Source organism: Saccostrea echinata, unplaced genomic scaffold (assembly GCF_033153115.1).
Source record: "Saccostrea echinata isolate AGI-Se365-2 ecotype Australia unplaced genomic scaffold, CSIRO_AGI_Sech_v1 ptg000056l, whole genome shotgun sequence".
In the NCBI taxonomy this organism is placed as follows: Eukaryota; Metazoa; Mollusca; class Bivalvia; order Ostreida; family Ostreidae; genus Saccostrea; species Saccostrea echinata.
This window is the reverse complement of record NW_026889805.1, coordinates 4,133,819-4,205,907: the sequence shown is the minus strand read 5'-3', so window position 1 is coordinate 4,205,907 and position 72,089 is coordinate 4,133,819. Positions and strand designations below refer to the sequence as shown.

At 33.4% G+C, this 72,089-nt stretch overlaps 3 protein-coding genes and 1 long non-coding RNA gene across 4 annotated transcripts in view; 2 read left to right on the top strand and 2 right to left on the bottom strand.

Moving 5' to 3' along the window:
- Window positions 1-413, top strand: part of LOC133173644 (piggyBac transposable element-derived protein 4-like) — a 1,450-nt gene extending 1,037 nt beyond the window's left edge. Inside the window, exon 3 of the mRNA XM_061308629.1 lies at window positions 1-413. This exon is cut by the window's left edge and continues 113 nt beyond it. Within this exon, the coding sequence (XP_061164613.1) occupies window positions 1-237 (237 nt within the window). The 3' untranslated portion in view covers window positions 238-413.
- A 13,873-nt stretch (window positions 414-14,286) lies between these two features.
- LOC133173020 (L-proline trans-4-hydroxylase-like) lies at window positions 14,287-21,537 on the top strand. Its single transcript, XM_061307900.1, has 9 exons — window positions 14,287-14,317; window positions 14,537-14,615; window positions 16,988-17,069; window positions 17,206-17,319; window positions 18,123-18,214; window positions 18,770-18,860; window positions 19,003-19,132; window positions 20,350-20,501; window positions 21,027-21,537. Exons 1-9 carry the CDS (start codon window positions 14,302-14,304, stop codon window positions 21,138-21,140), a joined length of 870 nt encoding a protein of 289 aa, XP_061163884.1. The 5' UTR covers window positions 14,287-14,301; the 3' UTR covers window positions 21,141-21,537.
- Window positions 21,538-21,570: 33 nt separating this feature from the next.
- On the bottom strand, window positions 21,571-40,771 carry LOC133173537 (uncharacterized). The gene is made up of 14 exons (XM_061308521.1): window positions 40,723-40,771; window positions 37,070-37,233; window positions 32,113-32,170; window positions 31,325-31,452; window positions 31,053-31,107; window positions 29,387-29,496; window positions 29,098-29,213; window positions 26,191-26,290; window positions 24,780-24,834; window positions 23,772-24,095; window positions 22,635-22,775; window positions 22,430-22,471; window positions 22,065-22,221; window positions 21,571-21,760 (listed from the first exon to the last, which is right to left on the bottom strand). The coding sequence occupies exons 1-14, from the start codon at window positions 40,769-40,771 to the stop codon at window positions 21,580-21,582; spliced, it is 1,680 nt and encodes a 559-aa protein (XP_061164505.1). The 3' UTR covers window positions 21,571-21,579.
- Window positions 40,772-53,418: 12,647 nt separating this feature from the next.
- On the bottom strand, window positions 53,419-53,871 carry LOC133173305 (uncharacterized). The gene is made up of 2 exons (XR_009719018.1): window positions 53,730-53,871; window positions 53,419-53,645 (listed from the first exon to the last, which is right to left on the bottom strand). It is a non-coding gene; the product is annotated as an uncharacterized LOC133173305 (long non-coding RNA).
- Window positions 53,872-72,089: the final 18,218 nt, after the last annotated feature.

The following is a 72,089-nucleotide window of genomic DNA, read 5'->3' as shown; positions in this document are numbered from 1 at the left end:
AGGAACAGACAGCTGCGTATAATACCAGTCCAGCACAGAACCTTGGCAAGATTGTCTGAGAGGCACTTTCCGTCTAAAATACCAGATGGTAAGCGTAAGAGATGTGCTGTTTGCGCGGGACATGGAGGCGGATTCAGGAAAACAAGAATTCAGTGGTGGTGTGAGGACTGCAGGGTCGGACTCTGTGTAGAAGGATGCTTTAGGAAATTTCACACGAGGATCAATTTTGAGGAGTAATTGGAACACAGATATGACAAACTATTACTCTACTCAAAAAAAACTGTCTTGTGTTTAATCTAAGTGTGGTGTGTGTGTGCGAGAGAGAGAGCGACAATTTTTTTATTACCTATATTTATATTCTTATTACGGATGAATTAAACCTACTTACAGCAGAGCTGGCGTCTGTCATAAAGCTGTCCTAACTGAAATGTTACTTAAATGAATGAAATTTGGAGCTACATTTTCTTATGTTCTTTAAAAATAGACAGTATTATAGCAATTTACCTGAACACATTGAGTAAATTTGCTGACTGTGGCTAAATCAAATATATTAGTTAAGTTAATTATTAAACAATTTCTGTTAATCAAAAGTTACGCACTTATTTAGTTTCCAGAGAGGATATCTGTTATGTTCGGTAAATATCAGTTCGTCATATTTTATAAATGTTTTTAGCAACTTAAACACTACATATATTGTAATCGTTTATCTTTAAAAATCAATCAAATGATCAATTAACTACTTAATTCAAATTTATTACAAATATGTGTAATATACATTTATAACATTTATCAGAATATCAATATATTATTTGAAAAATATTAAAAAAGTTTCTAAAGACTTTCCTTGTGTATGCTAGCTACAGGAATACATAGGCGGACTCGGGGGATGGCAGCTTAGCCCCCCCCCCTTTTTTCAAAGATAGCCATAATATAGGCATTGAACATTGGGGCGTGGATTTAGCCCCCCCCCCCCCCACTTTTAACAGGAACGTTTCAGTGTAGTCAAAGATCGAAGGCTAAGTGGTACTGTTTGAAAAAAAAAAAAATTGGTACTGAAGTTCGATCCTAAACCCCCCCCCCCCCCTCCCCCTAAATAGGATTTTTGGGTTTGAACGATGAACAATTTTCCAATTTATTTTATTTTATTTATTTATTTTTTTTTTTTTTGCTTGTCAAGTTTATTTTCAGATTTGAAATTTCTTTTTCTTTCAATCACCCCCCCTCCCTTTCAATTTGCTTCCGACGCCAAATGTTTGCTAAATTTACTTTACGCCGATTAAAAAATTATTGGAATGAATATAACATAACTATATAACATGCATTTTTGCATTTTCCACGAAAACCATGAACATCCTATTACCTTGGTTATACAGGTGCTCGTTTCATGATCAATTTGACGTTTTTTTTTCTGAAGCAATTACTTTACGTCTAGATTGACGTCATAGTATGGCATTCATGACGTTACAGATGTATCCGTATTCGGCGTCGAAAGGGTTAAGTATGGCTCCGTGTAAAAATCATGCAGGGGGTGATACATGGGGGGTTTCAGAATTTTTTCAAACTTTGCATGTTGGTAGAGTATGCTAAGATACTACAAAAAATAAAATGATTTTTTATCAATTCTGTGTCTGGTTGCCATGGCAACAGTTAAACTGTTTTTGGTAAAATATGGCTGAAATTTCCTCGAAGAATAGGCAAATATATCAATATTTCAGACGAAATTAAAAGAAAATCAGACAATAAATCACATTTTTGTTTATTTCTCATTCAAATACAGCTCAAGTAGTAACTTTTCATAATTAATCAAAATATGTCCATGTCCAGTAAAATGTTCTAATTTTAAGCTGAAAAGGGGAGATAATCCATATTGACAAAAACAGCAAAATATCAATTTTTTGAGGATTTTCAGCTATCAGAAAATTAAAAAACCCAACAGCCAAACCAAAAGGCCATGCTAGTTTCATAGACATCATACCCTATAGAAAATAAAATAATCAAAACATTTTTGTGCAAATGATTATTATTTTCCCAAAATGATTGACGAGTTTCATACAAAAAATGGCAATTTCCCATTTTTGTCACAGTCCAATATATGCCATATATGTATGCATGTAAAAGGAAGTTGACATTTCAACACAATTTCTTTACATTTCCAAACTCAAATACAACACAATTATTTACCTATCTTAATTAATCTAAATATGTCCATGACAAGTAAGATGTTCCAATTTTAAGCTGAAAAGGGAGATAATCCATATTGACAAAAACAGCAAAATATCAATATTTTGAGGATTTTCAGCTATCAAAAAATTAAAAAAAACCCAACAGCCAAACCAAAAGGTCATGTTAATTTCATAGACATCATACCCTATAGCAAATAAAATAATAAAAACATTTTTGTGCAAATGATTATTATTTTCCCAAAATGATTGACGAGTTTCATATAAAAAATGGCAATTTCCCTTTTTTTGTCATAGCACAATATATATGCCCTATACACATATCATGAATATATACTGGGTATGCATGTACGAATAAATTGACATTTCAAAAAAATTTCTCAATTTTCCAATTTAAAATACAACACAATTTTACTTTTCATTTAATCAAAATATTTTCATGACCAGTAAAATGTTCTAATTTTAAGCTGAAAAGGGAGATAATCCATATTTACAAAAACAGTATCATATCCCATTTTTGAGGGGTTTTTTTTCAGCCTATAAATTTTTTTTAAGTCCAACAGCCAAATCAAAAGGTCACGCCTGTTTCATACACACCATACCCTATGGGTATGATACATAGGGTATTATACAAGAATTGAAATTGCATTTATTTATTTTTTTTTGGGAGGGGGGGGTTAATATATTGATCCAACAACCATCGAGGGACAATATTTACTTCCTTCTTTAGGATCAGTAAATGCATACACCTTGGCAAGCCAAACCATTGTAATGACCTCAAAAACAGAAATAATTGTATAATATACAACTTGACTTTTATTTTAATGATAATATGAAAATCATTTTATGTTTCCCTCTTGGTTACACCTTTCAATATACACCACAAGAATTCTGACTGAATTTTAACTGCATGCAATTACATGTATTAATTAAATGAATGATGTTTTTTACACATCATTACCAAGTCATCTGCTTGTTTTCCATTCAATTTTATCAGTTTACCCCACATCAAAATTATTAATTACTGGTACATGTATCAAAATCATTAATTGATAGATGTAAACAAAATTTTAATAGTTTACATCTTTGTAAGATGCAATAATGCTGAACAAAATATCACTAATCTCCGATGCTTCTCCTTTGTAGTAACTGACTGTCCTTTGTTTATTTATGATTCTCTTCTAGTGAAATATAAAACTGTAACCTAAAGGTGTTGAAGATCCATGGGAGATGAGATTCCATGCCTGATTATCTTTATCCAAGTACCAGCATTGAATCCATTCTTTGAACTCTAATCTTTGTTATTCCTAAAATAATAGTTACATATAATTATCATTTACCACATTAAAACTCATTGTTCTACATTGATTTAAAGGTATTAAAGGTTTTTTTGAATTTATAAATTACTTGACATGGAATCTCAAGTTTAGGTAATGCAGTAATTTCATGTAAAATCTCAAATGGTTGCACGTGCATGGCATGTGGTTCCCCACCTTTGGAGTCATTAGTTGATGGTGTGCAATGATGTTTTTCTTGCTGTCTCAAAAATACTGTCAGCTTTTCCTTCATAACCATGATGCAAACCATCTTGCGCATTCTGTGAAAATGATACAGGGTTTCATTTCAAAAGTATATAATTCAAATTACTAATTTATGAAATATGTAAAATATCTTTACCATATTTTCTATCATTTATGTCAGTTATGAATTCTGTAATCTTGCTACTGATTAAAAACTACAAAATCAAATACCCGATACTCTCACAGTATCTGTTATAAAACACTTTTGGGTCTTCCCTTTTCATTCTATCTCTTCAGTCAAACAAGTTCTTGATCATTCTGAAAAACAACAAGAAATATTTTTCATCTAGATTTATATGCAATATGACATACATAGAGAGAGAGAGAGAGAGAGAATAGGTATAAAGACAACTAAATATACCTATTTAACAACCTTAAATTAAATTTACATGGTGATTACAGAGCACAGTACACTGTTTTCCAAAATACACTAGCTTGATTTAAAATGTTGTTGGGCCAGTAAAATGTAAGTCAGCAATATCTTGACAAGACTAGTAGAATTTTCAGTGATATATCTTTTACAAATTATACCATTAGTAATGTAAAAAAATGTGCATAAACAGCCTTTCTGAAAAATTATATATTTATTAAATAAATCAAACTTTTTGGTGGTTTTTTATGTCTTGCTTGATTTTTTTTCTGTCCATACTTGATTTTGTTATTTAGTTATCATTTCTGACTAGTGCCATGTTGACATGGGTAGAGCAAACAAGAGGCCAATTGGCCACAATGCTCACCTGAGTCAATATCTTCATCAGCAGATTTTTCTAATACATATTCGTATGTAAAACTTTGATCCCCATTGTGGTCCTACCCTATCCCAGGGGTTCATGATTTCAACAGATTTGAATCTACACTACTTGAGGATTCTTCAATATATATGTATCTGTATGACTAATCATGGCTTTGCTGTTCTTAAAAAGAAGAATTATCACTATCTAGTGTGAAACTTTGATCCCCCATTGTGGCCCCATACTACCAGTATGTCTAGTTCTTGAGAAGAAGATTTCTAAAGATTGTTACCTAGTATCTACATTTTTTTAAAGTAAAATTTTGACCACCCATTAAAGCCCCATGCTACTGCCACTTTTCACAAAAGTTTCAACCCTTTTGGCCCAGTTTTTCATGAGAAAAAGATTGATAAAGGTTTTTATATATATATTTCTGTATGTAAAACTTTGATTGCTTATTGCGGCCAATCCATATCCCTTGGGGTCATGATCCGAACAAACTTCCCACTTCATTATGTAATAAAGCTTTCACATAAGTTTCATCTTTTCTGTTCCAGTGGTTCTTGAGAGGAAGATTTTTGAAAGATTCATTAAATTTTAACTAATTTTTAATTATCTCCCCTTGAAAGAGGACAAGGCTCTTCATTTGAACAACATTGAATCTCCTTCATCCAAGGATGCTTTGTGGCAAATATGGTTGAAAATTGCCGTGCAGTTCTGGAAGAAGATGAAAATGTGAAAAGTTTTTAAACAAAGATGACACTGACACCTGGAACGACAACAGACAATGGAAAAAGTGTGATCAGAAAAGCTTACTTGAGCCTTTGGCTCAGGTGAGCTAAAAAATCAAAACCTATAACATAAAGCATTTACTTCTTTTAATTAGCAAAATTTACATGTTCATTTTCAATTTGAATTACCATAAACCTGGGGCCTAAAATAAAAATTAATTTGTTTGCAGTTGCCAACCCACCCACTAAAAATGCACCCGACCCAAACTTTTTTTCAGCCATTTTGTATTATTATTAGTCCCCTACCCATGAAAACGGAGGGGACTATAGGTTTCCTCTGAGTCTGTCCGTCCATCTGTCTGTCTGTCTGTCCCTCTGTCTGTCTGTCCCACTTGGTTTTCCGCACTTTTTTCCTAAACGCTTGCAGATATTGAGCTGATTTTTGGTATGTGAGTGTATCTTGATGAGTTACAGATCAAGTTTACATTTCGTTCCGCTTCATTGATTTTTGACGGAATTACGACCTTTCCAATTTTTAGGGGTTTTCCGCAATTCTCTTCTTAACGCTTTCAGATATTGAGCTGATTTTTGGTATGTGACTTTACCTTGATTAGTTATAGATCAAGTTTGCATTTCATTCCGCTTCACTGATTTTTGACGGAATTATGGCATTTTCAATTTTTAAAGGGAACCAGATTACACTTGCCGGTAGGGGACTAGTATTGCTAATGCAATACTCTCAGAATGCTTGTTTTTTTAAAGTTTCAGTTTTTCAGGATATTGAAAATGTTTCATTTTTAATTTTTGTTTTAATCAAGTGAAGCTTATTTATGTTTAGTAAGCCTTGAAGTATGAATATCTCTATAATTTGTTATCTAATAAAAGTCTGAAAAATCTGATATCTAATAAAAGTCTGAAGGCCCAGGCCTTCCCAACGAATCCCTTATATTTGACCACGTTCAATAATGGTTGTTGTGTGGGACATGTATTGATTAATGATGAGAGCACAGACAATGTTTCATACTTATATGTCATTGATGATAAAACGTTCTATTGTTAAGATGATACTCTCCTACAGACCCAGTTTAATGATAGAATATGTATTAGCAATGTTATGTAGCAAAACAAACCGGGCAATAAGTATTATTCAGAGAATGAGACGGGTTCTGTATTGTAGATACAAATTTGGAGGTGGACGAGTGCATAGCACTAGTCTCCACCCCTAAATTTGTATCTACGATACAGAACCTGTCGAGTTCTCTAAATGATTTGTGACATGTTCAATCAAGAAAAAGCACCGCCCACTTTATAGCTGTGCAGCATCCAAACTTCCGCCAGAGTATGTTTGTTCTCTCTGTAGATAAGGCCTTGATGGGGAGTATGCCTCCGCAGTAGATATATATTTCCACGGACAACGTTAGATTTAGTCAGATTAGTTTTGACAATGGGGTAGACGTAGTCTTAATTGATAAGGTTGACAATTTAACCTTGCTGTAGATGGAGACTGATCCTAATTTATTTCAGGGGTCTTAAAATCTCAATTTAACTAGATACACATGCAGGCGAATGAGGCGATACAGACAGTTCTTCAATGAACTTTGATGTCACAGATTTTTATTTTCTTATTGAAATGTGACTTAAAAACGAAGAGAAATAGATATGTGGCAGTCGTCAGCGATAAGAATTTAAGATGAAATTAAAAAAAAAATGCTAAAAATGGACTTGAATAAGTTTGCGCGAGAAGAGTAGAAAATTGGGGGGGGGGGTGACCGTGCGAAGTTCACATAATGTATGCTGCACCCGTGAACCCATTGGCTTAACTATTTTGAAGGGGACCCCAAAAAAGCAGGGAAAGCAAACAGGTTTTCAGAAATTTATTAAACATAGGATGTTTTCCATAACTGCGAATTTTCCTTTTTGTTTGGATCGAAATAACATATAGACTCTGTAGGGAATATTTTTTAAAAATTGAGAAATTTTGATATTTTACATTGCTAGGGATATATTTCTCCAAATTTTATAATAAGAAAAAACTCAGCATTTACTATTTGTACTTGCTTTTGATAAATTGAATCAGATTTATTTTTAGACCGTGCTGTATTTTAGATACAGAATAGTTGGCTAATACAAGACAACTTATATAGGGTTAATACAGAATGGAAATCAGCTCTGCCGACTGTAGTCCTGTTCTGTATTGCTAATACAGAATGGCAAACTTCAAAGAAAAACACTGCAATCGTGTCATAACTCTAACTGTGGTCAGTGCATTTACTCTGAACAATTCGGAGATTTCTGACTGTCAACATGGCATGTAAACTTGAATCGTGTAATAAAACATTGACAAAAAGTGTTGAACTCTTACATTATATGGATTAATTTTTGGGGGTGAAAGGTATCCCTGTGACAAAAAAAGGTTAACTTTGTTACACATGTATTATTAACTTGACGGTTATTTTTCAATGCAATTTCATTTATTTTCTCCAAAATCATTTCAGAGTGTTTCCACCATTTTCTGCTAAATTGCGGGAATATGGAAGGCATTCTAACTGTGGTCAGGGCCATAGGGACTCAAAACAATCTTAGCAAAATCGGGTATATAGTATACCCGATTTTGCTAAGATTGCCTCAAGTCCCTGTGGTCAGGGCCTGTCCCAAGACACAGTAACATTATTCTAATTATATATGTGTAAGATGTCTTTTTTTTCAAAATGGACATGATATTGATACATGTTGGAACTGACCATCCCCAATAATTTTCCCAATACATGCTTTACTGTATAAAATATAATCAATAACCATATATAAGAAATGAATTTAAATTAAATCCTACCTATTAAGCTGTTCAAACAGCTGTCCAAATGTACCGGTGGCGCCGGTACATTATCTTCCCTCCAAGTTGAGTAAGCTGACACAGTCGGACTGCAACTCCTCTCTGAGGGCTTACTCTTGGATTCTGGTGGATTACCTTAGAAGCTAAACCTCCGACATAGACCATCCTGATGTCAGTAGTAAGGAAAATTGCCGATACCCTGATCAACACGATGACAGTAATATTCCCAAACTACACTTTCTCGTTTCACGGATTTATTTCCCTCTTAATTTACACGAGCTCTATGTCCAATCTGTTCTTGTAAATTCCTTTCAATCATTTTTACTCAATTCACACGGATATTTGCAATGAACACCACATGATGCATCAAAATAACTTTGCAGAGTACAGCTTTCCATGGAGGCCGCCATTTTTTTTTACTACCGCCACCTATATAAATTTCCTAAGGGAGATAACTCATACGAAGAATCTTAACAAATTCCAGATTTTTAACACCCTGTATCTTTTCAATCCTTCGTTTGCACAAAAATATTAGAGTAAATTTAATTTACACTTTCCATTTTCACTGTAATTATGTGTTTAGATCTTATACATCTTCTTGGGTTTAGAAGAAATTATTTTCTGAAATATGCATTATTTACACACTATCCATACAAAATTACTCCCTGGAGTACCCTATCCCTAGTTATATGAAAAAAGAAGAATTATAACAAATTCATTCGTTATCATTCATTTTAGACCCAAATGAATATATTAAAGTCAGTTTTAATGAATTTGCTGATTATCGATGTAGCGCCTTTTCTGTGCTGCAGAAAGCGCTTACAGTTAAAATGATTATTCGAGTCTTGTGATTCTTGATTTTTTCATTGGATATATCAATACTTTACTGTACCAAAAATTGGATTTTTCATTTAGTATTATATATATATATATATATATATATATATATATATATATATATATATATATATATATATATATATATATATATATATATATATATATCAAACAAGTCAGTCAAACAAGTATAACTGTAAAAATGGATAAGCCTACTGCATATGTGTTTTGGCAGTTTCCCTTATATTTCTTTTTAAACCTTTTTTTTTTTTTTTTTTTTTTACAGAAAATACATGAACTTATTCGATATCAGAATAATTTTTTCTGTAAATATGGGGAACATAACATTGTTTTAGCCGCCATGTTGCAATTTATATATTTTTTTTTTATTCGCCGTCTATAGAAATATAGGCGGCGGGCATATGACGTCTATTATCCAATGACAGATCGTCATTCTATTCAGAAGCAAAACAATTCTGTGCATCTTTCAATTTGTGTAATTTTGTTTATAGCTTTGTACATGTATACAGTTTTGAAATAAAAATATGTATACATTTTCCGCTTTGAAAATCTTGCGCTTTCCTTGGGCTCTTTATTTAATATATTTTTTAATTTAAAATGTTAAATATTTTTGGCCGATTTGATGCTTTGCATCAATCTCAACTTTTTATGAATTGTCCTTCCCGTAATATTATGAAATCTATGATGCACAAAATATAGTCATTTACAACCACAATTAACGACCGGCATTTGAAACATGGATCGACTAACCACCCCCCCCCCCCCCCCACACACACACACACACACATACACACACACCTTACTTAATTCAAAAAAAAGTAGTAAGAGCTTATAAAATCTCAAAAATCACATCATTATGTCGTTTTATGCAATCATGCAGATAGAACGTTTTATCATACAGTACATGGCGAATCTCTAAACCTGTGAAAAAGTACAAATTTTAAATGAATCTGTTTGTATAGAACAAAGTATGGATGTGATTAGAAATCTCATAATTTTGAGAAATTCTGGGCCCTTGCTATATTTTATTTATTAATTGAGGGTGGGTAGGGGTAGGATCGTCTCCACACTTCCGGTGTCTGTGCTATTAACATATAACTACTCGTTCAATATTATTCATAATTACTGTATGAAATATGAAGATAACGAGCAGTAATCAATCTCAAAAGTCTAATGAAACAATACAAATCTGGAGCAGAGCAAACACGGACCTCTAAAAACGTTAGAGGTGGGATCAGGTGCCATGTAGGAGTGACCATCCCTTGCTGACCGGTCACATCCGCAGTGTGCTCCTTGTCATGATCGAGAAAAACGGAAAAATCCATAGACAATTTAGTGTGAAATTAAATAATAACCTACCAAATAGTATGAAAAAAGTCAGTCAGATAGATTTTATTTGTATCGACCATAAAACTTGCAAAATGATGACTTTAAACGAGACTCTTAATATTCTTGTTTCATCAACTTGTTTGTCAATAGCTTACCTCGTTTTAGAAATTGCTCTGGCGTATCTAATCAACTGAGAGATATAAACCCCGTATGCAGGTGATAAGGGTATATTGCTGCATAAGTAATGGAAGTTGATGATTGAAAAGTTAAAGTCATCACGTTTTTCATAAAGCTTTGTTGTTAGATTACCATTAACTCTTTTTCTAACAAAATATCCAAATATGAAACAGATGTGTTAGACTCTGTGGTATCTTTTATCTCAAGCTCACCTGGATATATCGTGTCGACATAAGAATGGAAATGATATCTGCATTTTCAGATGTTAGGTTATAATCTTGTAAGTTATTATCAGATAAAAGACAAGTACAAATTGACAAAATGCAAATTGACAAATGTACAATCAAAACATACATTAATCAAAGGGTGAAAATAATTTTTGACATCGTTAATAATCGGAAAGTAATTCGTATAATCAGCACAGCTTTCATTGCCGAGTTCCTATTTTGTACAGAATTTCTGCTTGTGATCATGCTCAACACTTCTCCAACAAATTACTATTACGCATCCCATCTCAATAATTGATTCGTTCGGTCTCTTAGAGGGCCTTGGGGTCGAGGTACAGTCCGGCTGATCAGAGTCGCTGTGGCTTATTAATAAGGTTGACTATTATATATAATATTTCATTCAGAAATTAAGTCATTCCTGTACCATTAAAAAGCACCAGCTCCTTGAATTAGAATGCTATTTGTGCTTCTGTAAATCGTTACAGTTACTAAGACGCACAAAAATTTGTACATGCATCATTTCTCTTATTATTCCCATGAAATGAAAGCATTTTCTGAAGCACAGATAAAACAAATTCATTCTGCTGGCCATCATTTTCTTTTTCTTTGTTTATCTTAACCTGAAGAAAGTCTGGTATACTCACTGATGGGGTTAGGTCCAGTTCATTATATGCTACATTAAATGATTGTGATAATCCACTAAATGGGTTTAGAATTGATTTTAAGAGACTAGAATTTACATTAAGGTCCATCATGTTTTAATCATTTTAACTTAAAATAAAAATCCTCCTTTAACAACACATGCAGTCTCCAAACAATATTATTCTATTCATAGAACACCAATCCTAACCCATACATATTTCAATTTCTTTTTTTTTTTTTTAATTTTGTCTTCAGAAAAATGAGCGAGTTGAAATTTTGATAAAAATATTAAAGCGTTCATATAATTATGTCTAAAACTCTACAAAAAAGTTTCCAAGTTCTGCGGTTCAAAGGTCATTAGAAAGGTTAAAGTTTATGACAGAGACAAAGAATGACATATGGTCAGAGGGAGAAAAACAATATATTCCCGATTTTTGATTTCGGGGCATAAAAACTCCCTGTCAAATTATGCTGTAAAACTGTATTGTTTCTATGTTGTCTTTACCAGTACTGTTTCAAAAACAATGCAATTAAATAACAATTTTATAATGGAAAACAGCTTAAACAGGACAAAGAAAACTCAGATCTATATTCTTGAAACAAAAAAGGTACTAAAAAGATATAAGATTTTTTTTTTCTGAAAACGATGGCAATTTTGAATTCATACTGTCTGCTTCGACTTTCTTTTCTTTTTTATGTCAAGTTTGGAACGACTGGTCTTGTTGGAAGTCGGTTTGGGTTGAACACTTTTTCCTTTTCGTAAGCATTTTCCATACACTAAGATACATATTATGGATACAAGTAATATAAAAATCATATCCAATACGGTTATAATCATCAGAAATATTTCATATCCTTCTATGTCTTCTGTGTCAGAAATCACAAGTGGGTGTACAAAGATGAACAGGGCATTAATGAAGGACGTTAATTTGAATACAATAAAAATTCTCATCCAGTAGCGATTAACACTGACGTTACAGCAGAATTCCATCAACGACACAACGCTGGCAAATATCAGCACAGCAATGACGTACACTCCAAAGAGCACCTGTCCGAACCAGTGGTCAAGGTGAAGGCCATTTGATGCTGAGTTCTACGGCGTCAATAATGTATCCTATCCAAATCCTAGCCAGGAAGCAAGTTTTCTTTTCAAACTTATGACATGCATTAGCAAGATTTTTCAAAATAATAAAAGTGATATCCAAAATATCTATGACGTCTGAACTTCCGCTCTCCAAGTCCACGCTGTCCAAACAAGGCAGATTCACTTCTAATTTGCAACATCCTTTAAGTGGCATGGTACTGGAACAGCAACGAGTGAAATTTGAGCAATTAAGAGGAAAGTTACAAACAGGTGTCTTTACCTTATCCGGGGATTAAATGCAGGAAACAAGATTCGGTCTCGGTGGGTATTTAACAAAAATACTTATCATTACCTGTTAACATTAATACTTGCTAAAATAAATAATATTGGTATTGAGAATTTTTATTTACACAATAGTTGTCTTTATTTTAAATAGATATCGTTTTGCAGATTTAAGTCGGCTTATTTGTTATACAAACAGGCTATAGAATTGAAGATTTTGTTTATTTTTGAAATTATCAGAGTATTTTGACTTAAGCGGTTTGAAAATTTATTTATATGAATTTATTCTGATATTGATGGTGTTTTTTTTTTCTTTTTATCTTTCATGAAGACTAGGGCAAACATGCATGGCAGATTTGAGTTAATAGTCCCGGAAAAAAATGTTTTAACCTCAAACTTAATTTCAAAAGAAAGTGACGCGAAAACGGTAATATTAACAATAATAGGATCGTTCCATGAACGTGCAAATTTTGTTTTACTTTTTTGAGATCGGTCACTGTTCGTTATCTTCCCTGTTTTTATTTATGGAGAAAAAATAATTTTCGTCTGCCACAAAACGAAAATATTGCTTCACTTCTACCTCTTATTGTACGCGTGCGCAGAAAAGTTGAGGAAGCTACCATGGTCTCATGAATGAAATGACCTTGACATGCACGATAATAACGATACGGTAGATACAACCTTTGTTTATATTTTGCAGTCCTTTCTTGTTTTACAATGAAATTGAGTCTATCAAAACTTCGCTAAACACACATTTTTCATAAATCTTTCGCTTCATGATACAAATATCTTAAAAGTAACACATTAATTTAACTCATTTATAGTACTTTAATTGAGTCTGAGATAAATTACAGACATTTTTATACAGACTGTCGTTAGTTCGAATGTTGACTGACGTATTATACTTAATGCAAATTGTAAGGCCTTTATTTTCATACTGAATTGTCTGCAGATTACTCCTTTACCCAATCAAGACAAAGGGCTCACAGATTCCTCCATGGCACCTGATCCCACCTCATAGGACCTTGCTTGCTGTCTGATCTCCGCGAAATGTAATGTAATATAATGTAATGTAATGTATAATCAGACTTTTTTAGAACTGTTATTCGTTATCTTTACATTTCATGGGTATATTTATGTACAAAAATAGAGAAAATTATCACACAATGAAAATTATTTTCTTGCAATTAGTGCATAATTCTACATCTTTTCTATCAACATTTGTAAGTACTTCGAGTACTTTGATTCCTGTTTTTTTTATCAACTAAGAGATAATCGTTCATCACGTGATACGTATTATTAGGTTAAAGCCTCATAAGTAAATAAACAAGAGCTTTAACTGGGTGAGTCTTGATTTCAACTTTTCACCTTAATCTCAATTAAAATTGTCGCAATTTTAGTAGCATTTCTGATTATCTACTTCAATGTAACTTTCATTTTGAAAAAAAAGGGTCCATAAAGAAGCAGTGATCGGAGGGTGTACATCTTTCTTCCCTATCTGACGAAGTAATGTAAACAAAGGCCCTAAGTGCTACTGACATATTATCTTCAATAGTATATGATAAAATTACATATCGCATAATCGTAATTATACGTATTTAAGGAATCTCTGCATATACTTTTATTGTAGGACATCAGCGACTGAAAGTTATGGATCGACATTCAGGTAGGAATTGTTTTTTTCCCCAAAAATTTATCCTTGATATAAATGTGTCAAAATTAGTGTGTAATTTGTGATTTGAAGTGATAAAACCCAATTTATTTGGAAAACTTATTTTAAATGTTAATATTCGACGTTATGAAGTGGACCATTTTGGCAATATTTTGTAATATATGTCATTTGTTTCTTCATTTGTATTTGATTAAGATACGTTCGTTTTTATAGAGTACGAATACACCGATAATTTTAAGCTTTCTGAGCAGGCGAAAAGGGACTTTGAAGAATATGGATATATCCTAATCCGGTGAGATGGATAATTTATTCAGATACATGCCAGATCATACCCACACTCATGATAAAGAATATATTGATACACCGTAGAACCTTATATTTCTTTTCCAATCTGAAATAAAGACCCGATTCTGTAATAAGTATGCTCTGTTTGTATATACATGTACATGTAATCATTTTAATGTGATAAATTTAACCCTGTGTGTACCTCAGTTTACCGGTCTAACTATGAGTAGGGACCCCAGTGGAAAGATGACCGGATCTTAAGGAAAATCAGTGTGTGATGTTCTAGTAAGGTATCTACATGTAGTATACTCTTCAAAAATAGGAACGCATAGTAAGATTTTAGTGACACGTTTAAATCTAAATGTCATATTAACTCGATCCAGAATTTTAAGATCACAGACAGTTCAAGCTCATTAAAGATCAATATCTGGTATACCCCTTACAGACACCAATGATAGCCTGAAACGTCATCTTAATGGACGCAGATGAGTGTATTAAAACTGTATGGGAATGCTATCTCACTCTAAACGTAGGGGTTTTGTCAGCTGTTGCACAGTCTGGGGATGCGATTGTCTTTGGTGAATATACCTATCCATTTTGTCTAATGCTTGCTCAGTGGGGTTTAAATCTAGCGATTTAGATGGCCAGGGCAAAACAGGATGTTGTAGCTTTGAAATAATGCAAACAAACTTATCAAATAAGCCGTATGTAGATTGAAATACGGCTCCAGGATGCTGCATTATTGGAAAGACATATACAGTAGAAGATCGTTAGTGTGCCGTTTTCCGTTCTCGTAATACCGTTTTGCACATCACTACACTACCACAACCAAATTTATCAACCTCCAGGAGGCAGTTTTTTTTATAAAACGTTCGATACAAGGCTTTTTGCTTTCTGACTCTTACATCAGGCTTTGCAATAAATATTTTGGACTAGTAGCTAAACCAAACTGTTCACCTTCGTAGTCGGTGTTGTGGGGGCAGAACAATGACATGAATAAGTCCTCAGGCGATAATTCCAGCATCCCGTAGTGAATTGTTAGATAGTGTGTGCAGTTGAGGGATAGCTATATAATGCTATAGACGACGTGAATTACGAAACGTTGATTAAAATTGCGCAAACCTCAGAATCCCTTGCTGCTGATGGTCTTCCATATTTTTTGGCGATCTTTTGTTGTATCATGCTGTTGGTATCTGTTTTATGGGTCTGATATATATGGTGCTTTATACAACATTAAAACCTGTTGCAATTGTACATCTGCTTCCAGTCATCCAATTTCCTGTTTTTCGGGGGGGGGGGGGGACAGTTAAAGTATTGATAACCCAGCTTTTGATAGTTCTTTTGTACCTGAAGGACTTGGATCAGAACCCAACATAAGAAAATTGTTTTTTTTTTTTTTTTTTTTTTTTTTTTTTTTTTTTTTAAAAACAAACCAAATTTATTTATTTATTTATTTATTTTATTTTTATTTTTTTGCTAAAAGTAGGTCTTTTTGTCTGTGAGATTTATAGAATTGACATTGGCTGTCAAATTAACAAAAGCATTACAAAATAATGCATTTTACTCGAATGAATCATATCTATCTAAAATTGCTTTTATGACAAAACTATTTAATATTACCGGTATTCAGGGTTTTATTCCTATTATGTGTTTCCTTTTTTAAACAGTATAAAAAGAATGGTGAAGATAATAAACAGTGATCGATCTCAAAAAATCTATAAACAATACAAATCTGTGAAGAGGGCATAAAACACGGACCTCTGGAAATTCTAGAGGTGGGATCAGGTGCCTAGTAGGAGTAAGCGCCCCCTGTTGACCGGTTACACCCGCCGTGAAATGCTGGTAGCGAAGGAATTCTGGGAAGGTTTCACACAAAAAAATTGATTGATGAACATACAAAATGCCGTGTTCTTATACGTTAGTCTGTTAAGCTTGCTGCGCTCGCTATAATTAATCCACAGTTTCTTTAATTCGCGACTTCATTGAGATCGCAAATATAGCAAAAATTAAAATAATCATCTCCACAGTATAGTGGCTGCTGTCGAATGCTAATTTATTATGGTATGAGAATTCATCAAATCTATCTAAAAGATGATAACATGAAAGCCACTTTAATTTAACTCCAATGGAAATATGTTTCATTGACCTACAGAATAAAACAAATTCCTACCACATAGCGTATTCTAGGAAATGTCGATTGAAATAACGGCAGAAATGGAAGAAAAAGTCATCCTTATAGCATAACAAGAGTTTATCGTTAATATTCAAACAATTTAAAGAATTGAAACACATGACGGCAGCAAAACTTAAATACAGATCTACAAAGTGCACTTTCCTCGGATATAGTGATTAATTCGATACTTGAAAATTTTAAATTAGGGGTCTACTTGACAAAGAAGAAGTTAATAGAGTACTGAAAGTACTGGAGGGCAGTGACGCTATGATGAAAGAAAACTATGAGGTACTTTACTTAAAAAAAAACACACACATATTTTTCTATTACTAAATGAAATCAATTATTTTTTTTTTTTTTATTTTTTTTTTAAAAATAGCAATACTTTTATAAAAATACAAGTATTTAATCAAATATTACATAGTTTGAAGAAGTAAATAAGGCAAAGAAGACGCAACGAATAATTTGGTCGCACCCTGGTTCTGACGTCACAGGAATGGTAGCTCGCAGCGAAAAAGTTGCAGGAACATGCGAACAGGTACATTTTTAGTGTAAAAACAGTTACTGTGTTTAAAGAATACGTGCCGCCTAAGGATACTCTTTTGTAGTATCGGAAATAATAAATTATTTTAATGGGATTAAATTTAAAAAAAAATAATCTTTTATTGTTTATATGAAAAAAAAATCATGAAAGTTGAAAACGAATTATAGAAATACATTGATCATAAAATGTACTCATTCACTTGATGCTATGCACAATCTGTAGTTTTCTGTTCAATTTTTGAACTTCAATTTTATTTGAATTATATATTTGTCTTGCTAATAACTTACAAATTGTTTCAGTAATTCATGCAGTTATATTTATCCCTGTAATCCAGGAAAATATGTTTATATAACCATTTTATGCCTCGAATATACGAACATTCTTTATTGAGGATATATCCAAATGACTCAGCGATTCCGACGGATTCGTAAATTTTGAAAACTCTCCTGTTGATTTATTTATTTATCTTTAAACCATGAACAAAATGTTAAATGCTGTTAAATAATGTTAAATACTGCACATATTTTGTCAAAAGGACGAACTTGAATGTACCAATACAACTCTACGTTATGATTATCTTTTAACTGAAATATACCTGATCATTTAAAGGAGATGAAATTTGAAATAGAGTAAAAGGCTTTCATTCAATATGTGACTTCTCCTGGACAGACATCCAGACAGGACAAAATGATTCCTATGTGTCCGCCATGCCAAGTAGACAACACAGAAATATACGTATCTAAAGATGTATTAAAATAAAACAAGAAGAATATTTTTTATCTGGTACTTTGTTTTAGCTTTTAGGAGGAGAGGTGTATCATTACCATGGGAAGATGATACTGAAAGGGGCACAGAAGGGAGCCCAGCACCTGTGGCACCAAGATTACGGGTAAATATCAAACATTCATTCCATTATTGAAGTAATAATATTACAGGTCAGCATCTAATTCTAAAGTTTGCAATGCTTGCTTTAAGGTTGTCTTCTATACTAAGAGTACATGAAGGAACTAAATTTTAATAACCAAATTTGATATCAAGATGGTGAGAAGATATCAAATCTTATACCAAAAATAAAGGGTCGATTAGTTTTCGAAGTTTGCTGTTAAATTATGCAAAATTAGTCCACGATTTAAGAGTAATTAAGGAATGTAGAATGTAGAAAAATAATAAGAATAGATATCGTATTTTAAAACAAGTTCACTGATGAAATCAAGAATACAGATAAGTATCGGATGTTTAGTACCGTAGTTTACGGTAAGAATATAGGGAATTAAAAAAGGAGAAGGTGACAGGAATATTTTTTTGTTTTGTTTCTTTTTTTCTTTTGAGGACTGGATTTGCTGAAGCACTTGTTTATTCTGAATATGCATCCACGTTTATAAGTATTACACATTACCCAGAGATCTATTTTACAGCATACGAATGTTTTCTTATATTGCTTTAGATATTGGTACAACAACGGTTGCCTGTTCCCTGATATGATGACGGTTTTTATTCCATTGGATCCTTGCAGGAAAGAAAATGGCTGCTTACAGGTTACTCAAAATTAAAAAAAATCATTTAATCTTTCAAATTTATCACAAGCATTTAGTGATACAGATTTCAAAACAAAGTACAGTAAATAGAACACTGAAGAAATATGAAACAAATGACTGAAACAAACGTAATGTTTTTAAGATACTGGAGGGTTCTCATAAATGTGGCAGGATTGACCATCATCCTGTTCTGAAGCAAGCCGAGGCGGATCTATCACGGGTGGAAGAAATCAAGAAGACTTGTCCTCACAAGTTTGTTGAAATGGATCCAGGTCTCAAAATATTGCTCTAATCCATAACCAGTAACATAATGCTCTAATCCATTACAAGTCAAATATGAAAAATGGATCCAGATCTTAAAATAATGTTCCCAGATAATCCTTAACAAGTAAAACAAAGCTCTAATCCATAACAAAAAAAAATCTAATCCATAACCAGTAAAACAAAGCTCTTATCCATAACAAAAAAATGTTCTAATCCATAACAAGTAAAATAATTCTCTAGTCCATAACAAGTAAAATAATGCTCTAATCCATAACAAGAAAATGAAATATGGGGAGATAACGAACAGTATTCGAGCTCAAAAGTCCATTAAACATTACAAAATAGAAGCAGAGCAAACACAGGCCTCTAAGACATCAGAGGTGGGATCTGGTGCCATGGTGAAATACTGCAATTTATTTATTGAATATAAGTGATATTCTGACATAGTGTGGAAGGATATCAAAATGGTATTCTCACAGTGTGATAATATCAGAAGTGCGGCAAAACTCTCGATTTTGCTTCCCATCACGAAGAGTGTTTAAAAAACCTTCCTGGCCTGTTTTAAGATAGAGGGAATAAAGGAACCATCCTGACAGAGATTAAAACTGCCAAAGTATCTTCAAATATGTTGTTAAAAATTCATGTTTACAACGTTTTTCAATCTCACAATCACTTAGCTATGATGTCTCAACCGCTCAACTATGACGTCACAGCCTATGACACTGTTTACGAAAAGACAGAGTCAAAGGCATCGTCGCAAACCAAAATATACGATCCTCTCCCATTCTGGTAGGAGAGCTATATGCAGACTCCGAACCGTGGCTTGAGACGATGAGTCAAAGGGAAAATCAAAGAAAATGTAATAAACAGAAAATTTAATGTTTTATAGATGAATATGGAATTTATTTCACTCGTGAGACAAGATTTTTTTTATATTTTCACTGGTGCTTTGCACTCGTGAAAATACGAAGAAAAAAAATCCTGTCCCACTAGTGAAATAAATTCTATATTCATCTACAAATCATTGAATATCCTCTATATATCCTCTGTGTATTTAGGTTGTTTTGAATAAATTCTTCTTCATAAGAAATCAAAAACAGGTCTACTAAATCACACAAGTAAAATTATGGGCCATTTCACTTAATTCAAGTTTTGCAAAATAAGTGTCAAATAATACTTCATAGATTTAGAAAACAAGTTGTTAAGCTTTCAATAATTCTTGTAGGTGATGCTCTGTTTTTCCATTGCAATGTGCTACATCATAGTTCTGATAACAACAGTGACATGCGCAGATGGGTGTACATCTGTACTTACAATAAAGCCAGCAATGACCCAATCATTGAACATCATCACCCAAGATACACCCCACTTACCAAGGTCGGTATAGGTCAGGAATCCATTTAAATCGTGTCAGGAATCCATATAAATTGTGCCCAGAATCCGAGAATTCATATACGTCCTATCAGGAATTCATTTACAGCTTGTTCAAAAATGAAAGAGTACTTCATTTTATTTTTTATTCAAAGTCTTCCTTACACAGCAATTCTCTCTTCTCCGTGTTTTTTTTTTTTAATTTTATTTTTTAATCTATAATGCAAATATGAAGAAATTCATGATATTTGATAACATTTAAAGAGTTATAAAAGGTAGATGTGAATACAGTAAACTAAGGTAGATGTGAATTTAGTAAAGGTAGATGTGAATTCAGTAGAGGTAGATGTGAATTCAGTAAAATCAAACGTTAGTACAGATTAATTACACTGAAAATGATAAAGTAGATCGTCAGGAGAAAGGCCCAAGTTCTAAAGCATAGCAAGATGGACTTTAATAGAGAAATGTGGTAGAGTTTTAAAATGTTGGTATATTCTTTACTGAATGACACTAAGAAATATTGACTCACAGGTTCCCAACTCTGCAATCAAGGAGTGTACCAACTTCACAGACATGAGTGGAAAGGACTTCATCCACCCTGACCGTAATGCAACACTGACGGAACACATACGCGTTGTTCATTAAAGGAAGGAGAGGAAAAATTGAAAACAAACATTTTACTTCACTATCTTGAGGATATACCCATATATTTACTCAAGTTTTGTTTTTAAGAGAAAGGAAAATAATGAGAATCTTTTGTTAAAATGGTTGTGAAGAATTTTGAAAATATTGATTCATTATTATTATTTTTCTTTTGGTCAAAACTAGCCAAAATACGCATGTAAGGTTCAATAATGGGCATAAAAGATTCTCTCTCTCTCACACACACATGATTGTGTGGTGTGTTTTCTTTATATTTCAGGAGATACATACTTCTATCGTGGCCTTCATTAAGCAAGACTGGTATATTACTACTGTAATTTTTCAATCTGTCCTAAAGTTAAAAATTATCTAATAAAATAAATTATGAAATTACACAAAATTTATTGAGTTAACTAAAATGAATTCCGTAACAAACAACCAGTCAGGATTTGGAATACAGAGTAGATGAATCGGGCAGTAAGCCCTGATTACATTTGTTAGAGGTACAGCAGAAATGACACGTGTAATCTCCACTGACTGGCACGTGACCATAGTTTGTACAGTGGTCCTGATCTGATGTCTGAGACAACCACTGGTTCCTGCATACAGTCTCGTTCACACACCTGCTCCAAGAAAAGAAATGGACAAATAGATGATTATTAAAATATTCAACATTATTGAATATTCAACATTATGAACTACAAAGCTTATAAATGCAATTGTACGTAAAAGGACGGATCAAATTTGGTCCTTGTTAGATACCTTACCTTTAATTTCTAATGGTAAAGATCTAAACTTGCATTCAATGATTCTACATCCCCCCTCAATTAGGCCCTTAGATTTTGCATTGATCTAGAATACTTTCTGATCTGTTATAAATATCACCTTTATCGTTAAAACATATAATATGCTAGCACAATTTTTCACCTTTTGAAGACCCTCACGTTACTATGGCTATGTACTATGTCCGTCATGCAGTAATTATTGTTTCCTGAACAAGAGACAGTGGGGCCAATGTATATACTCCGGGTATCACAAGGAATGTCTTTGTTATAGTCGCCACACACTTGACAGTGAATAGATGCTGTAAAAGTAATAATAATAAACAAAATAATATCAGTCATACTTGGTATTGTAACTTTTACACAATAAACAGTTTACCAAACAATATAATAAGTTTTTGATGTATAATATACATGTATGTATATTTCATAATTATTTGCTTTAAAAGTGTAAATGACTTTGAGAAACAGAGTAATTCAATAAACCACTACATTTTTGATGTTACTCACGTCGAGGAGTAGTTGTAGTGTCGACAAGTGGCTTATATACTTCTACAAAATAAAATTATTCAATTATTAGATAGAATTATACACTGACTCAGTCTTAAGAATGCACTGTATTGTTGATGTCATGTTAGAAATTGAATATCGAAATAGAAAATAAGCAAAACAATATAACGAACTATGACATAGATATTACTTGTATACGAAATACCTGTGCAAAGGTTACAAGTTTGTCTACACCGCAGAAAAGCGATATCGTACATGTCTCTTTGTTCTGGGATCGCATGGCACACACCGTATCCTTTCAGAGTGGCGCAATTTGTTATGCTGTCGGAGCAGTTACTAGGGATATCTGTAACAGTTTGATTTAAAAATAGATGTATTTCTTCCATTTTTGGAGAATTACACCTGAATTCAAAAATTTAGATACACAAGTTATAAAGTTGAAACCGCGACTGTCTTTTCATTTTCTCCTTATACAAGTCATTTGCATTTAACTGCACTTGGGAATTACTTTGCTGATGACTTTTTTTCTTAAAGAGGTAAATAAAACAAAATGCCGAAAACCAAAATCAATTTTGGTATACAAGTGGAGTAATCATACAGAAAAGTAATTAAAAATCTAAACTTTTAAATTTTGCAGGCATACAAATTGCTTAAGGAGGTTCGATCCTGAGCTTTTGAGCAGATTTTGGTCTGGACCTTTATTTCTAAAATTCTGCAAATTCTGAAAGTCCAGGAAAAAAATTGAGCCAATTTTAACATAAAATTAACACATTTTTAGTAATATCTAAAAATTTACATCATAGACCCCCACTTTGTTTTTCTTTTCTGAATATATAAGAAAGGTTTGATCAATCTGCTTAAATTCAGCAAAAGTTTAAGACTTTAAAATAATTTTCTTGCTTGTTATATTTTTAATGCCAGAAAAATCACATTTTGTGAGTGCAGAAAGGTCAAATAATTGATTTTGCGAAGCAATTTGAAACTTTTTCTTAGTCACAATTTTAATGTGACTTTTTTTAAATAGACTTATAGTTTATTTTGCCCCATGATTTATTTGGATAAAAACATTGGAGGAAAAACGTCGAAGTTGTGATTTTTTTTAAGACACAAATTTCAGTGCAAACAGGTCATATTAAATGTACTGTAGCGCCAAAAGCAGCATACTGACCCCAACTTTTTGTTTTTATTTTTAATTAAGCTATGTGTGTAGAAACTAAAAATATACTTGACAAAAAAAATTTAAGACTTTAAATATCAGGATCCAACCTCGTTAAAAAGACCATTAATGCAGTATTTCATTTGACTGCCAAAGTCCTGCAAACAAAAATGATAGTATGATTACCAGTTGAAGATGAAACAATTGTCGCAGAAGAAACAAAGCCTGTTGTTCCGTTAGGGGTCAGTGGAGTTGTAGCTTCTGTAGTATTCGCTCCGATAGACGAGGGAAAAAATGGACTGGCTGAGGGGGATATTGTTGAGGTGGTGGTAGTCAGGGAAGGTAATGTTGGTGTTGACCCATTGGATATTGATGGCTGCGTTACTACACTAGTGTGCTTAAATGTGATCGGATTAGAACTGTTGACCTCAGTATGACCTGGGATTCCTGCCGTCGTTGGCAATGTGGTTGAGGATCGAAATGTTTTAAAATATGGCTCATATGCCCCAACTATAACAATATTATAGGTATAATTTTTCATGACTAAAATATGGATCATGTGGCATTATAAACAAAGCGTTCTTAGCCTAAGAGATCAAATAAAGGTATTGCGACTATAATAAACATTTTATAGATACCCTTATTGTGGTCTAAATACTGTTTTAAAAATATCTCTTCGCTTCTTTTTAGTGCCAATGTAATCTGAGAAAATGGTAGGTCGCGATAATATTTCTTATTATTTTTGAATTCCTTTTACAGCTGATGTTATGTACTTTAGCACATTTTCTTCGTTTGTCTAAATGAGTAAACAAAAGGTGTGTCAAATTTGAAAATAAGAATTAATTCATTTTGAGAAATTTTAGGTTTATGCAATGCAAATATTTGAAGGGGTTTAATGTTCTTCGCAAGTCAATGCAAGGGTTTTTCCGTCCGCTTACCTCCCCACAAATCCTTGGCTTACGAACAAGGTGCTTATTGAGCGTTTCATCATTTGTAAAATCTTTTTTACATGACTGACATCAATTATATCAGTAAGTAAGTAAATACATTATTCATTTTCAATTTTGGGCCCATGAATGGCATGTAAGAACATCATCGTCATTATTACTATCTGTAATCAGCTGTAATTATTGAGAGTGATTTTAATATCAAGTGGTGATGAGGATAACAATGGAATGCTATACCGTTACTTACTGATACATTGTTCAGTTCTGCAACAGAGAACGTTTGCTCCATCTATACAATTATCCTAAAATGAAAATCATAAATAACTATTAGATATAAATTACATGAAATTGAACACAGTACATGATTTCTTAACATTCCATTTGAGGACGGATCTAGATGGGGTTGGAAGTTGGGTTACGAACTCCCCCCCCCCCCCCCCCTCGAATTTTCAAAGTTAATTTTTAATCAGAAATAAGAGCCAACGAGCTTTAGCTGTTGTAAACTAAAAGTTCAATGCTTTTTATTACCGTAATTTCACAGTGAGTAATTGGCATTATTGATGCATTCTTTGAATCAAACGAAATTCTGCACACAACACATTTTGTATTGTTTTGGAAGTCACAATGACCATTCCGACACAAAGGGCATTCGACAAGATCCAGTTTTCTGGTTGTCTGTACAGCCGGTGTACTTGTTACTGTAGTTGGTTGTGTGGTAACCTGATGAGATGGCGGCAAAGTTGTTGTGATCATCCAATAATTCGATCCAAAGGCCTGTTCTAATCATAATTATTGTTGTTATATGAAAAATATTTTTTATGCATATTCAATAAATGAAAGGGAATACTGTAATCATCAAATTCTTGCAACACCTTATTTTTGCGAGAAAGTTATTTGGTATTTATAAGCGAGACAAAATTGTTCACGAATTTTTTTTTTTGGGGGGGGGTGGGTTTGGGGGGGTGGGTTTGGGGGGGGGGTACATAATTTACATTGCATATGCGAGAGTACACGAGCAGACGGTGTCGCATAATTGCGCGAAAATGTAGTTCTCGTGATTAACAGTAAATAAAACTTTGATGTAGAAAGAATTTACTGAGATTCATTACGTACCTATGCATTTGATATCTCGGCAGCAAAAATGATGAGCGTCTTCATTGTGACAGTGGTGTCCCTTTGATAAAAAAATCAAGTGTCTCATATTTCGATGTTTTACTGACTTAAATACGATAAGGACTAACGTCAGTTTTCCTTATTTATGTAGTAATATCCCGCTATTGCCTGTTTTTGGTCATTACAAGGTTGATGTTGTAGGGATTTCAACTACCCTGTTAAAATTCAGTATTTCGGACTCCTTCTTCGGCACCTGATCCCACCTCTGGAATTTCCAGGTTTCCATGTTTTATGCCCTCTTCACATATTTGTATTGATTTATTCGAGATCAATCACTGTTCGTTATCTTCACCCTTTTTATTAGATGATGTTTTACAATATACAATATTAACTACTGATAATACAATACTTAACTGTGCTTTTGTTTATTTATCGTAATGTCAAATGCAATTTAAAAAAACATCATTCTATATATATATATATATATATATATATATATATATATATATATATATATATATATATATATATATATATATATATACCTGCTGAATACATTTTAGTTCAGGAGGCAGTGAAATGTGTTTAATGTGGTAGTCACATTTGTCACACAGCGAATAGTGGCATTGACCATGAGGATCACAACTTGGACAGAATATAGAAGTATCTTAAAAACAAATCTTAAAATTATCATCCGATACAATTTGATGATTAATTGCTTGTTCTGATGTATTTTCAGAGCAATCTATAATAACTTTGAATTTTGAATTCTTACTTCTCCTGAAACTTTTTTTGTACTATTTTGTAAAAAAGTTTACATTTTTGAAATTGCAAAATAGTTCAATTATATTTCAACATAGAATGGTGAAGAAGGGTTACATTTTGTCTTCAACATTGCTTTACCTTAACAAATACAGTCAACTTTGTGAAAGGAATTTCGTTAAAACATGTTTTTAAAAAATCCATAGATATACACGTTTAAAAAACCTTTACAAATATATGCACTTGAGGAACGAAACATATTTTGAATCTTGATTTAAAAAAAAAAAACTTACAAAGTAAACTGCTTCCTTGGTCAATAGTTTTAACCACAACTCCAAACCATTTTGCTTCATGAAACAATAATTCATAAGTAAATGAATTCAAGACAGAAACATCTTTCACCAAAATAATTTGATGATGTTATAAATGGCTTTTCAATACTAATATGGAAATATCATCTGAATGCTGTTGAATTTATTAATGTTGTTTTTAATTAAAATGTTTGAGCAGTAGATTACTAATCATTTTATAAAGGCGCTTAAATGCGCCATAAACGAATGTTTTCTTCCCTTAAACTATTGGTTTTTATTTGAATGATTGTTTAATTGTTAAATCCAAAGTTGACAAGCCTTCTTGTTTTTGTTTTTTTTATATCTAATACTTATACACTTGTCAGTGATATCTAATACTTATTTATACACTCGTCACTGGTATCTAATACATACTTCTACATTTGTCAGTGATATCTATAACTTATTTCTACACTCGTAAGTGATATTTTATACTTATATCTACACTCGTCAGTGATATCTAATACTTACTTATTCACTCGTCAATGATATCTAACACTTACTAACCCACTCGTCAGTAAAGTACATTATTTCCCATGTAGCTTGTAACATGAGATTTAATTGGTAACAAAGTCGGGTGTAAATTTCCGTACACCGGACTTGAATCCGGGGGGGAAAACGTGACGTCACAATGTATCGATAAATAAAAGTGCGAAGCACTTTTATGTTAAGTTTGAAAGTAAAATGTTAAGAGTTTATTCATCGATAAAATTTTCAAAAAAGAACGTTTCATTCTTATAATTCCATTTACGAAGTTTTCAAATTATTTCTCTTTGAAGCCCCCATACAAATGATACAATCCGTTATTTCTGTATGCAGCGTATGAATACTTTATGTCGCGATATGGAAATGAAACGTAATCGAGATGAACATCGATAAAGTTTAACTTAAATTGTCAAAACATTCAATAAAACAAACTTATAAAAACTCTTCGAATATTGTTTGTCAACGAATATCGTAAATACATGTAGACTTCAGAAGAATTCGTCCTTGACCATGTTTACATGTTTACATGAAAGACAGACGCTCTAAACTGAAAGTATCATACCGACGACACCCTTGATTTGCTCTGGGTTGTTTAAAGACAGGTGAGAATATAGGATTTAGAAATATGAATTTGATGCTAATAAGGCAAGAGTCTGAAGTACGTTTCTCTTTCCTATCAGCTACCGAGAACTGAGCTGATTTGCTTAGCATTAGGATCGATTGATTGATTGTATGTTGTTTTACGTCCCATTCGAGAATTTTTCACTCATATAGAGACGTCACCATATACCAGTGAAGGGCTTCAAATTTTGACCTTTACTCGGCACTCAGGGCCATTTAGCAGTGAGGGATCTTTATCGTGCCAACGTCTGCCGTGACACGGGGCCTCGGTTTTTAAGGTCTCATCCGAAGGACCCGCAACTTTCACTTCAAAGTGCCGAACGCATGGCGAAGGAACAGTTGCTACCCATATTTTATCGACTTGGGTCTGTCGCGGCCGAGATTCGAACTCACGACCTCCCGATCACGGAGCGAGCGCTTTACCGACTGAGCTACCGTGAACGGTAGCATTAAGATCGATGATAATATCCTATGAGAGATTTAAATAAAAATTCACACTTAATTTTATAATCTGACAGTGACATAAACATAACATTTCAGTCTGTCAGTCCTGTATGTCGTCAGCATTGTTTTTATTTAATTTAAAGTTTCTTTAATCGTTTAGCTAAAAAAGACTAGAAGAAACGATTTGTTTCACCTTTTTTTTTTTTACAATAAAAGCTAGGCCAAGAAAGTAGTTCTGGTTGAGAGATTTATCGATGTGTAAACTTTTTCTTGAATTTGTTCTCGTCCAATCAAAACACAAGAAATCAATAAATAAAATTAAGATTGGAATTATTTACTTATACGCTCGTCAGTGATATCTTGTACTTACATAAACACTTTTCAGAGAAATCTCATGCTTACTTCTACACTCATAAATGAAATCTAACACTTACTCATACACTCGTTAGTGATAGCTAATACTTACTCATACACTCGTTAGTGATATCTAATACTTACTTATGCACTCGTCAGTGAGACAGCATATATGGTGACCAGTGTCTGTACATTCATGCTCATGTCCCTGCTGTTAAAAATATATACTTCTATCAGTCTCAAACATTGTTCAACATGATACATAAAAAGCATACTTTTATTTATTTATTCATTTACTACTGCTTTGATTTTGTGTGAATATGGAATATGAATAAATCGTCAAAATATAATTTCAATTAAGTGAATGTCATCGAATGGGCAACAAATACTACGACATTTTATGAAGGTTTAATTTCTTGAGTTTTCAGTATTCACCTTAATACAGGTGGTGGTTTTCTGGTCCTGATGGTACACGCATCCTGTGCAAAAGGGGTGACTTCTGGAAGGATCACAAATGCCCTGACTACATACAGGACAGGATACATACATTGCTGAATATAGATTGAAATAAGTCAGTCAGTGAGTTCATTGTGATAAAACATCAAATAATGAATTAATTCCTAAAGCTTCTTGTCAATTTAGGTATAATGATAACACTATCAACTTAATATATTGCAAAATTGGTGTAAAATGTTTTTCACTACAAGAAATCAATGATTAATACTATACTCTGCTGGTTAATAATATGGTTTGTGGTGGACGTGTTTCTGCTTGATGAAGCTGTGGTAGGATAAGTCGAAGGAGTTCCTGGATAATATTGCCCAAAAGCTCTCGCTAAAGTTAAAACAAATAAAATAAATAAAATTCCTCAAAAAGCATAACTCTCTCTCTCTCTCTCTCACAGAATCTATTTGATTATTATCAATACATCTAAACATTTTTAGGATTCATGTAAACCTGTTCAGTTAATGACAAAGTCAATCTTTGGACAGAAGATTTAGTTTTCTAAAATCAGGTATTGGTAATACGTATCGAAGCTCAGAGCTTGCACAAATAACAAGGTTAGGACTTTATACTACATCATCCATAAGTATCAGCATGATGCAAGGAATTCTTACTTTTATTCTCACATGAAAGGAAGGAATCTATTCAATTCTAGGAATAACCAAATACCTCATACCACAATGAAATGTCTTGATTTGTATGGAATCATTCTCAGTTCCTTTTTCTTTTTCTTTTAACTTTTTTTGGCTTTTTCTGGTATGATTTGATACTATTTCTCTATGCAGATTAATTGAATACCGAAAAGCAATGGTTCCCTTCAAATCAGGTGTTCCTTTGCTACCATGTGGAAAGGTAAGATAATTTTGTTACATTGTTAATTAAAATGTGTTTGTTTGTATTTCATAAATGTCGTATATATATATATTGTGTGTGTGTGTATATATATATATATATATATATATATATATATATATATATATATATATATATATATATATATATATATATATATATATATATATATATAGTGTTGGTTATAATTGTTGTCAGTGAGTTGATATTCGGTATTTATTTCAGAAGAGTGCACATGCTTAGTATTGCTGATGATCGCGATGTCTGAGAATAAGACTTCTGATTGGTCGCCTTGGAAGAAGACTATTTTCATACAGACGGCTTCGGACTGTTGATGACTTGATCCTTCGATTATGTCTTCCAGGGTGTTTCTCTACTTATTGATTTAGGAGTTTGAACTTGTCACGTAGATGCTGTGATTGGATGCAGCGATCTTTTTGGATTATTGCGACCATAGGAAGACACGGCCTTTGATAATCAAATACGCTATTTGTGGCTAAAATTTTTGCTGAGGCGCACAATAATGATGTGGTGGATATGAAATTTAAAAAGTCTGCAACATCTCTCCCTGGTATTCCTGCACTAAACATGCCAAGATCTTGGTTGCGTTTATTAATGGAAAAGGTAGGGGCATATTTGAGCCATAGAGGGCAAGGATGTTTTATGGGGGTTTTTTTGGAAAAAATTACCTGGCTCTCCCAAAAAATCCATATTAAAGAAAATCATTGCACTCGATATCAACTAGTTTCTGAACAACAAAAGAAAACAGTTTCTGTTGTGTTGTTACTGTCAACGTATTACCTGTTTCTGTTCCAACGTTTTGATTACAAAAGATATTTGAAGTGAATATAAAATTTTAAAAAAATATTAATCTAAGAAAATTACTTATTGTGTGATGCGTTTCTTATAGTGGTCAATATATATTGTATTAGAATAAGTTAATACATATAAAACAAGAATGTAAGAATATAGAATAATCTGAGACGTATTCTGGGAGCATTTTAAAGGTTTTTGTGAACTTCAGAAAGAGATACCTATGCAGGACTCGTCATTGCAGCAGAGGGTGTTGTGGTTCTCATTGCAATGTTCCTACAAAACATATCATGTAGAATAGTCAGATAAATACAAAATCTGTAATTCAACCTGAAGGTATATTTTCAATATTTTACTTTTTATTTTAAATAATTTATCGTTGTGTTCAAATTTAACCTTTCTTTTCATGTCTATATCTGTGTTCTGAATCCTTACTTACATGTACATGTGAAGCTTTTAAAATCAAATTAGGAAAAGAAACATCTTTACTTACATTGGGTTTCAAACAATGAACATGAGGTAATTGTCCAGAGTGTAAGTCGATTTTACACATATGACACGTATCACGATAGACAAAGTCGCAGTAACCTTCGTGACAGACTGGGCAGTGTGCCATAGAATCTGTAAACAGCAGTGCAATCCAAAATTTCAGGATGGCAAAGACAATTGATTTAGGAAAATCAAACTTTAAGTTTGTTGAAATTGCATTTTTTTAACTTCCAAGTATTTTCTCTGTTTAGCGTCCACCCATCTTTCAGAAACCTACCTACCTATTCGCAAAAAACACACAAGCCACAAAATAAAAAAAGACTTTATAGTCCTAAATATCGTCATTCAATAATAAATATATTTTCCTCGTTGAAAGATCTATTTTTCAGCAAACCTGAGGTATTAATTGCTCAAAATATTCCTAACATGACATATTGTAGACAAATATTTATAGAAATTGACAGAATTCAAAGATTTTGACGAGAATAACCGAATTCAGGACTCCGTATTCTGTTTGTTTGTTCTGATATGGAGTGTCAAAAGCAAGGTGCACGCGGACACTCAACATAGAAAAAAACTTGGAAAAGCTTTGTCAGACATAGAACCTACGAGAGAGAGCGAGAGAGAGAGAGAGAGATCACCTGTATAATCTATGTGTTGGGGTATGGTATTGGTAACGTGAAATTCTCCAAAAAGGGAGGCTGAAATGAAAAACCTATAAAATACCTTGATTACCTTATTTTCATATGAAAAAAAAATGTTTGAAAAAAAATCTGGAAGAAAAATATTTACCAACACAGGCCTCAGTATTACAACAAAAATGATGATGGTCTTCGTGACAATGTCCAATCTGTAGATGTTATTTAAAAAGCTCATCATTACTTCCTCATTTTTTATTAATTCCTAAACTTTTTTAAATTATCTTATCGTAAGTTAGCAATAATGTTGAGTATTCAGTACTATCAATAATCTATATAAGGAGGATATAATCCCGAGACATTTTTCATTTCAAAATTCAAATATATACAGAAGTACATAAATTTACGTAGACGGAAACCTTGATGAAATATATGGATATAAATAACAGTATTCAAGCTCAAAAGTCTATGTAAACAGTACAAATCAGGAACAGAGCAGATAAGGACCTCTAAAATGTCAGAGGAGGGATCAGGTGCCAAGGAGGTTATAAGATCTCAATTATTTTTACTTTAAAAAAGAATCAATTAAGAAAAGGCGAAGATAACGAACAGTTGTCGATCTCAAAATCCATTATAGCAAATGAAACATGGACAGGTCAAAAAAAGGACAGACCCCTGGAAACACCAGAGGTGGGATGGGAGCCCTCTGTATTGATCTGGTAAACGGTACTACATGTACTCGGTATTAAAAATAAATGTAAAAACAATTGCTTTACATTTGCAATGAAACATGTTAATCAAAATAAGACCCAACAATAGGTTCATTTCTATTATGAATTCCGTCGAAAATTATGTCAGACGCTGGGCTAAGTATGAGGGTGAAGACCTGAACAATTTGTCAGAATGGATTACATGTTTAAGTCAATAATATATAAAAGAGTCGTGTAAGAAAGTAAAAAGGCAATATGAGAACCATCTATTTTTCCGTTTTCTCTGAATCGAAGGTGTTAAAAGAATTAGAAAGACTACATGAACCATATTTTGTCGTTCCAGCAGACAAGGCTTGTAACAACAGTGTCTTTGTTTATCAGGCTCATTATTATAACTGTATTTTCGAAGAACTAGGTTTTAATTCTACGTCTTGAAATCAACTCACAGTTCACGTTCCAAGGATAACATTCTTCAAAATCACATTTCAGTGTTTAATACTTTTAACATTCTAATCAGCCAAGGTGACTTCGATCTACACTATACTGGATTCCTGAAGTTCATAAAAATCCTTACAAAGATACACCAAATGCTCTACCTATCTTTTTCTCCTCACAAAGTATAAACTGCTGTAAAGGAGAAACCTTAGATTTACTGTTCCACAGCATATTTTAGAAATGGTATAAAGATGTGAATTCAAATAACTTTTAGAAAATTTAAAATCACCAAAATTTTCAAAAATTGTTTATAGCCGAACATTCAACTTTTCCATACTTTATGAACCGTCCTTCATGATAGATTAAAAACTGGGCGTTTTGATATCACAGAAAACTGTTTCTTCAACAAAATTCAAACTCGAAAATTTTCATATCTTCTGACTGGTAATTAAAAAAAATTCTCTGTTAAAATTACTCTGAATCTACATGCAAGTACTCTGAAGTTGATTTTAAAAGGATGTTGGAGACCCTCATTGACAACATTAAGGTGGTCTTTTGAGACCAGGTCTTCTATCTAGGTGGTATGGAGCTGCACAGCGACAGAGAATATAAATAATATCGCCTACTCGATAAGCGTATTCAGAGTTAACCTCAAAAGTGCAAGGGAAGCTAGATTGTTTGAGATAAAATTTGGAATATTTATTGCTTATAGCAAGCGCAGCGAGCGGCGCGAAGCGCCGCTCGTCATTGCGAGCTCTTCAAGCAACGCCTGGGCGAAGAGAAAATTAGGACTTTGCACAATGATCCAAATGATTTTTTTCCGCAGTAACCTGTGGTCCCATAATGCTTTGCGCTTTGCGAATTGCATCTCGCCGCAAACTACGTTCTCGCGGCAGCAACAAAAGTTCAACAAAAAATAAAATCACATTGATTTAATGGATAAAGCAGAAAACCCTAACAAAAAAATACTATAGTTAACTATAGTTAACTAAAGTGATAACTTTGACACTCTGAAAACTTTTATTTACTATAGTGATAACTTTGACACTTTGATTTACTATAGTGATAACTTTGACACTTTGATTTACTAAAGTGATAACTATGAAAACTTTGATTTACTATAGTGAACACTATGAAAACTTTGATTTACTATAGTGAAAACTTTGATTTACTATAATGATAACTTTGAAAGCTTTGATTTACTATAGTGATAACTATGCCACTATAGTGATCACTTTGAAAACTTTGATTTACTATAGTGATCAATTTGACACTATAGTGATCACTTTGAAAACTTTGATTTACTATAGTGATCACTTTGACACTTTGATTTACTATAAGTTAACTAAAGTTAAATATAGTTAACTATAGTATTTTTTTGTTAGAGAAACAGCAGATTAAGTATTCTCCATTGAAATTAGCACTGTTAAGGCTTTGGTTTGGTAATGCAACTTACATACGACGTCATGTCACGTCAGAGTCTAGACGTATCAAATGTCACGTGCGGTTTGAAGAGACGGATGTGGATTAAAACTGAATAGGTATCTGCGCTTGCCCTAACGGTCGCACCGTCAACATATTACCATGTATTTTGTAAAAAGCTGGGAGCTGATTTTCATCTGAATGACATTTTTATTCATAATAAATTTATCATACTCTGAACACACCGTTCACGGTAGCTCGGTCGGTAGAGCGCTCGCTCCGTGATCGGGAGGTCGTGAGTTCGAATCTCGGCCGCGACTGACCTAAGTCGATAAAAAATGGGTAGCAACTGTTCCTTCGCCAAGCGCTCGGCACTTTGAAGTGAAAGTTGCGGGTCCTTCGGATGAGACCTTAAAAACCGAGGCCCCGTGTCACGGCAGACGTTGGCACGATAAAGATCCCTCACTGCTCAATGGCCGTAAGTGCCGAGTAAAGGTCAAAATTTGAAGCCCTTCACCGGTATATGGTGACGCCTCTATATGAGTGAAAAATTCTCGAATGGGACGTAAAACAACATACAATCAATCAATCAATCAATCGTACTCTGAACATGCTTACGTACCAAATCAATTTAGAGACATAAATACCATATGCATATGCGTATGATATCATCATGTTACTATATACATATGGGATGACAGAAAAGCTGACGTCATTTCGTTTGTCATACTGTTCACTTATTAGTTGGATAATATTGTCTATAATAAGTAATCATTCAGATATGAAAAAAAAGATCTGGCCGTTTCTGCGGTGTCTTTTATTTCCAGTACACTGGAATATACTGAGTCGGCAAATGAAGAAAATAACTAGAGAAAATTGATAAAGTAATGTAGATATGTATACCTAAACGTTGAATGGAAAGCCACAGCCAGTTTTCTTCTTCTCATGAAGAGGCCTTTAAGTAAATTGTGCTTCATAAGAATATAAAAACAGGCAGGCTAACAAAGAAGCACACATTAGGGACGAGCGTTATTCCAACATATTGTTGAAGGAACTAAAACTTGAGATATAATCAATGAGTAACACTTAAATCTTTCTAATATCAGCTTCAGAGTACTTGTGTGTAGAAATCAAAATAATGTTTTAAAAATTTACTTTTAAGATGATCAATCACAAGATATGGAAAATTCAGAATTCCATTTTCATTGAAAAAGAAGTCTATAAGTATGATGTTGAAAAGTCCAATTTAATTGTAGAAAGAATTTGTAGAAGTTGTATCGGAATGCTTGTATAAAGTAAAGAAAAGTCCTACGTTTTGATGCTGTTGGGTTTTCTTTGGGGGGGGGGGGGGTTGTTATTTTAAATTTTCTAAGAGTCATTGGAGTTTTTGAGAATCCAGTTTGATTTACACCACTTCTAGAATATACTCTAGCACAGTACTTCTAAAGTTTCTCCTTTACAACAGTTGACATTTTGGTGAGGAAAAAATATAAGGGCTTGGTAGAACATTTGCTGGACCCGGTAATGTATATTTGTTTATTAGGATTTCTATGAAACTTTTCAATTTAGCACTGGTACGGTTAACTCAAATTTATTCCTGATGACTGGAGTGTTCAAAGTATTTAAAACTGAAACGTGGTTTTAAAGAACTTCATCCTTTGAAATGGATCTGTGAGATTACCAGATGTGGAATTATGACCAAAATGCATATATAATGATTACCCATACAAAGATTTCTCAGCTAGAACTATAAAATGTCAACATATAAATTATTCAAATTAAAGTGCACTATGTGGGTGCATACTTATATCTTCAAGCAAGTCGTATTGGTCTTCCCGCCATAGTGAGACTTCCCCCGGAAGTTCTGCTCCCATTGGGAGATGTCTAACAGTAGAGTCATACTTCCCCTCCAGAGCCATACTTTCCTCCCGAAAGTATCAAAAGACAGTAAGTCTACCTAAGTGAGAAGCCTCACTTTAGAGCCTTTATCCCCCGGCAATATTTACTGTAGAGTGATACTATCCCTATGGTCGATACAGTGACTTTATCAGCAAAAATTTAACACAATCTATCATTAAGTCGAATGCTGACATAAGTTTTTCATACTAATTGTTGGGCCATTATTTAAACACTGAATTGTCTACGGATTTTTCAGTTTGCCCGATTATCACAATGAACACACGGCGAATGTGACCGATCGAAAGGGGATGCATGCTTCTCCATGGCACCTCATCCCATCTCTGATGTTTTTTAGAGGTCCGTGTTTGCTCTGCTCCCGATTTGTATTATTTCAATGGACTTTTGATCTTGATTGCTGTTCGTTTTCTGAATGTTTCATTCACTTGCTAAAATTTGTCAAAACTACATTTTGGTATCAACAAAATTTTTTATTGATAATTTTGATTTGTAGAGATTCTGACCAAAATTTTCTAAAAACTGACGAGTGACCTACCTTGATACCTACCCAGATGCAGCAAGTTAAAAATACTTATATTCTGTAGTAGATTTTTCAATAGTAGGTAAAATTGGATTGTTGCTACGTACTTGAGCACATTTGACATCTTGTGGAGGTTGTCCCTGATGTGGAATTATTATTTGACATACTTCACATTGAATGGTATTACTCATGTCGCAAATGTGATGCTGACAAGATGGGCAGTTTATAAGAGGTACATTATGTCCTCCGCCTCTTTTGTGAAGAGAACTTGCTGAAATGAAAATAAAGGTTGTACATTATTCATGATATAAAATAAAAAGCTGATAATGTCATCATACCCAATGATTTATTGTCTTTTTACTGAGTGTATCCTTATGATAGATTGACATAACATATTGCTACCAAACTCTCTAGAAGTCAATTGTTTTTAACTAAATATATACATTGATATACATTGATTAGAGAGACTCATGTTTGAATTGTAGTTATAGTGCAATACACTAACTAGAGTTGATAGTCTTATGAACAATCCGGATCTTTACACACTGATAATTAACCAACTTTTCCTCAACTCTCGAGATGTTTCTTTTATCGTTATATAGTATATAATGTACGTTTGTTGACCAAAGAAAAAAATGATCCAACAACGTTTTGTATAAACATTTGACAGGAAACATATCAAAGATGATTTGAAAACTGACTATTATTGTTAAATCTTGCATCAAAAAAGCTGTGCACTATTTTATAAGTCATACCGTATAACGGGTATTTTCTGCGGTTGGAAATTTTTGCGATTTAACCCCTAAAAGATAGCAAATTAATTTCTGCGTTTTCAATTTCTGCGGTTGCATTATACCGCAAAAAATTATTTACTGGGTATGATCACCAAACTCTAAGAATTATAAGATAGCTGCCATGTTTACATTTTATAAATTTATTGAGCCATATTGATCAAAGGTGCATGAGAACTGGTATTAAGCTATTAAGCTTAATAAAACTAATATCTTTTAGTTAGTCTTTGTAAAATTATGTCAAGTCCCAATTGAAATGAATTATTACAGTATCAGTCCACCCAAACAACAATAAAAATCTTTATTCTACATTGTTACAAACGTTTTATGCGATCTATTAAAATATTTAAATATATAGATAATTAATGCATCCGAGCCATATTCTAAAAATACACTTATAGTTAATTGCCATCAAAATTAACCTGGTGTTTATATTGTAAGCTCAAACAAACAGTTGCATAATCAAGTAACCTAAAGTTGACCGTTACAATCACAGGTGTCATGTGCAATGAGGCGTAAATAATCCTGTCAGTCTTATGCATTAGGTGAAATTCACAAGACAATCAAGCCACATTGTGTATACAAGCAGTAATTATGGTCTCAAGATAAAACACAAGATTGAAAAAAAGTGTTAAAGAAAGAAGGAAAAGCTACTATGTGTTGTTTGCAGCTATCGGAGTTTGGACGAATAATTGCGAAATCTCTTTTAGTCATTTACTTGTACATCTATATCCGTATAAAATAAGAGATAGGTACAAGAAAAGATGTTTTTGTATAAAATTAATTAATTGATATTATCAACAGGAACGTTTTGATTCAATATGTTTTGGACAAATCCTGACATCTAAAATCTTCGAATTTCGATGACACCCGAATTTTCATGAGTCTGCGGACGCATCGTTTTTAAGAAGGCTGCATCCCAATTAATTTTGCTGCGTCCAGTACGCAGGTTCTTGCATTAATGAGAATCCTGTGACATACGCACAACTTATACTTGCATGTATAAATATATATCTGAAGAAATATTGAAAAATATTTTGCGATTGTAATTTTTGCGTATTTGTCCTATCCGCAAAATTCCGCAAAAATTGGACAACCGCAGAAAATACCCGTTATACGGTATATTATTTGAAATGGTAACCAAACAACAGAACTTTATGGTAAACGTGATGACTTCAACTTCCCTTATTCAAGTACCAATATACAACTATCACCTGCGAATGGAGTTTATGTCTCCCATTTGTTTCAATACAAAAGAGCATGCTCTACGTATGAACAATTCGAGAACGAGACAAGCTATTGACAAATAGCTGATGAAACAAGGGTATCAACAGTCTCGTTTTAAGTCAACATTCTGCAAATTTTATGGTCGAAACAATGACGTCAGCAAATACAATCTAGCATTAAGTCGAATGTTGAATGACGTTTTCATAAAAATTATTGGGCTATTATGTTCAAACTGAATTGTCTAGGGATTGTTCCGTTTGTCCGATCACGACAAGAAGAATACATCGGGTGTGAGCGTTCAACAGGGGATGTTAACTATTCGTTGGAACCTGATCCCACCTCTGCTCCCAATTTGTGTTGTTTTAATGGATTGTAAGCTTGATTACTGTTCGATATCTTTATATTTCATTGTATATATAGGTTGCATGATCAATATGTACTGGTCCCAGCTGACAAAGCAGGTAACATTGTCTTTGTTTGTAAGGCTCATTATTTTAATTGTATTTTAAATTTGCTGGGATTTAATTCTGCATGTTTTAATTCAACTTATACCCATATCTTCCTTTCAAAGGAGGAAACTCGTCAAAATCACATGTCAAATTAAATATTTTTAATATTCCCAACTATCAAATTGAATTTGAATTACCATACATATACTGGATTCCTAAACTTCATAAAAATCCTTACAAACTAAGATACATAGCGGGTTCCAGGAAATGTTCTATCAAGCCTCTTTCTTTACCCCTCACAAAAATATCGACAGACGTGAAGGAGAATCTACAGGAGAACTGTACAACAATATATTCGAGAAGTGGAGTAAATCAGATTGACAAATAAGTTAATGATACAAGGATATCAACACACTCGTTTCAAGTCAAATTTTGCTTGTTCAATGGTCGGTACAATGACCTTTTCAGAAAATACAAACTCATATCAAGTTCGAATGCTGACTGACGTTTTCCGTACTAATTGTTAGGCCATTTTTTACATACTGAATTGTCTAGGGATTTTTTTTTCGTTTGCCCGATCATGACTGTGCATTTTTGACTGATCATGACTGTGCATGGCTGGTGTGAGCGGTCAAAAGTAAATGCTATTTTTCCATTGCACCTGATCCCACCTCTGATGCTTTTAGAAGTCCGTGTTTTCTCTGCCCCCTTTTTTACTGCTCGCTTTTGTATTGTTTAAACTTTTGAGCTTGATTACTGTTTGGTAACTTCGAATTTCATTAAATATTAATTTTAATTACATTCAAAACTATTCCAGATTTTTTTTTTTTTTTTGCCAAATGAACTACAATACTATATACTATATATGTCAACATTAAAAGTAAACTTTCAAGTGTGGCGTCACTGTGTTTTTGTGTCATATATTGCTAGTATGGGCTCTTAGAGGTCTGTGTTTGCTCTGCTCCTATTTTGTAACGTTTAATGGACATTTGAGTTCGAATACTGTTCGTTATCTCCACATATTTCATTTCACTCATACATGAAGTGAAAACACCCATGCAGATAATAGCTTCACTTTTAACTTGCAACAGCTAGACGGACGGAATAGTTCTATAGAGCATGATATCACTATAACAAAGAAATAACGATTTATGAATCGGAATTCACTTCTAACTTGTTTTTAAATAGGTGTAGCCGCTGTTGTCTAAGTTCTGTTCTACGTCAATGTCCACTAATCATGGGAAATGTTGGTTTAGGACATCTTAATTCTATGCACAATAAGTAATTACTTACTGAATGAGATTCCTGCTAAGGAAAACAATGTCAATATTACGAGGAACATCCTGTAGAATATGTTATCAATGGGATGGTATGGTTCAAGCTTTATAATGGCCAAGGTCTTGACTTATCGAGATAATAGGACTACGTCAAATATCAAACAATGCACAGCTTACCTCATACTAATACTTTTTTTTCAAAAACCACACATGATTTTAGGGCAATTGGTTTAAATAATGAACATTTTTTAAACGTTGTGCAAGAAATATGCACATAAAAAGGTAAATCAATGAGAAATTATGCTTTTAGAACGGTAAACTTTATTTAAAGATTCTTCTGGAAAATGATTTGCAAATATAAAAAAAAAAATTATATTGAAATATTTTCTGCTTGAACTTTTCTTTTAGTAATAGTTTCATTGTATCTATGACAAATTTCATAACATTATTATAATGTATAAAGGAGATTGAAATATTAAAAGTTAACAAGTTAAAATTATAAAAAGGTACTGAACATTATAATTAGTTCATGCAATTTCTCGGCTGTATGGACCATTTTCTCACTTTGTTCTTTTTCAAGTTTACTGATTTTCATTCATCATATTCCAATAGATATAACACACTTATTTACAGGTAATCTTGAAACAAATACTACGCTTTATCATTGACCCATTGTCGTATCAGTGCCCTTGAAAGTGTGATAGTAAAAGAAGAAAGGACAAAAGGTTTTTATCTAAAACCAGCACATTTTCGTTTGCAAGACTTAATATTCGTGGTAGCCTAGTGGCTGGGCATTTGCTTTGTGGTTGGGAGGTTCGGGTTTGTTTATCGTGTCGCATCAAACTTATGGCACAGATAGGGACTGTTTCTTCGCCAAGTGCCCGACAGTAGGAGAGAAAGTCACGGGCCTCTTGATGAGACCTTAAAAACCGAGGCTCTGTGTCACGATAGGCTTTGACACGATAAACAACCCTCAGTGCGGCAACCTTACGCGCATAGGTCAAAATTAGTTGAGCCTCTACAGGTGATGCCTCTACATGAGTGAAAAAACCCCATTGGAATAATACAATATACAATCAATGCAAGCAGTAAAGTCAAAATTTCAATGCACTATATTTGCTTTTTAATGATAAAAAAAAGCTATTCGTACAAGGTTTACATTGAAACTTTGCTATGTACAATATCATATACTGTGTATCATATTGAACGATATCGAATGACACTATCGAAATTCTTTACATGAAACATGTGGAGATAACGAACAGTATTCGAGCTCAAAAGTCCATTAAACATTACAAAATAGGAGCAGAGCGAACACGGACCTCTAAGACATCGAAGGTGGGATCAGGTGCCATGGAGGAGTGAGCATCCCCTGCCGACCGGTCACACCCGCCGTGTGCTCCTAGAATAAAATTTCGCCACAAATCTGACCATTGAGTATATTGTTTGAAATAAGAACAAAACATTGCATTTAATTGTTTGGGGAAAAATTAACTGCTGTGAAAGACAATCCTCAGACGTACTGAACTACAACATGTTCAAGAAGTGCTGTAAATCAAATGTGAATTATGAAAGAAACTTCATTGAACTTAAGTTTGAAACCATTCATTCTTCATTAAGTAACAAAACGAAGTAAGTAGTTCAAATACCTTTATGAAACCTAGGTAAAAATAAATTTTCTTTTTTTATCAATATTACCTCTCATCTGTAAATTCCTATTTTATTTCTCGGTTGTGTGTGTGTGTGTGAGGGTGTGTGTGTGTGTGTGTAACTGAAAGTAATTTTAAAGCTATACATGGCATATCAGAGCTTGAAAAATAGTGTAAATATACATGATATATGTTATTTACGTTCAAATTAAAATTACACCGATTTTGAGCTTTAAAAATCTCGCGTTTCTATAGTTTAATTGACTTTAAATTTGTCTGTTATTTAAATGTGGAGTCGGTACATTAAATCGGATATTGTTTTAAATTTTTGATATCTTTGAAACAAGATTGATTTAAATTGTGTTATTTAAAGGAAAGTTCTATCTTCATATAAAGTAATAAAACAAATAGAAATATCTTTTTAATTTTGGTTACCTGAACTTATCAAAAAATATGCCATATATGACTTTAAGAATTCCTAAGCATCTTTAGTGAAGTGAAAAAAGATGCATTTCTTGACATGAATTCTTTTCTTGATTGTAGATCTAAATCTTAGTGTTTTCGGAGCTAACACTTCAAAGGAACTTTTTTTTTTACCTTTTTGTTCTGGTTGACGGGAACTGAGACTGTCCGAAAATTGCTCGTCACCAGTATTAACGCGCGTCTATACACAAATTGCACTTTGATTACTAGTAATTTCGTCTGAGCGAAGAGGTTATCACCCTAGAGTATGCAAATTCTAATCACAATTGTCACAATGAAATATGAAGATAAGGATCAGTAATGAAGCTCAAAGAACAAAAGTCCAATGGAACAATACAAATAGGGAGCAGAGCAAGAGCAAGTTGAGCAACACCATGAAGTAAGGATGATAACCATGAGATATAGGCAGGTATTAAAAAGTTTCAGTAAGTCAATAACACTGGTATCAAAAACATTTGACCATGCTTAAGCATTCCATTACAGATCCTGTCAGGACAGACTGCTTTACCATTTTTTTCAGTTTGCTGTTTGCTTTACTTATTTCATTCAAAGATATTTTGTAGTCAAGTTCATGAAATATGAGTGTTGATGTTTTAGTTGGTCTTTGAGAAACTGATCTTGTTAAACCTTAATATATTCAATCAAGTTATTAAATTATTCAATTTCTTGAAGTGGTTTACCCAATTATTAGTAGAGATTGATGTATCAATTGTGTTTTTTTTTCAATTTCTTAATTTACGTATAAGTTTCTAATATTTTATGGATCAGTTGAACCTAAAGAGTTCAGCTTGTTAATGATATTACAATGGTATGATCTAAATTTTTGTTTGGGTAGTTTGTTATAAATTATATAAGCTCTATAATACTGATTCTTAACATAAATATATCTGGGATGCAACCAAATAAAGTTCCCTTCTTTACTTGTTTTGATTGATTGATTGATTGTATGCTGTTTTACGTCCCATTCGAGAATATTTCACTCATACAGAGACGTCACCATATACCGGTGAAGGGCTTTAAATTTTGACCTTTACTCGGCACTCAGGGCCATTCAGCAGTGAAGGTTCTTTATCGCGCAACTTTCACTTCAACGTGCCGAGAGCTTGGCGAAAGAACAGTTGCAAATCTTTTGCTTTTATGTTTAGAAGAGTATTTATTAATTTTACACGTTTTATTGTTAGGGATATTTGGTTTTAATGTCATATTGGCAGCAGCTTCTAGGGAATCTAAATTTCTTTTTTACTGTTGATTTTATAGACTCTATGTCATTGATGTTCATGGAATTATCAAAATTGCTGTTTATTTTGGATAATCGTTATGCTTTTGTAAACTTAAAAGCAGAGTCTTTCTCCCACTGAAAGGATAAATGGGTTTTGTATTGTATTAGTAAAACCATATTAAGAAAAAATATTACATGACAACATATACGACAATGTGGAAATAAAATCTGATGCTTCAAAAAACATAATAAATTGTACAATTTCTTCAGCAGTTAAAAGATAATCAACAACACTACTAACATGATAATTATGCCACGTTAAATCTCCACAAATGTCACCAAAACATCTTTTCATAATACGGTGTATGTTTGCAAATACAAAAGTCTACTAGTGTTCTTTTCCTCTTTTATTTATGCAAGCATCTTTGTTAACTCTGTTGAAAATATCATAATCGATTTTATACGTTTCAAATAAGGGTAAATATTGAATGTCATCATCAAATATATAATCAGCTGTATTTCCTGTTCTAGCATTAAAATCTCCACAAAGTATTATATTTCATAAGTCTTTTAAATTGATAATTTCTTTCCGCACAAGCTGTAGAAAATTAACATTATTGTTATTTCAGGTGATCTCTCGGGAGGGGGGGGGTATACAGTACATATATAAACAAATCTTTATCAAAATAAAAAAAAGCTCTCTATAATTTGACCCAATGATATTAATTACAATTATTTTTAACTACAGAGACATGAGCTTTAATCTCATGCTTAATTATTAGATATTCCTCCATAGTATCTGCCTTATTAGATCCACTTCTACAAATTGTATAACAGTAAAAATCATCATATATTATAAATGTATCTGGTCCAATGAATGTTTCCACAAGGAGATCTTGATAGAAAAAGTTCAGCATCTTTTTTTCATACCTGATATCAATCTTCAGATACTAAAAAGAAACACAATTAATATTTGTCTTTATGTACACCTTATACAATCTAGGAAAACTTCCATATTTTTTATTCCAATTCAAGAGAAAAGGTACAACATTCTTCAATAAAATATTAATGAAGGTATTTATGCCCTGTTCACCGAATTAAATTTGATCCGCGTTCACACGGAGAATTTAATGCGAATTAGTTTAATTCGAATTAGTTTACTGTGCATTAAATTACTTCGCATTAGCTCCGTGTGAACGCTAAGCGAAGCTAATTCGAATTAAATTTTGACGCATGCGTAAGGGCAGAATTAAGTCACAGGCCAAATGTCGATGGTCAAATATAGGTACTTGTGCTATTTTTGAGTGGAAAACAAAGGAAAATTATGTCAATCACTAAAATGTGTACAGACACTATGACATTATGTAGAATGTATATCAGGGGCCTGTTTTACAAAAGAACTTACAACTAAGACCAAAATTTAATTCTGCTAATAATTTTGTAATTTACATTAAATAGAAAATGGTTTTAATCTTTTTAACAAGTATGTAGAAAGATACTTTTACGCTAGCAATTGTAAACAGAATCATTAATTTTGCAAAATTTTACAATCAACTAAAGTTTTTGGTCTTAGTCGTAAGTTCTTTTGTAAAATGGGCCCCTGCTCTGTATAATGTGACGTGATTTGTAAATGACGTCATAATAGCCTTGCTGAATAGCCTTGTTGTAGAAATAAAATTTTAATTAGCATTAGCTTACTTCGCATTAGCTGTCGTGTGAACGCAATTTAATTCGCATTAGTTTGATTCGCATCATTTTACTTCGCATTAATTTACTGCGAATTAAACTCTCCGTGTGAACAGGGCATTAGATTATTTAATGCTGTTCACACGGAGAGTTTAATTCGAATTAAACGTAAGTTACTGCGAATTTGCTTTGAACCGCGTTCACACGGGGAATTTAATGCGAATTAGTTTAATTCGAATTAATTTACTGCGCATTAGATTACTTCGCATTAGCTCCGTGTGAACGCTAAGCGAAGCTAATTCGAATTAAATATGACGCATGCGTAATGGCATAAATAAGTCACATGCCACATGTCGGTGGTCAGATATAGGTACCTCTGCTATTTTTTAGTGAAAAACAAAGGAAAATTATGTTAATCACTAAAATGTGTACAGACACTATGACATTATGTCAAATGGATCTGCTCTGCATAAGGTGACGTGATTTGAAAATGACGTCATAATAGCCTTGCTGAATAGCCTTACTGTAGAAATAAAATTTTAATTAGCATTAGTTTACTTCGCATTAGCTGTCGTGTGAACGCAATTTAATTCGCATTAGTTTAATTGGCATTATTTTACTTCGCAATAATTTACTGCGAATTAAACCCTCCGTGTGAACAGGGCATAAGACTAATACTATAAGCTGCTCAAAAAAAAAAAAAGATTTAAAGAGTCCAAATTGTCCCTTATGTGGTGTTATCAAAGAGTAAGTCAACTTCAAGTCAGCGCATGTCATTTCGGCTTTTTTCCAAGTAGCCAAGTAAAGTAAAATCATGTTTGACATAATTTGGAATTTGCGTCCATAAGGGAAATGAGGATTATCGATAGTTATTACCTAAACAAGCATATAGTATGATTTGACAATTATTTTACGCATCTATGATATTTGCTTATCTTAAATGTTGTTTTATCCTTCAAATTAACTTTCTTTACAATAGTTAATCGATTAAAATGGTTCCATTTTTTTTTTTTTTTTTTTTTTTTTTTTTTTTTTTTTTTTTTTTTTTTTTTTTTTACAATTTTTAACAAGTTTCCATGAACTACATTTTCAAAAGTACTCTGTTTACCAGTTTAAGAACAAATGCCTTGGCAAGTTACTTTCATTAATATGTTTTGAAGAATTGGATGACTCAAGAACTACGACGCTTTGAAACTTAAGACACCTTGGAACTTTCAAACAAGACAGAAATATGTGTTGGGAATATTCCGTTTATGCTGAATTTATTAGTTATATAGGTCTATTTCAAAACCATAAGACCTTCTGGGGCACTGACAGTGTTCCTTTCTTTCAGAAAATTAAGCATATTTAGAAGCATGTCCGTTTTGGTTTAACCTTACGGATAAAATAAGTATTCGTAAATATTTACATAAATTACACTGATTTGAGGCATAATTGTCTTTGATATGGTATACTACATCTCATTAATAAGTATATCTGCATACTTTGTTCAAAAGTAAGATGAAAGATATAAGGTGTACGTGTATTTCATGTCCCTTTAAGCTTTGGAATAGAGGGTTGGTACGTTCTCGTCTGTTTAGGTTTGGAATAGAGGGGTGATTCTTGAGGAAGAATGGCGGTATTGCATTCATCAGAGGTACAGCAGAAATGACAAGAGTAGTCCCCGCTAACCTGAACCTTGCTGTAATGTACACAGTGGTACTGGTCCGAGGTCTGAGATAACCACAGGTTCCGACAAACAGTCTCATTCACACACCTTAATGGATAGAAAAGAAAGCTTTTTTCCTTTTTTGAGTTTTTTTTTTGGGGGGGGGGGATGAGATGTTCTTTGTCGTTTTTTACGCTGAAACTTCTTCATATATTTTCTTACAAATCATACAAAACCTAGGATTCTGAATTTCTTTTATCATTTTGAATTACATTTTAGAGGAAGGATCAATAAAATTTATGTGAAAGCGTTTATGATGTGTTGAAGTTTGGCCATATCAAAACTTACCTAGATTTGTTTTTATGTACATACATGTACATGTATGAATTGGTAAGCCACTAAAATTCCATAAGATGTTTCAAAACTTATTACTTGTAAGTCAGATCCTTTATATCAATTTAAAGTTTATGTTAAGAATAATGTACCTTTTGAATAAAACATGAAGATAACGAACAGTAATCAAGCTCAAGAGTCCATTGAAACAATACAAACTGGGAGAAGTTTGCTTCCTCTGATGCGAACAATGTCCGTCATACAGGGCTCTTTTCCAATATCACGCTGTTTTGTTGGTCCTATGTAAACATTTCTCACGTCACATGCATATGTCGAATAATAAAAAAAAAACCAGAACAAACAAACAAACAAATTCATTTTTTTATCCTGAAGATGTGTAGATATTGTATAAATCTGTTCTTTTCTTTTTACAGTTTTGAACCAGAAAATCTACAAGGTCTGTGGTATTAATGAAGATCACATTGCATGTGACGTGAGAAATGTTTACATAGGACCAACAAAACATATCTTGAATCAATTGTATCAATATTGTACATAGGTGTTTCAAAATATTATATGTCTTTTTGAAATTCAGAAAAATAAAGAAATTTACTTTGTGCCGTGACTTTCGTAGTTCTGGTAGTGGTCAATGAAGCAGTATATGTTATATTGTTAGAATCCATATGTTCTGTTCTGCGGTGAAAGTGCTGCAAGATGTGACACAAAGTGTGTTAGTGCTGTTGTGGTTGTCTGTGACGTGTCATTCATATTTGGTATAGTGAATGTCCCTGAACTTGCCGTGCTTATAGGTGCCATTGATGTTCTGGCATATTTCACAAATGCAGAATCTGTTGAAAGAAAGAAGAATAATGAACCTATTTTTCCTAAAATATTTACATTCTTATTGTCTTTTCGCAAAGCGGCGAAACCATGATATTAACGACATAGCAATATAAAATTAAAGAAGAAACCTTAGACAATTGATAAGAATATATCTTGTATTAGTTTCTCATCACCCTAATGGATGCCCATTTTTCTAGTGAAGTACACAATTCCTCTGAAGTATTTTTCCCTACACATGTTTGATACCTTCATGAAACGGGTGATTCTAAAAAATGAAATTTAAAAATAAGATGAATAAAAGTAATTCCTATCATGAAGATTAAGACTATTTTCAGAGTAAAACTTTTACCTCGACAAAACATTGATTTTGGAATCTGCAATGCAGAGTATTTATCAAACAGCTGGTGCAACGGAGGTGGAAGCAATCACTATCTCTACAGTATAAGTACTTGACAGCTGAAAAGAAGTCACCATCTCAGTCAATGAATTTTGGAAGCAAAAGGCCTTTATAGAACTAGTGTTAGTTATAATTTAAAAAGTAAAATATAGAATTAAAAAAAAATAATGAATTAACGTCCAAGGTAGAGTGGGTCCTTGCAGTGGTGTAGTTTGCACAATAGAAAGCCTTGTGGATCTAGTTGAAGAAGTAGAATGATCCATGGTGTGATTGGAATTTCAGTTGGAGTGGGGTTTTGTGTGAGTTTTTGTCGTACTTGCCAACAGCAAAGAATGCGTTTGCTAAACAAAACTGTCCGTAGATATATATATAATATATTAAACTCTTTCTCTGTGATATTGTTCAAGTTTGAAATGTAATACGACAAAAATATTGAGATATTGCCCAGTCCTATATAGTTCTGATCTTCACAGCAAATGCAGCGTGTCCCTGCCGAGCATATGATGTACTAATCAATATATTGATATTAAGGATAATGTGTTAAATTTTACCAGCAAGTCAAATAAAGATAATTCTATCGTGGAACTGTATCTTTTAGTTACTAGTAGCCATTAAGTAATAACAATTTTTTGCACCGCTGTATCCAAAATGACACAAACTATGTACACACATAGAAAAATCTTTTCAACATGTAACTTGGAGGAGAGTCTAAACCCTTATATTGACAATATTTTATTATCTGAAATTCGAAAAACTATACCTTATCTATTTTCTTTTACGATTCATCAATATGGGGTCGTGGTGTTGATTTATTACATGTGAAATACATTTAAAAAAAGAATTATTTAAGGGAAACACAGAACTACAGTTTAGAAATTATGCTCAATAGCTCTATTCTTCCCAATATCACATTCGCACCAAACTTTACTTTGTTCCTTTGAAAGTTTTGAATAGTTTATCTGTAAAAGTCAAGGAAAGTCAATATTTGGAGTCTTCGACACCAGAATACAGGCTCGGATCTGTGATAATGAATATTCTTAATCAAAAAAGGTCCAATCTTGTATTCCACCATATTTCAAGGTGAAGTCCACACCTTTTATTTCTTACGAATATACATCGACAATTCCTTCCAAACTTTTTAATTATGTGTTTGTTTCTTTGTTTGTTGTTTAACGTCCCTCTCGAGAATTTTTCACTCATATGGAGACGCCACCACTTGCCGGTGGAGAGCTGCAAATTTTGACCTTTACTCGGCACTCAGAGACATTGAGCAGTGAGGGATCTTTTTCGTGCCAGCACCTACTGCGACACGGGACCTCGGTTTATATGGTCTCATCCGAAGGACCGTCTCCACGTTCCACAGTGGGATTCGAACCTGCGACGTTAGGATCAACTCCTTACTCCGGGACTCTAGAGCAAGCGCTCTTACCACTGCGCAAAAAACTACAGTGCCTAGATATCGAGCATCTGAAACATAATTCTCCATATTCTTCTTCACCCTTCAACTATGGTCCTGCTGGACGTCATTACTGGTGACGAAAATATAGTTAATAATGAGGACTTAAAATCATTTATTATAAGAGGGTCTAAATTTAGGGAACCTCGATTTTTCAACTGGCGTCATAATTTCATAAATATTATGAATTCAGTGGAAGATTACGCCAGACGATGGGTTAAATATGAAAAAGAAGACCTTGGCACTTTGTCAGAATGGATTAAATATATCAGATGGATGTTGAAATCGCGCAATAAGCGATTAAGGGACAATATGAAAGATACCATTTATCCTTCTGTCTGCGACAATACAGAAGTGAAACAAGAACTAGATATATTACACGATCAGTATGTACTGGTCCCCGCTGACAAAGCAGGTGATAACATTGTCTTTGTTTGTAAGGCTCATTATTTGAATTGTAATTTAGAGGAACTGGGATTTAATTCTGCAAGTGGCAATTTCTAAGGAGAACATTCTTCAAAACCATGTGTCAGTTTTAAATATTTTTAATATCCCCAACAATCAAAATGAATTTGAATTACAATACCTATACTGGATTCCATGACTCCATAAAAATCCTTACAAACAAAGATACATAGCCGGTTCCAGTAAATATTCTACCAAGCCTCTTTCTTTACTCCTCACTATTTACAGCAGTGAAGGCGAAACTTCAGGAGTACTGTACAACAGTGGATACTTAAAAACTCCAAGGAGCTTTTTGTAAATTTAAAATCACAAAATTTTAACGAAATCAATGACATCAAAACGTACGACTTTTTAACACAACTATTCCCCACGATGAAATAAAGTCAAGGCTTTTGACATCATACACAGCTGCTTTTTCAATAAAAATGGAACTCATAAATATTCTTATTATTGACATTGTTCATTTGCAAAATTATTTTGTTAAAAAGCATTCTGATTGTACACACAAGTACTCTGGAGTTGATATTAAAAAGATGCTTGAGTTTCTGATTGCCAATATTTATGCAGTATTTGGAGATCAGGTCTTTCAACAATCTGTTGGAATTCCCATGGGTACCAATTGCGCCCCCTTGTTAGCAGACCTTTTTGTATTTATATGAAGCAGAAATTATTCAAAAACATAAATAAGAAGAAGAAAACACTTGCTGTGGCCCTCAACTCGACATTTAGATATATCGACGAAGTATTATCAATTAACACTAGTTAATTCAAATGTCGACTCGATATATCCAAGTGAACTTGAAAAAAAAGATACCACAGAGTCTGACACATCTGTTTCATATTTGGATATTTTACTAGAAAAAGACTTCAATGGTAACCCAACAACAAAGCCTTATGATAAACGTGATGATTTCAATTTTTCAATCGTCATCTTCCCTTATATATTACTTATGTAGCAATATAGCCTTATCACCTGCATATCGGGTTTTAGTCTGTCAGTTGATTTCGATACGCAAGGGCTCTACGTATGCACAATTTCTGAAACGTGGCAAGTTATTGCCGAATAATTAAGTTGATTAAAAATCAAGAATATCAATAGTAAGACTCGTTTAAGTCATTATTTTGCAAGTTTTAAGTGATACTTTCTATCTGTTAATCAATGATATATTTATAAACTGTGAAAAATTTAACTTTATACCTCACATAGTTTTGGAGCTATTGTAAAAATAAATTTTTGGACATCTTGACTTTTGGCAAAACCTTAAAGGCTTTCGTAGTACTATATTCTTTTCATTAAAATCTTAGTTTTCATGAAATGAAAGTGAAAATAACTAACAATGATGATTTTCAAAGTTCTTTTAAACAATACAAATTATAAGCAGAGCTAATACGGACCTCTCAAAACAGGTATGAGATTAGGTGTCATGCAGGAGTTAGCATCCCCTGTCAAAGGGAAAATCCTTAGACAATTCAGTGTGAAAATAATGGCCTAACAATTTGTGTGAAAGACACCAGTCATCATTCGACTTTATGGCAGATTGTGTTTGCAAACAGGGACATTATATCGACCAAAGAATTTGCGAAATGTTGACTTTAAATGAGATAAATGATATTCTTGTATCATACTGTCACCCTCTCATTTGGGATGAAACAACATGGTTTGAAGAATCCAAGTTTTCCTAAAATGACGCGCCCCAAAATGAGATTCAATTATCTGTAGACTTTTCATGATCTTATAGATAGGAGGTAATTCATTCTTTACTAAGAATAAAAAATATATATGAAAACAAGTGTTGTTTATCACTTATGAAACTGGTTAAAAGTCCTTATTTTTCTAGTCAAATTGACATTAATTGAATAATTTTTACAATAAATAAAATATACTACTTGATTTTGTTTTTCAAGCTTAAAACTCTGGGTGCATTCAAAAGTAGATATAACTAAAATAAATTAAAAAAGAACTCGTACTTCCAAATCTGTTATTATTTTCTCGTTTTAAAGAGAAATTATTCTATAGCTATAAAGACCTCGATACTTTTTAATTTCATGTTGAACTTGTATATTTTCTTTAAAAACTATTTATTTGTTTGTACGTTATATGCAGGATCATACTGACAATAGCAATATTGCTGTATATGTCATTCTAAATAAATATTGAACTATCATTATCATTGTCGGCGTTGTTGAAAAAATGCTAATGTAAATTTGGAGATCATGCCAGGCTAGTGTGCATCGTTTGATAAGAAAAATATCCATAAATTAAAAATCAAAATTATCATATCTTTTCTATTATACTAATTCTGAGCTCTGAAAGAATCTCTTTCTCTTTTTCATTTCAATTTAACTTCCCATATTCATGCATGTATTTTCTTTCTGTGTGAACATCAAAATAATCTTTCTGACAGAATAAGCGACACAAAATAAAAGCTGTGGTCTGTAACGATGCAAGTAAAATGCATTTTGAAAAAGTAAATTTCACTGTTTTAAAAATGGAAATAGTGAGCGGTCTTAAACTTTTTATAGTATAAAACTGTTGAATTTATAAAGGATTTATTAAAGGAAAAAGAATGATAAAGATCTCATCGCCTGGTATAGAGGGTTGTAGAATCTGGTAGTAGTCCTTGATTGCATTCATCAGATGTACAGCAAAAGTGACAGGAGTAAGCGCCACTAACCAGGACTTTACCGAACTGAATGCAGTGGTCCTGGTCGGAGGTCTGAGATAACCACTGAGTTCTGCAAACTGTCTCGTTCACGCACCTGTTTCAAAAGGTACAATGGGTTACCCATAACTGGATGCAGTATCTTTTTGATATATTTTACTAGAACACATAAAGTACTGACCTTTTGAAAACGCTTTCATTTCCGGATACGTCATGAAATATGTCCGTCATGCAAAAATCTTTTCCAGTCTGACATTGTACCTTAGGTCCAATGTATATACTGCGAATGTCACATGGTATTCCATTCTCATAATCACCACAAACTTTACAAGTTTGCTGACTTAAACCTGGTTAAATTAGATACGCTTTGATTTTTTGCTGCTTCGTAGTTTATTTGAATGGAATTACTACTAGCATGTCTCTACTAGATGTCTTTTGTATTTTCTTTTTTTCAATATTCAGATCCATTTGTTTATATAAGGAAAGCATTCCATGAACAATAGTGTTTTCTAAAAACCAGTATACAGAGGTTAGTTCAAATCTGCCTCCGAAGCTCTTTATGAATGAAACGTGAAGATAACGAATATATTGCAATACTACTTTCACCCAAGAGCAAAGCATAAATTACCTTGAGAAGTAGCAGAAGTTGAAGAAATTGTTGCATTCGGAGTGGCATCAGATGTAATGGCTGCATTTGAGGACATCATGGGTGTTCCTGTTGTTGGTGAGTTCACATGCGGTGTATTTGATGACGTGTTGATTTCCTTCAGTGTGGTAGAGACAGCGTCTGTAGATGTTGACTGTGGTGTAGTCCTTGATACAGATGGTGACGATGTTGTTGGTTTCATTGAAGGTGTTTTTGTTAAATTGTGTGTTGTTGTATGACATTTCGAAAAAACGTGGTCTGCAATGATGAAAACTGCTTTTTTGACGCGAGGGTATGAAGTGGTGCTGTTAATGATTGGCATTTATAACACAATCTTCTATTACCTAATTAGTGTCTCAAATTATCTCTCACCGATACAAGTATCATCTCCGCAACATTTCTCGTGTGATCCAACATGGCACTGACCCGCCTGAAAATTAATCCATTGTACTCCTTTATACTCCTTATAACTGTTTACTTTGTATTTTTGAACTCTGACTTTAAAATAAGAAAATATACCTGTATATAACAGGTGCCCTCCTCCAAACAGCCATGTGTATTTACCTTACACTCAATACATTTTACTTTATGACATTTGCCTCCATGACAAACAGGACAATTAACAACTGAAAGAAGAAAGTGTACATTACCACTAAATCAATAAATGAAAATAGTACTTGAAGGAAAATAAAAGTTCTTCACGAAACGAAACTTTAATTTTATATATGATATATTCGCCTCGATGACAATAACATATTCAAGTCTAGACAATTTTAAAAGAAATTGTCACCTCTATATGAAAAACACATTTTTCATTTACCATGACAGAGTAAATAGGAGAGAGAGAGAGAGAGAGAGAGAGAGAGAGCAATAGAAACTATTTATTCTATCATCACTGTTTCTTAAACTATACATTTTACAAAGTAAGACAATTCTAATGCTCACATGTTTTTGAATACAAATCTCCAAATGCGTCAGCTGAAAAAATTAACTGTCCGTATTGTACAAATATAAAATTATGTAGCAATAACAGTTATTATTCTTCAATTTTGCAATTATGTTACAGTTATTAATCTATAATTATATAACAGTTATTATTCTACAATTTAACAATTATGTAACAGTTATTATTCTACAATTTTATAATAATGTAACGGTTATTATTCTACAATTTTACAATTATGTAACAATTATCGTTTTACAATTTTACAATTATGTAACAGTTATCGTCTTACAATTTTACAATTATGTAACAGTTTTTATTCTACAATTTTACAATTATGTAACAATTACCGGTATTATTCTGCAATTTTACAATTATGTAACAGTTAATATTCTACAATTCTACAATTATGTAACAGTTATTATTCTATACTTATACAATCATATAATAGTTATTTTTAAGAAGCATGTCAATAAACATTATAAGGAATGAGAAATAAGTATATTTTGACAATCAATTTACAAGCTTTTTACAGGCATTTCAATGAATATTGTACATAAGATTAAGTAGTTCTCGTGATTGAAAAAGGAAAAGATAACTGTGGATAAATAAAATATCACGACGCACTTGCACGTTGAGACTGCAAAAGTTTGATGAGAAAGTCCCCCTTATGGATTAAGAAGCCCTTGTTGTATATATGATGTCAATGACGTATTGGCTTCTTATTATGATGGATATATAACCATGAAGGATATCTTTCAAATACCAACTTATCAATTTCATTTTCTTATTTAAAAATATAATATGAATAGTACCTATGCAGTTTTCGTGAACGCAGCATTTTGTTGCAGCATGGTTTTCGTGACATCTAGTCTATGAATTAAAATTGTGAAATAAAGGCAAGTAAAATGAGTATTCTTTCAGAAGTAGTCATTAATAGATTACGTTAGTTTAATCAATTCATAATCAAGTAAATATATGAACCATTACAAAAAAAATGTGACATTGAAGAATGGTTTTCTTACCTGGCATTCTTAGATAGGGTAAAATTTAGGGACGAGAACCCTTAACTCTTAACAGAATTGTAGAAATGGTCAAGCTTAACGATTCAGAATGGATTAAATGTATCGGATGTATGCTAAAATTTCGCATTAAGCGATTGTGGGACAAAATGAAAACCAACTATCCTTCTGTGTTCAATAATTCAGAAGTGAAAAAAGAATTAAAGAGATTACACGATCACTATGTACTGGTCCCTGCTGACAAAGCAGGTAACAACATTGTCTTTATTTGCAAGGCTCATTATTTAAATTGTATTTTAGAGGAACTCGGATTTAATTCAACAAGTGGTAATCCAACTTATACCCATAGCTCCCTTTCTAAGGAGGAAATTCTTCAAAATCATATGTCAGTTTTGAATATTTTTAATATTCCCAACATGAATTTGAATTACCATATCTATACTGGATTCCGAAACTTCATAAAAGTCCTTACAAAGAAACATAGCGGGTTCCAGAAAATGTTCTACCAAGCCTCTTTCTTTACTCCTCACTAAAATATTAACAGTAGTGAAGGAGAAACTTCAGGAGTACTGTGCAAAATATATTTCAGAAGTGGTGTAAATCAGATGTGGATACTTAAAAATTCCAAGGAACTTTTGGAAAATTTAAAATCACAAAATTTTACCAAAATGAACAACATAAAAACTTAAGACTTTTCAACTTTATATACAACCATTCCCCACGATAAATTAAAGTCCAGGCTTTTTGATATCATTGAGAGCTGCTTTTTAATAAAAATGGAACTCGTAAATTTATTTACCTTGTCATCGGTCATTTGCAAAATTATTTTGTTAAAAAACATTCTGATTGTACACACAGCTACTCTGAAGTTGATATTAAAAAGATGCTTGAGTTTATGATAGACAATATCTATGTGGTTTTTGGAGACCAGGTCTTCCAACAATCTATTGGAATTCGCATGGGTACCATTTGCGCCCCGTTATTAGCAAACCTATTTTTGTATCCATATAAAGCAGAATTTGTTCAAAATCTTGTACGCGAAAAGAAGAAAACACTTGCCTTCGACTTGACATTTAGATATATGGACGGCGTACTGTCAATTAACAACGGTTATTTCCATTCGTATGTCGATACGAATATCCCAGTGAGCTTGAAATAAAAGATACCACAGAGTCTGACACATCTTTTTCATATTTGGATATTTTACCAGAAAAAGATGTTAATGGTAATCTTACAACCAAGCTTTATGATTAACGTGATGACTTTAACTTTTCAATCGTCAACTTCCCTTATTTATGCAGCGATATGTCTTCGTCACCTGCATACGGGGTTTATATCTCTTAATTGATTCGATACGCAAGAGAATGCTCTACCTATCAACAATTTCTAAAACGAGGTAAGTTATTGACAAACAAGTTGATGAAACAAGAATATCAGCAGTCTCGTTCAAAGTTGTCAGTTCAATGGTCGATACAATGATCTTGTCAGCAAATACAATTTATTATTAAGTCAAATGCTGACTGGCGTTTTTCATACTAATTGCTAGGCCATTATTTACACACTGAATTGTCGACGGATTTTTCCGTTATTACCCGATCATGACAAGGAGCACACGGTGGTTGTGACCGGTTGGCAGGGGATGCTCACTCCTGATCCCACCTCTGATGTTTTAGAGGTCCGTGTTTGCTCTGCTCCAAACTTTGTATTGTTTAATGGACTTTGAGCTTGCATACTGTTCGTTATCTCCATACATTTCATTGATTGATTGTTTGTTGTTTTACGTCCCGTTCGAGAATTTTTCACTCATACAAAGACGTCACCATATACCGGTGAAGGGGTTCAAATTTAGACCTTTATTCGGCACTCAGGGACATTGAGCAGTGAGGGTTCCTTATCGTGCCAACGCATACCGTGACACGGGGCCTCGGTTTTTAAGGTCTCATCCGAAAGACCCGCAACTTTCACTTCAAAGTGCCGAGCGCTTGGCGAAAGAACAGTTGCTACCTATTTTTTTAAACGGCTAATCCGTGGCCGTGATTCGAACACACGAGCTTCTGATCACGGAGAGAGCGCTCTACCGACTAAGCTACCGTGACGGTCCAAGCTTAACGAAGAGAATGTGATACCTGACATTGTTGTGTAGTACACCTTTCTACACGGCGTTATAGAATATCTGACATTGTAGTGTTGTACACCTTTCTAAACAGCGTTATAGAATATCTGACATTGTAGTGTAGTACACCTTTCTAAACGCCGTTATAGAATACCTGACATTATAGTGTATTACACCTTTCTACACGGCGTTATAGAATACCTGACATTGTAGTGTTGTACACCTTTTTAAAAGGTCGTTATAGAATACCCGACATTGTAGTGTAGTACTCCTTTCTAAACGGTGTTATAGAATAGGCAAAGCTTATGAAGAGAAATGTGTCACCTGATAATGCAGATAAGCCTTTGTAGAATATGTAAATCTGAATACTATGAAATGTCTTAACTGGCATGAGCTTTGTAGAATATTTAAATCAATTTTCTCTTACCTACCTAATAATTTATTTTGTTGACATTGATAAAAATATTCTTTATCTCGTTTTAAGAAAAGTTTACCATTGGAATTGTGCTATTTACCTCCCATTGTAAAATGATTTAGAATGATGACAAATATGCTGGTGTAACCGGTGTTATACATTGGAAGACCAATTACAAATAATCTTCTTACCTGCCTTGTAAAAGAGGAAACCTTTACGAAAGGCAACATATTATATTATAATCTAGAGTGGGTCAAACAATTTAAGAATCTTGTTTTATGGAAAAATACTATTGTTTATGGCATTGTTCTTTAGAGAAAGCACTATCCAAATCAAATTATTACAAATAGAGCGTTCTTGCCTGGTTTTAAGGGATAAACAGGTATTTAACAGTTCTGAAATGCTTTGCCTTACCTACTCTCGTTGGATAAGTACACCATGACAAAGGGTATTGTCTTTCATGTTTGTTGAAAACATTATCATTTAATATTTATTATATGATGAGAAATCGGCGTTTCTGATTGGTTGAAAAAATTTCTGGTGTAGATTCAGAAATTGGTGAGGTTTCAGAAATAGTGGGGAAACTTTGATTTCAGATATAGTGGGGAATTTTTGTGGATTCAAAAGTAAGAAATTGGCGGGGAATCAGAAATAATGGAGGCTTACCTCACATTGTAGAGTAGGAAACTGGTGGGGATTAAGGTGGTACAAGCATGCTCCACATACTCGGGTGTGGCAGGAATCACCTACACAACTAGGACATCGTATACCTAAATATTTCCTATTTAGTGAGTCAATCACAAATAGCATATAAACATACATTTATTGAATGGGTTCGAGGGCGTTTTGTCGGACCCAAGAACCAAACTGTTTGCCTGAGGTCGTTAAGCCGAAGGCAAACAGTTTCGTTCAAGGGTCGACAAAATGCATTTTGTATCTTATGCTGTCTTCCGTGATGTAAACTGAGGTTATACTCGGTCAATTCCGTCACTGTCGAACACAAACCAATGCAAATGAGAGTTAGCTCCACCCATTGTGTGACGCAAGCGGTCCAACATCTCATCTACAGGTCCAATATCTCACTCAGCGGTCAAACATCGACTTTTTTATGACCGTTCAGTAAAACATTAGAAATGTTAAACTTTCTTTCTATAGATTTGTATGGAAACAAATTTTAAAGGTATAACAATAAAGAATGTCTTAAGGGTGACATTGAATGTAGATACTCTTTTACAAAGATGTTTTTGATAAATTCGATATTTCTAAATAATAACAAAACTATTTATCATACTTATAAACTTTTATTTCATTGCGTCCCTCGAAATTTGGTTTAATACTTTTGCAGACATACAATGATTTAATTTAAAAGTTACTTACATTTTGAAAAAATCCACTGTGTTGTTAGGATTAATAAAATATGCAGCGTGTACATGATTATACACACTCTTATCGACGAACGAGGTGAGTGCACCTAACAATGGTTAAAGTGTAAGGTCAAGATTGTGAGAATATGAATGACGACCGGTGCCAGTAATCTTTACTTTATAAGGGATTATTCTCGCCCACTTTCTTCCTTTGCAATGAATGAAGTTCATTATCAGATTATTTTAAATATGCATAATTCATTGATCTTTTTCCAATGTCTTCGAAAAAGACAAATATAGAAATATAATCACCTTATTGTGTGTGTGTGTTTGTGTGTGTGTGTGTGTGTGTGTGTGTGTGTGTGTGTGTGTGTGTGTGTGTGAGGGTGTGTGTGTGTGGGTGGGTGGGTGGGTGGGTAGGTGTGGGAGGAGGGGGGGTCGAATTCTGTCCACATTTTTCTTATCAATGAAAAAAATATTTGACGATGTAAAATGCTGCTTTTCTATATTTATCGTCATTCATTTGAATTCATCAGAGAAAAAAAATCTCAAATTAAGCAGTCTGAGTCTTCATTTAATTAATTACATTTGAGGGAAACAAAACGATAAAATCATTAAAAAGGGGGGGGGGGATTTCAATACAGAATTAGGAAGGAAATGAATTGAGTGCTCTTATCAATTTTAACTGATAGCAAGAATAATAAACAGTATATAATATAAGGAAAAAATACAAATGAAAAAATATACATGTATATAATTAGGGTAATTTTTTTAAAAAATGATAATACTGTAATTGTATTTTATTTGGCTTGACGATATTTGGTAGAAATTGATTTTTCAGCAAGTTAGCCTAGGTATGATTTAATGCTTTCTGAATGTGCTTTATATGAATATATCTACACAAGACATTTAGCGATGAACTTGAATTAGCATAAGCTGCTTTCCGTGAAAGGAGCTAATCAAATACACAGCCAAATGCAATACGTCTAAACATTAACTATGAAGTTATTACTACTTTTTGCTTGTCAAAATAATAAACTATGTCTAGTTCTTGTACCTCCTGGTGAAGTCATTTAGTTTGTTAATACTTTTAGGGCGAAATGACTCCAGCCCATACATCCAGAACTTTTCATTGCTTTTTATCTGAGCAGCAGTCTATCTTAAGTTGTGGTCAATATCTATATATATATATATATATATATCTATATATCTATATATATATATATATATATATATATATATATATATATATAATCGACACGTTATGATGCTTAATTAATTATGAGCAAAATATATTTTCTTAATATTTCTTTGTAATTCGATCTATTTGTAAGACGTAAAAATTGAAACTGGCCGCACATAGATATGTAATCTCAAAATACCTTCTGCTCTTGTTATAAGAATTTAATTTACTTGGATGTACGCTGCAAAGGTAATGAAACCATGCTTTTGGACATAAGTGTGATCTTTCATTATTCCCCAATTTGCAAAAATCTGGAACTGCTGGATGAGATGTGCAGTTGAATAATCAGAAGTGCATGTTGGATGTGATTTTTAAAAAATATGAAGGAAGATGTTAAGCATAACAATTTTCAAATTCTAGTACCACTTTCCTACTATAATTGAAAAATACATTTTCTGTGTTTAAACAATCAAAAAAGGAAGAAAATATTCTATACCGTAATAACGTTTAAAGAATTTCAAAATTGATAATATAAAGAGAAAGCAAAATTGAATAAATGTAGATTGGTATTTGTCACGATTGTGTAAAATATTACTTTTTGTTGTAATTATTTATCAGATACTTGATAAATTTTTGTTCATTTTTATTCATAGGAGAAAGAATTTTATTAAAAAATGTATATTTACGTAAGGTAACGATTTCTGAAAAATTACCCATACATATTTTCAAAAACGCACATTTTGTAATTTAAAAAAAAAAACAAAAACAAATACTTTAATAAAATAACTTTACAAGGAAAGTTATATGTAACGACAACACTTAAACTAACACATAGTAAAGGGGAAAATCATACAAATCATTGAATGATAACAAAAATACAGTTTCTCTTAATTGAGAAAGTCTATTTCTTTTTCGTCAGAAGTTCGCCAAACAATCGCCCATTTTGATTCTGACCTCCCTGCCCTTGGCCCTCTGCCATCATGAATGGCATCAACAAGTTGTTAAAACCAATGTCCATAGTCTCCGGATTAGCACAACAACCCGTCCCTCTGCCATCATGGCAACATTTCTGGCGGCCATAACAGTGATTGTCATGGCTACACGCGCCTTGACAATCAAACATTAAAGCAAATGCTGTCGGGCAGGTGCCTGGTTTACTTCCTGGAAACGGTGTTGTTGGTGTAAAATTGAACAGATTGTCCCAAAAAGATTTGGTTGGTGGGTACGTAGGAATAGTAGTTAGGTCGGTTGGAAAAATAGTTGTTCCAATACTCTTCATATTTCGTGTGTCTATCGGTGATGGCGTTATGCGTTGTTGTTTCCCTTTATAGTCTGGCCACTTACCGAAGCGGTGAGAATCTTTGAGGACTGGCTTTTGCTGGATGTGGACGTTCCTTGGCGGCTCGGTATTGACTGTTGTTCTGTTAATTTTTCCTTTAAAAATAAATAAACTTCATAAATCAGCGATCAAAAAAATGTTTTGCAAATGATAATACATATGATAATAAGTTCATGGATAAAGAACAAAATATTTTATAGAATGCAAGTGTATTGTACATCTGTTTACTTTTTTGACTTCTAACATTTAAATATTGAACAAAAAATATTTCTGTAAAGGGTTATTTCAACACTTCATGCAAAACATGACTAATTCTACGTTAGTTACCATCACCTATATGAACAACCGTTAGATTTGCACAAAGACAAAATAATTAACGTTGTTACTTCATTGCATTTTTTGAAATTTTCTGTTAATGATTCGATTGTTTTAGACATTTTCTGTTATGATATTTATATTCAAAGATATAATAAGTCCGAACTGTTTTAGCTTCATGAAAATAGTAAGCACAAACTTTATTTTTACTTTTTTATATTTTGCATTCCAAGCAGGGACGGTTGCAGGATAATGGAGAAAAGCTCTACTAATCCTCTAATAGCTGTACTACATTTTAATAACTTGAGAAACAAGACATGAGGGTTGTAGTGTAAACACAAGTACGATTACATTGGGAAAAACCACACTGATTTTCTAGAGGACTCTGCTACCTTCCTAGGGACCAGGTTTGGAGCATCAGGGTCTACTACTATACAGATTACCTACAAGGTATGAATTATCAGGCGGCGTGCCTCCCAGGTATGCCGCGAGGATGTCGAAAATGATGATTTGTTGTTCCTTGGAAGTCGTGGAAAGAATTTCTTGTTTGATATTTTCTAAGGAGATCGGGTCTGTTGAGTTGCTATAGAGGTACTGTAATATCTTGACAAGTATGTGTCTGTTAGATGGCTCCACTGAATGGATAAGAGAATTGTTCTGAGTTAGCAGTAGTTGATTCTCTTCAGTTGTCAAATTGCGAGAAGGACCCAGACTTCTGCTTTTTGTTGCCATCTTTTCTCTTACTAATTTTGATGTTTTTGTTATCTTTTTAGGAGTATGGGTTCTTCGGGAGCTACCTAATGATTTTTTACTTTTCTTTATAATGAATTTAACTTTACTAATTTTCTTTCTTTTAGGTCGAGGAGAGGGAGAACTTAATTTACTCTTATTTTTTGTTTTTTCCATATTCCTGATTGATTCCTTGCTTGTTTTTGTTTTGTTACTTTGAGTTTTAATAGGGGCCAATTTTTTCATTTTGTTTTTATTGCTTCTAAGAGAGATTTTCTTTAATCTTGAATTGAATGATATTGCATCATTTTTAGCTTTCATTTTTTTTATTGACTTCATACTAAATTTGTTGTTTGAAAGTGATGATGCCATTGCTGGCCGTTTAGGTTTTCGAGTTTTATTCCGAGCAGTCACAGTCATGCTTTGATCATCTGTTCTATTCTTTAATGATTCTGGTTTTGTCTTCCTGGTATCAGATATTTTCTCACTGGACTTTAATTTTATATCCATTTTATTCTTGCTTGACAATTTGTCTGCTTCATTAGTCAAGATGTTTTTTGAAGTGTGTTTTTCTGTCATACGGTTCAAAGAACGTGCTTGTGTCTTCTTGTTGACTGGGAATGCTTTGTCATTAGAATTGGATTTTGTGACAAGCTTACTTTTGATTGAGAATTTGTTTGTTTCATTAGCTACGAGTGTTTTTGAAGTATGTTTGTCCTTTGTAGTTCTCATGTTTGAAAAAGATGATTTTGTTCTCTTTAAATTTTGTTTTTTCTTCTCTTTGCTAGAAAACATCACTCCTGATTTACTTTTTAACTTGGAATTTTGTTTACTTTCAGTAGGGAGTGTAGTTGTAGTCAACTTTCCCTTGCCTCTTATTTTCAGTGATTGGTTTTTCTTAGATACGGATTGTACTTTCACTGCAATCTTTTTCCTTTGTTTTAAAGAGTTTTTCTTTTTTGATAATTGAGGTTTTCGTTCCTTTCCTCTTTCCTTCACACTAAAATGTGATTTGCTTAGCCTTGCTTTCATCCCCGAAAAAACTACAGATTTGTTCGTTATCTTTGGTAGTTTTGATCTTCTAAGTTGTGAGTTTTTATCAAGACTACTTTGCTTTGATAAGGTGACATCTTGGTTCCCAATATCAGTCTTCTGTTTATCAATTTTGTTTGAGTTGTTCCTCTTTATATTTACTTTTCCATTTTGAACAGTAATTTTCAAATTTTCTCTGCTAGTATACTGTGGCTTCTGCGTTATAGCAAGAACTTCAGTTTGCTTTTTAAAAATTTGATCCGACTGCAGTTTATTTCCTGTTGCTTTAGAAAATTTGGTGTTATATTTCACATTTTCTTTCTTTGATTTATTGATTGTTAGAGCTTGTTTCCCCTTTCCAAGGAGTTTAGACATTTTAACATTCTCCGTATTTTTCTTGACTTTGGTGATTATTTTCTTTCCAGTTGTTGGGAGTGATTTTCTTAAGTGGGTTGTCTTTTTCTTAATAGCTTTATCACTAGAATTCTGTTTCTTGGCACTTTCTTTTGAAGTTTTCTTCGGAAGATGGAATGTTGGCATAGATTTTTGGTTTGACAAATAATTACTTATCTCACGTCTTTTTCCAAAAGTGGGGATAGACATTTTGTATTTACGCAACATTTTGTTCTTGCTTTCTTTTTTCCTGCTCTGAATGAGTGTCTTATTTTCCTTTCTCATCCTTGTCTTCTGCATTTTTGTATTGATGCCAATATTTGACGAATGCTTCTTGAAGATTCCATCCTGCGTTTCATAATTTAATGGTTTCTGCTTTTCGTCTGTTTCAGTTTTCTGTTTTCCTTTTTCTTTTGTGTTTTTACTCTTTAAGTTTAGGACACTCTCTTTTTCCAGCGGCTTTAGTTGCTTTAATTCTTTCGTTTTGTTAATTTCTTCTCCTCCTGTCGCGTTTTGTTTCGTTTCTTTTGGTAATGCTTCAGTCTTCTTGTGCTCGAGTTTTTCTTTTTCAGCTACTTCAATTAAATTTATCAGGTATTTCATTTGCTCAAATTTCTGCAGCAATGAGGTGGATGGCTTTTTTGCTTCTTCGATGATTTCTAATGGTGATTTTGAAGATTGAATTTTCACAGGCTTTTTAGATTTTAAATCGGTTTCATTTAAATTGGTCTGAGTCCTAATAGTCATTACAGCTTTTGTTTTAAATGGCTCAATTTCCTTATTTTCCTGCATCTGATATCTCGATCGCATTTTAACTTCCTCTTTAATTTTTGAGCTCGATTTTGAAACCAGTTTTCCACTGTCCTTTGCTACTCTTGATTGTATCCCTACTCCCTCTGTATTTGTTTGAGAATTTGTGGCTACGGGTTTTATTTGGGGAGGTATATTATCTTTTCTTTTGATATATTTGATTTTTTTTACCAAAGTCTTCTTTACTATTACCGGGCCTCTGTCGTGTTTGATAATGACCTTCCTCTGATTTTCCTTTTCCGGTTTTTGTACATCTACTTGAGTATTAGATTGTTTTTTGATCATGATCTTTGATTGATCTACATATTCCGATTTTTTCACCTGTCCTTCACGATTTCTTAAACCATTTTTGTGGGAAAATACGTTATTTTTGTCTCTTTTTGGGGTGTTCCTACTCCCTGGTACCACTAAAGACTGACTCTCATTTTTCTTACCAATCTTTTTCATCCTATTCATGCGTCTGGCCACTTGTCGACTTGGAAAAATTTTATCTGACAGTTTATCACTTTTTCCAACAGAATATTTGCCCATGCTCGAAATTTTTATCATTGTCGGTGATTTATTTACATTTCGTGTTGTTAATGTAGGTAAGACTGTCTTGTCAACAATGTTTTGAACACGATTTGGGTTATTTTGGAGTTGTTCTGTAAAGTACGGATAATCAAAATTTGTGTCATAATTCCTTATAAAATTTTCATTCACCGTGTCTATGTTATTTCCACTAAGTAACACAGTTTTTTCATCAATTGGTTGATTACTCATAATGTTTCCAAAATTTTCAAATGTCTTTTGATTAGGCATTGTGTCGTGTGCTGTAAATAGGGCTTCGTTTATTCCTGTTTGAACTCCGGACACAGTATTAACAGGGTTGAAATTAATTGATGGCAGTTCGAATGAATTTGTACCACCTATCATTTCAATTTCTGCCATCGGTTTTACATTTTGCAATTGGTCTGGGGCTCTTGGGGTAATTTGTTCTCCTTGAACACTTCCTGGCTCGAATCCTGTACCAAACAAGTTTTGAAAATCAGATTGGAAGAACGTTTTGTTAACAAAGGACTGTACATTTTTATTACGCGTATGAAGTGGTGTTTCATTTAATCCCTGCCTATCCATTCGAATTTGTGATGACTCAGATATCTGAGGAGGTGAGGGAAACCCCCCTAATTTCTGTCCAGGTAAGTTAGTTTTAACACTGTTTCTTCTGTTTACTACCTCCTGATTAAACGTAGGATGAACCTTTGACATTTTCCCAATTATGCCATATTGAACTGAATTGCTTGAAGCATGCTGTGGCACTGGTTTGACTTTTGGATACTTATTTGGAGGAGGTAGTGGAATATCTATTTTTTCAACGTCCATTTTGTGAATATCAATGTATCCTTGATGATGAAAAGGGTCCATTTCAATGCTGGATGGAATCAAATCGGGTTTCCGGTTAGGAGTTGTAGCTACTCCAATTGCTTGATAAGTTGGTTGCGTCGCTTTCTGTCTATTAATTTTGCGTAGTATACTGGATCTTAGCTCGCCGTCTTTCTTTCTTATCACATTACCTTTAGAAGTTCTTCGAGGAACATCATAAATGTTTTGATTTTCTTTAGCAGAAATGTGTTTTTGTTCAGTATTCACAAATGTTTCCTTCCTCACTTTCTGTTTCAAGTTGTTTGTGTTTTCAATTGTTGGTGGCAAAGTGGCCAAAACATTTTTATCTATTGTAATCAATCCAGGCTTAATTTTTTTATGTTCACTTAAAACGTCCATACGCTTAACAAGAACTTTTTCAGAATTAAAATTTGGAATTCCAGAAAATCGCTTTGAAGCTTCATTTACCATTTTCTCATGTAGGATCTTGTTTCTTTTTCTGAATTCAATCGGGTTTGTTTTGAAAGAGTGTTTCTTTTTTGATCGTGTCCTGATTGGTTTTCCATCTAAGGTGTAGATGGTTTCTGTTTGAATGGTATCAATATGTTGAAAAGTTGGAGGTTGACCTGGGCTGAAATTGATTTGAGGATTTGTCTTTTTACTCAACAAATTTTCATTTACAGAATTGGCTCCTTGAGGTCGTAGTTTGAAAAGGTCATTTGATTGGAAAGGACCTGTGTCCCTTAACGCCAAAAAAATATCCGGTGTTGTTGTTGGCAGCTGGGGCATTACTCGTGCTTCAATTGGTGCTTTCGGTTCTGTTGGATACAAATAGTTGTCAATGTTTCTTGTTTCACTTGGGAAAACAAACTGGGTACTTAAAAGATCCAAGTCTAATGGAATAGGGGGAGCTGTAATGACCTCTGGCAAAGGCAGTACGTTGTCCAAACTCTGTGGTACTGAAGAGCTCTTCACGTTTAACTGCATTCTTTCTAATCCGTCTTTAGGAGGTCCATAATGGTCTTTTTTCGAAGCAACATTTTGAGATTCAAATAATAAAGGTGGTTCATAATGGAAAGGGTTTTGGTTTTGAATATTTAATTTATTTTCAAATTCTGAGCGATACTGGCTTCGCAGATGATTCATAGTTGTTTTTTCTAATCTTTGGGCATAATTACTTTGTGCCTCTCTTTCCATTTTTGATAATCTAATGACCTGCATATTCTTGGGTGTACTTGATCCGCTTGCTAACTCTTTGATGAATTCACTTGATGGAAGTCTACTTCGGCTTCTCTCTGTTGTCTTTGTGGTTTGCTTTCCTGTACTTTGAATGCCTGACATTCTTGAGTTAGTCTCACTTATCTTGGTCTTCTTGTCAGTGCTTGCAGTTTTACGATCAGTAACATTATTTTTTGAATCTGGTTTAGACTCGTTAGTATTCAGAAAAGCCTGCCTTGCAGTTGCTATCGGTTGTGTCAAAGTAGTGAAGTGTTCAATCAGTTTTACAAAACTACGGACTAAATCAGCATCCATCATGACCACGTTATTCGTTCCAGTTAATTTGTCTAGCGTATTCTGACCACTCAAATCATTTACCTGATTTGCAAGCAATTCAGTTTTCTTTAGCTTTGCTGCTTTAATGTCATCTTTATTTACATATTGAGACAATACAGGTTTTGTTTTAAATATTTTGGAATGGGTGGAAATCTCATTATTTTTTGTCAACATTTTTGAGGACGATATTTGTTTAATAACAGATTCGGACTTGGAATTTTCACCTTGTATATCTGTTTCTAGTATCAAATTACTATGATTGACTATTTTAGATTTTGGGGGCTGTGACTTCGTTGGATTTTTCGTTTCACTTGAATCTAAAGAATTAACAATTTCAGTGTGGACTTTATCATTTTGCTTAATAATATTAGAGATAGAGTTCTTTAGATCTCTTGTATCTGAAATTTTAGTATTTTCGACTATATCAGTCTTTGTTGAAACGGATGCCTTACCTGTTATCATATTGTGGATGAGGTTTTCGGCTCTAGAAGCTTCTATTTCAGTTTTTGATGATTCTCCTTTTGCAGTCTTTATTCGAACATCTTCAACTTTAGATTTGGAATAAACCTCCTTTGTCTGCTTTGTAGGGGATTCTGCTTCTTTTTTGGAAGGCTGTGTAGTAGTTTTCGGACGCTTTGTTGTGGTGGTCGTTGGTGCCTTAGTGGTAGGCTTTGGAGTTGTTGTAGGTTTTGGTGTTGATGTTGTAGGTTTTGGTGTTGATGTAGTAGGTTTCGGCGTTGTTGTTGTAGGTTTCGACGTTGTTGTTGTAGGTTTGGGTGTTGACGTCGTGGTAGGTTTGGGTGTTGACGTCGTGGTAGGTTTGGGTGTGGTTGTGGTTGTTGTGGTAGTGCTTGTGGTTTTAGGCTTTGGTGGAGTTTTTGTAGTTGCAGGAACCACAGGTGTGGTTTCCTTTACCGTCACTTTTGCGTCGGACTTTGATTTTGACTTTTCACTTACTTTGCTTTTTCCTTCATTGCCAGCACTTTTCATTCCTGTCTTTTCTGGAACAAGTTTAGTATCTTTAGAGTTTATTTTTTGAACAATCTTTTCTTTGCTTACATTGGTCTCCTTTGTATTAGTACTGGTTTTATCAGATTTTAAAGACTTTCTTTCAGACGTTTTAGCTTCATTTTTAGTTACGTTTACGTCTACTTTACCAGTTTTGACTTCTAATGTCTTTTCTTTTTTGATATCTACTTGGATATCCCCCCTTACTGGCTTATCATGAACAGATTTACTAGTTATTGTGTCTATTATTTTAGATGTTAATGTTTTGTTTATTGTTTCTATTGTTTTTGTGATCTCTAAGGGAGAATCTAACAAATTGTCTCCAATTATTTCGGTATTTTTGTCATTGGGGTAAGGGGCGGGGTCACCTGAAACAAATGATTGGCATAAATAAAATCAAACTGACAAAACATGATCCTCAAGATGCAATACAAAAATAAGCATTTCTGAATATATATTTCTAAAACCATGCAAACTTGTTTAAGAAAGCAGTAAATATGTAAGTTTTCTTAAAGAGTTTTGCTTACATTTTTCCATGAAAAAGAGCATATTGTTCAATGACTGTAACCATGAATAATGCTTAAAAGCTCTTATTAATAGTGATAAGCCAATGAAAATGTCTAGAATTTCCTTTTAAACAAAGACATTTACGATTACACATTTACGGAAATATCAAGCGATACCAATTGATAATGCAGCAGTAAACAAGTTACAGTCATATGTTATAGTTAATAGTTTACTTAAGTTATAAAACCAATTTACTTACCCCACCCTGCAACATTAGGTGGCGTCTTTGTAGTGGAATCCTGTTGTTTCTTATTTTGGTTAACAGTTAAAGTTGATTGTGTTGTCCATGTAGGTTTAATGGATCCGACTTGTACCCATCGTTCGTTTGTAGGTGGTTTAATTGTTGTCATAAGGTTATCAATTCTTACCCACTTCTGCTTTTTAGAGGGAGGAGACCCTTCATTTGATGGAGCAACGTAATTGTCATTATAGCCTTGTCCTGGTTGATATTGATATGGCTGGTTGGCTGTATCATTTGATTGTTGTTGATAATTTTGCTGCAAAGGTTGGTTGGGTCTGTAAGGGGGACTCCCTTGAAGTGGTGGCTGCCCTTGTGCTGGCGGAGGACCCTGACCCTGCGTATATGGTGGAGGTTGACCGTACTGGGGTGGGGGTCCTTGTCCAGCAGGTGGGGGTTGGTATTGGGTATTTTGTGCTTGTCCTTGAGGTGGCGGTTGGTACTGATTATTTTGACCTTGTCCTGGTGGTGGTAGTTGATATTGGGTATTTGGACCTTGGGGTGGAGGTTGGTATTGACCATTTGGACCTTGTCCTGGAGGTGGGGGTTGATATTGACCATTTGGACCTTGACCTGCGCCAGGAGGTTGATATTGTGTATTTTGTCCCTGATAATTATAATTCTGATATGAGGTTTGATTTCCTGAATAGGCATTTTGTTGATTGTTTTCTCCTTGTGGAGGGCCATAGTTGTTTTGATACCCTTGGTTAGGTTGATAATAGGGTGGTGTTGTGTACTGGTATCCTGCCTGATTTTGTGGGTAGCCTTGGTTATATTGGCCTTGATTTTGGTACCCTTGGTCTTGATAATATGGAGTGGTCGTTCCATAGCCTTGATAGTTTCCTTGATAAGGAGGATTATTTCCTTGGTACTGAGCATTATTCCCCTGATATTGTGAATTACTTCCCTGGTAGTTTCCTTGATACTGGCCTTGGTAGTACGGATCGTAATTGTAATTGTTGGTTGTCTGATAATATTGATATCCGTATGTAGTTGTCTGGTAGTAATTGTTTTGATAATTATTCCTGTTAGGTTGCCGATAGGGAGCTTGAGTGGGTGGGTAGGTTGGTGGGGGTGCCGTTGTTGTTGAGTAAACGTACAAGGGGTCCTGATTTCCCATATAACTTCCATCACTAGCTATTTTAGACAAGTCTGTGTACTGCACTCCATTTCCTGAAACATACTCCTTTTTAGGTGTCGGCGCTGGTTCTTTATATTGATTTTTCATACGTGAGTTTCCAAAACGATTGAATCTATCAAATCGATTAAATGTTGAAGTTTTGGTATTTTTCTGATTTATATTCTTTATCTGTTTCATCGTGGGTTTTGGAGAGGTAGAGCGCATTCGAGCTAATCGGGCTTGTCTCGCTTGTTCTCTTTTGAAATTGAATTGCACGCCCCCTACTGCATCTGGACTTGGAGTAGGAACAGGGGTAGTCATTAGAAATTGCCTTTTTGGCGGGAATCCGGAGTTCCCTGTCTGGAGAATTGCATTTCTGTTAAATGTC

Bases quoted from the DNA above. Each gene is read 5' to 3' on its own strand.
- LOC133173020 (XM_061307900.1), top strand. The intron at 18,215-18,769 runs GTAAATATCAAA...ATATTGCTTTAG, and splicing joins CTGTGGCACCAAGATTACGG to ATATTGGTACAACAACGGTT. The intron at 18,861-19,002 runs GTTACTCAAAAT...AATGTTTTTAAG, and splicing joins AAGAAAATGGCTGCTTACAG to ATACTGGAGGGTTCTCATAA.
- LOC133173537 (XM_061308521.1), bottom strand. From the start codon at position 40,771: ATGTTCCTCGTAATATTGACATTGTTTTCCTTAGCAGGAATCTCATTC. The intron at 31,453-32,112 runs GTAAATATTTTT...TGCTGTTTACAG, and splicing joins TAATACTGAGGCCTGTGTTG to ATTCTATGGCACACTGCCCA. The intron at 29,214-29,386 runs GTATTAATCATT...ATCTATATTCAG, and splicing joins TTATTAACCAGCAGAGTATA to CAATGTATGTATCCTGTCCT.